General features: G+C 40.9%; 2 protein-coding genes and 1 long non-coding RNA gene across 9 annotated transcripts in view; 2 read left to right on the plus strand and 1 right to left on the minus strand.

The window, feature by feature from the left end:
* Positions 1-14,451, plus strand: part of nucb2a (nucleobindin 2a) — a 48,357-nt gene extending 33,906 nt beyond the window's left edge. For 5 of the 6 annotated variants that reach the window (XM_069898249.1, XM_069898255.1, XM_069898265.1 and 2 more), the window contains 6 exons: positions 3,804-3,862; positions 5,128-5,220; positions 6,812-6,901; positions 7,388-7,558; positions 10,114-10,198; positions 11,250-14,451. In XM_069898249.1, coding sequence (XP_069754350.1) covers positions 3,804-3,862; positions 5,128-5,220; positions 6,812-6,901; positions 7,388-7,558; positions 10,114-10,198; positions 11,250-11,338 — 587 coding nt within the window. In that variant the 3' untranslated portion in view covers positions 11,339-14,451. Of the gene's footprint in view, positions 1-3,803; positions 3,863-5,127; positions 5,221-6,811; positions 6,902-7,387; positions 7,559-10,113; positions 10,207-11,249 lie in introns of those variants that run through there. The other variant, XM_069898276.1, reaches the window with a different exon arrangement.
* An 8,660-nt stretch (positions 14,452-23,111) lies between these two features.
* LOC138743266 (uncharacterized) lies at positions 23,112-44,564 on the minus strand. Of its 2 annotated transcripts, none has more exons than XM_069898323.1 (8): positions 44,459-44,564; positions 36,378-36,564; positions 35,084-35,205; positions 31,229-31,295; positions 29,111-29,264; positions 28,711-28,856; positions 26,701-26,811; positions 23,112-23,394 (listed from the first exon to the last, which is right to left on the minus strand). In XM_069898323.1, the coding sequence occupies exons 2-8, from the start codon at positions 36,528-36,530 to the stop codon at positions 23,191-23,193; spliced, it is 957 nt and encodes a 318-aa protein (XP_069754424.1). In that variant the 5' UTR covers positions 36,531-36,564; positions 44,459-44,564; the 3' UTR covers positions 23,112-23,190. The 2 variants fall into 2 exon arrangements, with proteins under 2 accessions (XP_069754424.1, XP_069754428.1); XM_069898327.1 differs by lacking the exon at positions 44,459-44,564 and adding an exon at positions 41,256-41,399.
* On the plus strand, positions 40,836-47,243 carry LOC138743275 (uncharacterized). Its single transcript, XR_011344773.1, has 4 exons — positions 40,836-40,889; positions 42,276-42,370; positions 44,583-44,730; positions 45,031-47,243. It is a non-coding gene; the product is annotated as an uncharacterized lncRNA (long non-coding RNA).
* Positions 47,244-72,089: the final 24,846 nt, after the last annotated feature.

The following is a 72,089-nucleotide window of genomic DNA, read 5'->3' on the forward strand; positions in this document are numbered from 1 at the left end:
GAAGGTAATTGTTGACAAAACTATCAAGAGATGCTTCTATATTTAGTAGATTTCACTGCAACACCTTGTTACATTTTGCATACAAACATGGGAAAAAGTTGAATTTTGCAGATGAGGCAAGACTGGCTTTATATAATGTCAAGGCAGCATTTGCTGAGTGTTGCATCAATAAACCCTGAAAACCTAATTTTAATCGGTATCAAACAGAAAATTTTCCTATGGTTGGAGTGATTTCATGCAGATAAGAAGACGGTGATTATTGTTGCTGGTTAATCATCCGTGTTGCATAACATAGCCACTGGAATTCATTAGGCAATGGCCTAAATTCAACCAGCTTCAATTGCTTCATCGTAAAGTTACTGGTGATCTCACAGTCTTCAATATCCTTCGCAGCTCCTCTGCACATGAAGCTGCCATGTCTGCGTGCAGCAAGACCAAGGTAATGTTCAGGCATGGGTTGATTTGTGGCAAGCACTGATGGTCAATTCTTAGCACCTGTGTAGCATGATCTCCAAGGAGAGAATCCCATGATTAGCGATTTAAACCTTGAACCCCAAACTTACCACTGCAGATTAGGAGCATGACAGAAGTCTTTATCCAAGTAAGGAAACTTTTTCCATCCAGGACGATGAAAGACACATTATCACCCTAAAGATAGATTCTCTCCACCTACAGTAGGGGTCTCCAAAGTGGTCGATATTGCCCCCCCCCCCACCCCCCGGGTTGTTGGGAATCTCCAGGGGGTTGATAAATGCAAGGGGGTTGGAAACACGGGGTGGGGGGGTCGATTTAAAATAGCACCTCCACACCACCTCCCATCCCCCAGTCCAGCTTTGAGTGTGAGGGGGAGAGGCTTGCCTACCATGAACATTCGAGCATCACCATCATGTTTCCCCAGCCAGCACTCAGAGCTGTGCCATCATCATCCCCTCATCTTGCATGGGCCAGCCAGCTGCGTATGGCCTGTGAACCCCAGTGTAATGATAGTGATCATGTTTGCATGGCCACTAGCAAGGCCTTGATTATAGTTACTGTTTGACTAAACTTGGCTGCCAGCAGGGGGTTGACACACAGTATGCATTATCTACAATGGAGGTTTTCAGCCTCATGGCCTGCCTCATAGTGCTGTTTACAATAACTTTAAAGTAAAGAACCTTTTCCTTCAACCATGTGTGGTCTAAGATGAAACACCCAAGATGCTGCATTTAACAGGTAAGTGGCCCTTTCTGCCCCTTAATTTGTCCTTCATTTGGGTGTGTAGGGCATACACCCTCAAGTAGAGGGTAAAATAACATCTAGCTTGAGGTGGCGCTGGACAGAGGGCTCAAATCCCAGACTGTCCAGCCTAAAAACAAATATCTGGCCACCCTTCCCAGTGGTCCTGCCCCCCGCCACCCCCCCCCCCCCCCCACCCACCTCTGGCCAGTGCTGGGATTCTGTGCCTAGGGATCATTGAGGGAGTACATAGTCCTTGAAAGGGGTTGACGGCCTAAAAAGTTTGGGGACCCATGACCTACAGTAACTGCTGTGTTTCTCATCTACAAAATGTACAGCCTTTGCTCACCTCTGTTCCTGTGCCAGTTTTTCAATATTCATCCATCACCATCAAGGCAGGTAAGGGCTTCAACTGCATGAGAACATCACCAGGTGGATATTTATTTCCAAGCTGGGCTCCACCTTGTCTTGGAAATATTTTCTCACTGGGTCAAAATCCTGGAGCTCTGTCCAACTGTACTGAGGGAGTCCATTCACCAGAAATTTTACAGCAGTTCAAAATGGCAGCTCATCGCCATCCTCTCAAGGGCAATTAGAGATAGCAATAAATGCTCAGATCCCAACCCGAATGAACAATTACATTGTTTAATTGGTTTATTTCCAAGTTGTGACTTGCAATGATACAGTGGAACCCCAATTTAATGCAAATCCAGATATAACGTAATGAGCCAACAGACCTTTTTTTGGCTCTTTCGGGAATTGAATTTTTTTTTTCAAAATGGAGCACACTGTTAGAAAATGAAAATCTATTTCTGTGAAAGATGAGCTTCACACACTTGATGTGATCAAGAATAAAAGTCAAACCCAAGTTGCACAAGACCTCAGCACACCTGAATCAACATTTCATGGCTGGAAATCTCAGTCAAGGAAAAGGCGGGACTAAAGGCCAAATGCGTGAATACAGCTAATGATGTCAGCCTCAATGACTCCCTATACTAGTGATTTGTTCAAGCATACTCAGAAGGCCTTCCAATTTCTGGGCCTATTCTCAAAGCTCAAGCCAAGATGTTTGACCAGCTGATCAATGAAGAAACATCACAGTTCAATGCTAGCAAATGGATGGCTAGACCAGTTTAAACGCCATCACGGGATTTCTCAAGTGTTAGTGCCTGGAGAAATTTGCTATGCTATTAGAAGAAGGTGGCTATGTTGAAAAACAAGTGTACAACTGTGACAAAACCGGTCTCTGCTACAAGATTATCCCAGACTGCACGGTGTCTAGCAAAGATGACGCCATCGACGTGAAGGGTTCGAACAACCCAAAGATTGCTTGATGTTGTTAACAAGACTGGTACACAAGTTAAAACCTTTCATGATTGACGAATTTTGCTTGCCCCATTGTGAAGTCGTTACTGTTTGAGTACATGCATAGCAGCAATGCTTGGATGACCAGTGTCATCTTTGAGGATTGGTTTTATAAAACTTTTGTCCCTGCTGCCTGTGCTCTTTTGTACAAACAAAAGCTAGATCTCAAAAACTCTTCTTATGCTTGACAACTGACCCGTCCACCTGCCAGCTGTCAACCTAGAAAGCTGGATCAGCCCCTAGATCAGGGGATCATCTCCATGTTCAAGCAGAATTACAGGCATGAATTAATTCGTAGATTTGTAGCTGAATCATCAATGCTGGAAAGCTATCTGAAAAGCATGAACGTCAAGGAAGTGGCCACTGAAGTGGGAAGGGCTGGGCAGCAGTCAGCTTCTTGTGTGTGGGGGGGAAAAATGCTGGGAGAAAGGTCTGGGTCCAACCTTTTCATCATGACAATCCACCAAGGAAGATGAAGATGATGAGCAAGAATTCTATGGCTTCACAGATGAAGAGGTGGAGAGGCTGTTTGAAATTAGCAAAGTGGATTTACACCAGTGGTACTCTGACGATTATGATTGCCCCACATATGAGGATCTGACAGACTTTGAGATCATCTGTGATTCTTGAACAACAGGAGGATGATAATGAGGGGCCCCCCACCCCCATTGAGCACCACGAGGCTAGCCTACGTAGGCTAGAGACCCAGGAAGTGGACCACATAAAAATCCTCCAGCTCAGAAGCAGTTTGGATTTCGCCCGCCGCTGCGTTCAAGCAATGAACACTTGATTGCTTGATTGTAAGAAATAAAAAGATGATTACAAATGCAAATATGATACATGTATTCTTGATTTTTTTCGTGAACCCTGATTTCATCCGATCCCACTTTTTTCACAATGTGATTTTTGTTTTTGGACCCAAACTATTACATTCTAATGGGATTCCACTGTATCGCTTAATTCTAGAATCAATGCTTGTGAGCTATAATATTGCAATAACAGTTTTTGAAACTGTTTTAGGCTGATGGATTGATTTACACGGTTAAAATCTTACATTCATTGGCATCACCTTTTAAAAATGTAATGCAGAAAATATTTTAATATTGGAATTAATGTATAATGTCATCCATTAATTTTAAGGGAAGAATAGGGTCAATAATTTTCCCAGTCTGCTTGCATAGTAATGGGGTATTTTCGTTAAATAATGTTTATTTTCCTTTCAGATACCAATGGTGATGGATTCTTGGATGAGCAAGAGATGGAAGCATTGTTTACAAAAGAGGTATTCACTCATATTCTGCACCCTTACGTAGAATTCTGCTGCAGTTTTTTTTTCATGCATAAAAAAAAAAATTAATTTGGAACTGAATGCATTCACAAAAACTGGATTTACACTTCTGAGAAAAATGATTTGCATGAACTATTTGTCTGACTTGAGGTGGCTTCCCTGTACTGTATTTCTCATCTCGTCATTGATATGAATAAATCTGATTGGCTTGTCATTTGTTTTATAACAGAGGATGAAAAGTTCTTAATTGACCACTGCAGAAATGATCAATTTCCTTGTTCCTTTATCGCATCCTTTTTTTCTACCTTCACAACTCTCCAGGTTGTTTCACATTATGTTGCAATTTAAGAAAATCAGCCACAGATGAGGTTTTGCGCAGTTGATACAAAAACTTACTGCAGCTGAATGCATGTGACAGTAATATCCAAAAGTGCTTCAGGTTGAGCATCGTCCAGAGGTTCTTCTTAATGATTTGTGAATAATGGGTTCTAAGAAATTATGAAGTCTTTTGTCCTACATTTCATGTAAATCAGCAATCAGTTACATTCATTGGCATAGCTGAAGAATTTCTTTTTGCATCTATCAAGATTGTCAATTTTTATTTGTATCCTTGAAGATCAGGCCGTGTGCACTTAATCACCTTGAATAAGAGAGTGTTTAAGCACTTACTCTTGGATTTCTGTGACATTATCATTATTGTGTAATTAATTTTAAACATCCTGGAGTCACTATTTACTAGAGCAGCCGCGTAAACTGGTCTATGAGCTTCAAGGAGTGACATTTCTCAATGTCCACCAAAGCCATACTCCCAATGATAACACACCAGTCTTTAGTCCATAAAAGTTTTTGAAAATGATCTGATTTGCCTCTTTGCCAACCCATTGTTTGCTTACAGATATCAGCAGATTTAATGCAACCACAGCAAATGGGTTTAGTTTGTTTAGTTTTGTGAATATTGAGTGTTCTCTTTTTTAATGACTAAAAATCGAGGGCAAAATATGGTCAACTTTTTCACCTTGCCACTCCTGTTGCAATGATTCGATGGGTTTACCTACTTTGAAGTTCTTCGTTGAGTTGGCCAAATTCAAAACATTTGGCAATTGGGGAAGTTCTTTTTAATTTTTTTTTAAGACTGAACACTAAAACTTTAATTTCTCCAGGGGCTTTCTCTAAAGTTGCTAAAATGTTGCTTCTTCAGGGGAAATGAGGGACAGAATTAAAGTGTCCATTGTAAGCTGTGTTTTTGTTCTTAAATACAGCTGGAGAAGATTTATGATCCAAACAATGCAGAAGATGATATGGTGGAGATGGAGGAAGAACGATTAAGGATGAGAGAACATGTTATGACTGAGGTACAGGATCATATGTTAAGCATATCAATAATGTTCTCTCGTCACTTTGAGTATTTGCTTAAATGAAAATTATTAGTCATATTATTGTGAAGCTTGTTGAAATTAAATTTTATTCATTGGTTTTAAGATTATGAAATTTGTAAATTGAGTTTGTTACCCTTGTTATAAATTTGAATTTTGATTATGTCATTTGAAACTAAATGATTTTAATTGTTTTTTTTAAATTGATTTTAATTGTTAAATAATATATTGGAGACATTTTATAATTGTTCCGTCTTTTTGTACTCATTTATTTAGCTCTATGTTACATCTGAAGTGACTCTGAATCTTTACCCTCTATCTAAGGGATACAAGCTTGAATTGTCGTAAAGAAGAATAAGCATTCTCTAATGTGCTCATCTGTGATTATACATGTATTCATGAAATAGTTAAAAATGCTTCCAAATGGGCATAAGGAACCGAGAAAGTATTGTTTTAATTCCCAGCACAGACATAATTTTCACATGACTACCTTTATCAATCATTGTTTGACCCAAATTTGAGTTCTCAGTTGTGATGTCCTGTCATGAAAGTTTCTACTACAAGCTCTTGAATGCTGTCTGGTTCTTCGCCAACCTGGCTACCATCGTCCCTTGAATTCCTTTCCCTCCCTTTGTCAGGCCTAGAAATCTTTTTTTTCCAGTGCTCTTGCAGCATTATTACATCCTAAAATGAGTTGTGTTTTGGTATATGTTGAAATCAGGTTTGGCATTGTTTGACTGTAACTCTGCCTGGTCTTAAATGCACTGGATGCCAGTTCCTGTTCCTCCAAATAATTGAACATCTTGACTCAGACTAATCCATCTTGTCGTCTCTTGAATGCTTCTGTTCCCCTACTATTTTTTTTGTGTCTCTCATGCACAATTTTTAAGAGTGTCGTTGGGTATCTTAGTTCCACTTTAGCGGGCTTTGCCTTGCTATTCTTCATCTGTCTGTAAATGTATTTTGTTAAATTCAATATCTAAAATAATTATTCCCAAGGTGGGCGCTGCTGCCCCCCTGTGGGCGGTGGAAAGGTCCAAGGGGGCGATGAGGGAAAAGGGGGCGTTCTGAACCTTCCGTCTTGTTATTATTCAGTTTGCTGCAACGTTTAATGAAGAAGCCAGTGCAATAATTTTCTGGCCAGACTCGGGGCGGCGGTAGTGAGCGAAATAAGCGGCGACAAAGTGTTCTTGCGAGAGCTGATCTCGGTGGCTGCCACGTTGTACTCTCAGGGCCATCGCCACCAACCTCCCCCCCCCCCCCCCTTCTCAGAGCCGCCACAAATTTCCCCCACCCCCTCCCCCAAGCGCCATTGTATGGGGGGGGGGAGGGGGTGCTTGGGATGTGACCTGGAGGCCATGGGGGCGGCAGCCCAAAATATTTGAGAACCACTGATCTAAAACAAATTCACTATTCCTTTCTCTCCTTCTCTCCAAGAAGATGGGTTTATTTCTTTTTCTGTGCTTAAACACATTCTCTAAATAGTTTTTTTAATATTGAAAATATTACACAAGTGTCAGCTGTTGGATTAAATGTGTTCATATTGCTCTTAAACCTAATTCTATTTCAGATTGATACAAACCAGGACAGGTTGATATCAGCTGAAGAATTTTTAAGGGCATCAGAAAAGAAGGAATTTGGAGAATCAGACCCTTGGGAGGTAAAAGAAATTGCCAAAAAAAATCCTGTTTTTTTTTAAATATACCCATTAGCAAGATAATTATGGCTGCAATCCATGAAATGCATCTGAATCATGATGGACCATGACATTATAACAGTATATTTTCATTGTTGGAAGTGTGGACTAGAGAAGTTGCTCAGCTCATTTTCACTTTTCTTCCAAAACTCAAATATTTTATTCCGGTTTTAATTTTTTTTTTGTTGCTGGAGATGTGTGAAGGACAGGCAGGAGGTACACAGTTCACTCATCTAACCTTTTAAAACTGAAGATGGAACAAGTGTTTACTGCTGTCTATTAATCCATGCTACTTTTTTATTTTAAATGTGCCAAGAATGATCTTTTTCTGAATTTAAGGAATAATTAGTAATGCTTAGATGTTTGTCTCCCATAATTGGGAAATACTGATAGGTTAAGGATAATTGCTAATTTGTTCCTAATGCTTTTCTTGTGGTTTTTACACAACAGACACTAGATGAACAGGAGCTTTATTCAGAAGATGAGCTACAAGAGTTTGAGAGGCGACTATCTAAGCAGGAGAATGAGCTGAGGATGAAATCAGATGATCTACTAAAGCAGCGGGAAGATTTGCAGATTCAACAAGATCAGCTTGAAGCTCAGAAATTAGAATTCCACCAGGTACAAGCTGATCGCCACATTTGCAGCTATGACAGGACCCCACTAAAAGACTATTCTGAAAATGAAATTGGCAGGCTCAGTCATCTCCAAGCTGTATTTGATTTGTTAAGTTGAGTTCGATCTAATATGCCATAAGACAGTAATTTCAGAGTTTCGAGGGAGTGATCATTGTCAGAGCGGTCAGGCTTTGGCTCAATAGGCTTCAGCGAGAACAGGTAAGAGGCAAAGGATGGTAAGAGTTGAAGTAAGAAAGGGCCACCCTTTTCAAGGAATAAAAAGGATTCAGCAGGTAGACACAGATAAGGGCAGGTTTTATATATCATATTTTGTTCCTCAAGTCATAAACACGGGAATGGCAGCTAAGGCAGGGGAATGCTCCTCTTGCAGAATGTGGGTCATTAGGGAAGCCAGTAGTATCCCTGATGACTTTATTTGTGAGAAGCTGCAGCTCCTGACAACCCAAGTTAAGGAATTGGAGCTGGAGTTGGATGAACTGCAGATCATTTGGGAGCTGAGGGGATGATAGACAGGAGTTACAGAGACATTATCACACCTAGGAGGCAGGAGGAGGGTTGATGGGTGACAGGAGCAGGAAAGGGAACAGGAACGCAGTCCAGGGCACCCCTGTGGCTGTTCTTCTCAATAACAATCATACCATTTTGGATATGGTTGGGGGGAACAACTTACCAGGAATAAGCCATGGTGATCAGATATCTGCCATGGAGTCTGGTCCTGTGGCTAAGAAGGGAAGGGAGGAGAAGAGACAAGGTGTAGTGATAGGGGATTCCACAGTTAGGTGGGTAGATAAAAGGTTCTGTGCCAGATATCTTAGATTGAGTTCACGGCATTCTCAGGAGGGAGGATGAGCAGCCAAATGTCATGGTCCATATAGGGACACATAACTTGGGTAGGAAAAGGGAGGGGATCCTGCAAGGAGAATTCAGGGAGTTAGGTGGTAGGTTGAAGGACAGGATCTCCAGGATTGTGATCTCAGAATTGTTACCTGTGCCATGTGGTAGTGAGGTTAAAAATGGAAGGATAATGCAGCTTAATATATGCCAATGCCGGTACAGGAGGGAGGGTTTTAGATTTCTGGATCATTGGGCTCTCTTGGAGAGAAGGTGGGACCTGTTCTGACAGGACGGCTTGCATCTGAACTGGAGGGGGACTAATGTCCTTGCAGGAAGGTTTGCTTGTGTTGCTTCGTTGGGTTTTAAACTAGATTTGCAAGGGGATGGGAACCAGAGTGCCAGAGCAGAGAGAGGAGTGGAGGGGGGAAAAGATGATGTGAAAATTGCATGCACCGTTAGAAGTCAATGGGCTGCACGTGGTAGAAATTTTCTAAAGTGTATCTATTTCAGTGCAAGGAGTATTGTATGAAAGGCAGACAAGCTTATTTCAGGAAATACTTGCAGAGTCATGGTGGTGTTGTTTAGTTAGCATTGAAAGTGAAGATGTGCTTAGAGCTGATGATAAATTGAACCAAAAATGTTCAAGCTAATTCTGATTTCAAGAAATGTATTTATCCTTTTAGAAATTAGATTAAGATTTGTATTTCATCTCGAGAGGACTTAAATTTCTGTTTGTCCCTGCCCTTTCAGAAAACCCATCTCTGTAAAATTTTCTCCAAGCTTTTCCTTAAAAGCATTTAATTATTTCTCACCATGCAGTTGGTGAAGTTGTATTTCAACATTTCAGAGAGAATAAACCCATCCTATCTCGTCTCCCCCTTATTGACTTCTGCCCTCCATTCCAGGCAACATTCTGGTGATTCTCTTCTACACTCTCTTTAATTGCTACTACATCCTTTCTGTTTCCACCTTCTATCTTTGTTCAAAGGAGACTGATGAGGGCCAGGAGCCACTGACTTTTCCATATGAGTTGGTCTGTTCCATTAATCATTTATTTACCCAGAGCTCCCATGTGCTCCCCATGCATGAACTGCAGGTTTTCAAAACCATCCCAAAAACTGCTTCTCCACTTCTAGTGAGCACAGGGTGACTAGAGGACTACAGGAATGTTGCTTTATTTTTGGCCTTGTGTTCATTTCAAGCCAAGATCTCTACGAAGATAAAAGTATGATTTGTAAATCACTGGTGTTGCACCATGGAATATCAATGTTATATCATTGCCAGTACGTAGTAGTTTGCCCCACGTTTTGAATGTCCATTCATAACTTCTGAACCACAGCTTGAAAGAATATTTAGTTTCACAAATATAACAGTTACAATGGGAAAGAGTAGAGAGAACTCCACTGAACTCCATAGCATGCTACTTGGAGCAAGCATTGAACTCTGTTCCCTCTTTCCCTGGATCTGGGAGTCTCCAATGCTAGATGTCGAGTCTCCAATGCTAGATGTCAAAAGTGGAGAAATGTTTCTAAGCCAAATTTGTACATTTTTTTTTTTGAAAACTGGAGCTGTTGATCATGAGTTAAAACTGATGGACGGGGTTGTTAGAAATGTTTGCACTCCCTTTTACCTCAATGTACAGGAAGATTGTAGTTTTTTTGTATTCTATTTTTATGTTTCCCTTTTTAATATTTAATTCAAAAGGCTGTACAGCAACTGGAACAGAAGAGGCAAGCGCAACCACCTCATCCTCAAGAAGGACCAAATGGGGAACTTCGGTTTCATCCTGGTTTGTGACAAATAATTCAGATAATTGTTGACCAGTACTATTCATAATAACTGCTCAATTTGTTTTCATAATTATTATTGAGTAGTTTCCACAATTACCGGCCATCGTGACACATCATTTAAAAAAAAACATTTGCTTATTTCCAAACATAAATAATTTTGGCATGGAAGTTGGAGAAACATCACCTTAATAATATGTCAAGATTTGTAGAGGAGGAAAGAGATGAAGATTTGATACATAGATGGGCTCATTGTTCAAAGTTGGTGCATTAGCATTCAAGAAGCAAATGGAAATTGACCATTATGAGAGTGGAAATTAAGATAAATCATTTTTCCTTTATTTACACAAATCCTGGTCAGACCCCACTTGGAGTCTTGAGCACTCTTGATCCAGAAGGAGATATTGGCATTGCTTGGGGAATGAAATCAGGATTTTAAGAGTTGTAATCTAGATAGATTGTAAATAAAAACATGTTTAGAATGTGAGTTGCAATCAAATTCAATTTGAAATGATAAAATAATCGGATAGGTCCAGATAAGCAGTTATTACTGCTAATCAAGATTTATAGGATAACTGCTTGAGTTAGATCATATATAAGTGAAAATATGAAGAATTTTAAATGATTTTTTCAGGATTTTATCTTTAATGAATAAATTGATATGGCAGAATGTAAATTTTAAATTTTAATTTAGACATACAGCATGGTAACAGGCCATTTCAGCCCACAAGTCCATGCTGTCCATTTTACAAGCCAATTAACCTACACCTCTGGAATATTTCAAATGGTGGGAGGAAACCAGAGCCCCGGGGAAAACCCACACAGACACAGGGAGAACATACAAACCCCTTACAGACAGAGTAGGATTCGAACCCTGGGGCTGAAAAGACCTTGCACTAACTGCTATGCTGTGCCACCCTAAAAATGGAACATTGTTTGCTGTTATCCCCACAAGCTGAGGTAAGCTTCAAGATCCATAAATGTAAACATCACGTCTTCCTGAAATGTTGGTTTCCTATCAGTCTCAGTTGTGTAAAATATTTGTTCTTGTAGGTGTGGAACAAGCTGCTCCTCCAGGCCATGACCAATCACAAGACAAACACCAGCCAGCTGCGGTGGGACAGGATCAGCCTCATCAGTAACCTTCTTGCCTGCAGTACTTGTGCTAATTCAGATGTTCCTTGGTATCTTTTGGGGTCCAAGTGATCACTCATCCAATCCAATATTTTTTTGCCACTGTTTTAACTATGTTTATTTCATGCTTTGTGGAAACCACTATTTTACGAGCACTTTGTTCAAGGTGGTTCCTGAGAACTCTTATGCAGATATTTTTCAGTGAAAGATGGATTACTTCTGTCAACATTTCGGCAGTGTGAATGGAATTTCACATAAACCCCCTGACAAGTGATCTGCCAACGACTTGAAAATTAAAACTATAATTTGTCTCCAGTTAGTTGTGAACAACTAAGATTATTTCATTTTGCTATTCAGTAAGTCCCCAGATTAAGAATGTCCAACTTACAGGCAACTCGTACTTACGGACTACGCACGGCTTCAGCGTTTCGCTGGCTCAAGGAAGGAGAACGTCGTCTGCCATTTTAAGTCGGATCGCGTTGCCGCTAACACTGTGTTGAGGGTTTAACTTTATTTGGCTGAATTTTTTCTCTTATTTGCCCTTGTAACCATGCCTTGAAAGTGTAAATCCAATGCAAGCGCTGGTGATGCACCTGTTCAAACTGACCTACAAATTCAAATTAAAGACAGACTTAAGATCAGATCTCATTTGTATCCTGGGGACTGCCTGTACATGTAATTTGTTGGGAGTACGAGAGTATTTTGGGGGGGCATAAAATTGATTATTGTTGTGACATTTCATTATAGAGTACAAGATGAGAAATTTGGAACCGTGTTTTGGGGGATGCAGACATCTTGTATATATTTGATTATAGATTTTGGAGAGCATTCATTTGCCCTGTCCTTTTCTTTCTACTGTGTCGTGGCAGTTGCCTGTCTCTAGTGACAATACTTTTCTCTGAGGATCTCCGATAGTATTATCTACACAGGCCAAAGCTGATGTATTACTTATCACATTTGCTGTTATAAAGGTCAAGAACAAAAATGGTGGAATCTTTGTATATGGAACATAACATTTTGTTGGGGGAATTACTTTGGTCAAAAATAACAAGAGTGTTGAGTGTATGTAGTTTTCCCCAGTGCTTTAAGGACTAACAATTTTTTTTTGTTGATAGGTTTTGGTGGATTATCAGAAGTAATTCTTAAAATTATGTTTCAGTAACTAAATATTTCAACATTTCCTTTTGACCTCCACTCTATTGCTCCGGTCCATCAGTACAGGCATCACCAGCACCCTGTCAGGCTATTGAGATCTTCAAAAGGTATTCTGAGACTGTTTACATTGGTTTTCCCAGATTGGACGTGAATTCATACTGTAACCATGAATGATATCTAAATCACTTGATCTAACCCTAACATTTGAATAGATTGATATAAATCACTGAATGACAGTTGCTGAGTCAGTGGCATCCATCACTTTAATTTTTTAAAGACACTGATATTTTAAAATAATGGTTTATTGTCACTCAAAAAGGTTTTGATTATACTAAATGCTCAATTTAGATCTATCAATGTCGGAGTGCCTATACATACTGTATGAATCTGAAGACATTTCAAATTCTGGGCCTTTCAGATCTGTTAGCGGACATCATTGTTCATTGCTAACAGAAAATTATCATTATAGTCAACTGATTTGCATGTTTTCTCAAAGCTGAATGTGATTTTTTTTTAAAATCTACATTTGTAGTTTATACTTTTAAAATGTATTCAGAAATTTTGAATGAAGAATCATCCACTTTTTGGAAGTTACAGGTGTTTTATTTTAATTTAAAAACCCATACAATGATCACTGATTCAATGGTATTTGTAGGAGTTGATGACAATTCCGAACTTGAACTGTTTGCTTTCCTAAATACTCTTCTGCTGTTGTGTGAAGACACAAGTATACAAGCATTAAGCACCATGTGCTTCTTGCATTTTATTGTATGTATACTTTTGACTAGCTAATGCTGAAGCATTAAAGATCAGAAAATTTAAAAAAATATTTTAATATTTGCAGCATTCTCCAAATTATGAAGCAGACAATGTTTGCATTGTCAGATGATTGTCTTAATGAACTTATTGCGCAGGGATGTTGTGTATTGAATTACCAGTGCACTTTACCATTGTCTGAGAGCATGGATTTGCACATAATTCCTCTTTTCGATATGCTGATTTTAGCTGTGCTAATCGGAGGTAATATTAAATGGAGTCCTGCCACTCTACTACTGGGAAAAATGAGAGTGAAGCTTCCCTTGACACACGAATCAGATAGTAGCAAAAGCCTGGAAGCTCATTTTCCTTGGCATTGTTGCTATACAGTAGCCAAGAAAAATATTTTTCTATTTCAAAATTACTAATGCTATTAGTGATCAAACCATTTTGCATGGTTAGAAATAATTACTAAAACACCTAAAAGCTAAGATCATTGCAGGTGAGAATTTTTAAATCCTATTGTTACCAGAAGATTCCTCAAATTTTACAGAAAGGAAGTTTGAATTCAGAGTTCAGAACATTCGTATTGAATGATTTTTCTCAGTGTTAGTCTCTGGTTCCAATGGGATCCACACCCCAAAGATGTCTTTCCCTTTACACTTTATGACACTGTTTCTTCCCTCACTCACAGATGTTAGAAATATAAAATTCCTGGTGTTTTGAATACTTATTTTGCACATGTTCAGGGGTGGGGGTAGGTGGGTGGCTTTTTATTTTTTGCTTCATGTTGCACCTGATCTAGAATGTTTAAAGCTATATGTATTAATTATCCCGGTGCCTCATCTTTCAAAGGAATGAACATAAACCATTTAAATTAAATGAAGCAATTTGTGGGGAATGCTTTGTGTTGCATCTTTGTTTATTTTAAGTGCAGTGTTTCATTGTTTTTTTTAAAACCCTGTTCAATCTTTCCAAAGAGAACTCTACCACAACCTTGTGTGCAAGTATTCTACAAAAATACTAATTAAATTCATTGTCCTAGCCTGAAGTGAATAGTTCATTTTAAAATGTCATGGTTTTATTGAATATTATATTGTTTTCCTTGCAGTTTGATTTTTGTTGATGAAAGATTTTGGTTCTCTGAATTTCTGCAAATTGGTTTATAAGAAGATACATTTGATCATAAAGTAGAATATTTAAAATACAATTTTGCTTCAATTTTCTTTATGTTGCTCACTTAACACCTTCTCATGACTGGATAGGTCCTTGCCTTTGTAAAAATAATAACCTGTGGCGGTCCACTGCAGCAGCACTCAAGCCAGTGCTCCAGGCGGTGAGTGCACGTAAAAGCCAGCAGACCACACAGCAGATGGCCCTAGCAAGTGAACCGGCAGACAGGTGGTAAGGGCAGCTTAAGGGCTAGTAACCCCAAAATGGCATGGGTCCCGTTGCACAGCCAACAGACAGGGATAGCGCGCGGGGCAGAAGGGATTGTTATGCAAGAGGGTACCTGTGGTGGGTGGTACACCACTGGCCTACTGCAGGGGGCAACCTCTGTACCTGCAGGAGTGTAAGGGGACAGGTCAACACCTGTCAATCAGTCGGCCTGAATGGATCAAGCCCCACCCGGTCGGATGTCGATCACCCTCTGGGATTTAAGCCTGCGCCGGCCTCCCAAGGCCTCACTCAGAGTTGCTACAGCCAGCCTGGCTCTGTGGAAGTCTTTGTGGATTAAAGCCTTTGTGTGTCTGATTCTGGCTAACAGCGCCCCACAGGGGCTGCGCACGGGAAACCTACTTTTGTGATGCGGGTCGTTGCGTCAGTAAAAAGGGAAAAGTCAAGCCTGAGCCCCCAATAAGACACAGAGCTTAACCTGACTGTACTCGCGTGTCTTTCTTTCGAGTTGCATACAGCTGCAACGATGACAAGCCAGCAGCAGTCCACGTAGTCACTCTGAAGCTGCCAACCTTCTGGACGGATCAGCCATGCGTGAGGTTTCATTAGGGCTGAGGCACAGTTCCAGATCCGGCAGATCACAGCAGAGTCCGCCCTGTACTTCCATGTGGTGAGTGCCTTGGACCAGGACACGGCGAGTTGGTGGGGGGTGGGGGGGCATGCCTGCTTCACCTGGACAGGCTGAGGGACAGGCCCCCGTCGGCTCTCATGAATGAGATGTTGGCCCTCCTGGGCAAACACGAGCCCTGCATCATGTTTGAGCCGGCATTCCTGGAGCAACTGCCCAAGGATGTCCTACTGCTCCTGGCAGAGGCCAACTTCAGCTAACAAGATAGCCCCCTGTATGTTTGGGATCCCAGTCCGGACGGCGTTTCCCCATGGACACAGCAGCAGAGGCCAGCGTCCTGTCCCTGTCAGGACAGGACACCAAGAACAGGTAGCCGGGCCCCACAGTGAGGGCTGCCAACAACCGCATGATCCGGACCTATGGTACTCACAAGGTCCAACTGCAGTTGGGAAGCAGCCTTTTCTTGTGGGTGTTCACACTGGCCTCAGTGGAACAGCCGCTCTTTGGGACAGACTTCCTGCACAACCATAGCCTGTTCATTGACCTCAAGGGTCAGAGACTGATCCACGCCTGGACTTTCCAAACCATCCCCCTCAAAGATGCCAAGCTTCCAGCACTCCATGCAGCAATCCACAGATGAATACGCCAAAGTCCTGGCCAAGTTCCTGGCAGTGCTCACCCCCCAATTTACCACGATGATGCTCTGGTATCGTACAGCACCATATCCTGACCCAGGACCCACTGCTCTATGCACGAGCAAGACACCTCCCTCTGAAGAAGCTCCAACTGGCGAAGGAGGAAGTCAAGAAATTGGAAGAGTTCGGCTTCGTACAGCAGTCAGACAGCCCATGGACTTCTCCCTGCATATGGTGCCCAAAGCCACTGGGGGGTTGGAGACCATGCAGCGACTACAGTCAGCTCAATGAGGTCACAACACTAGATCGCTACCCTATGCCACACATCCAGGACTTTTCAGCTAATCTGCAAGGGGAAAAGATCTTTTCCAAAGTGGACCTCGTGTGGGGATATCATCAGATCCCAGTGCACCCCGATGATATCCCCAAGACCACCATCACCACACCGTTTGGCCTGTTTGAATTCCTACGAATGCCTTTAGAGTTGAAGAACACTGCACAGACCTTCCAGTGACTAATGGACAAAGTGGGCCGAGATCTGGACGGCACCTTCATCTGCCTGGACAACATCCTTGTAGCGAGCAGGAGCCGACAAGAACACAACACACCTCCCCAACCTTTACACCTGGTTGAGCGAGTTTGGACTAAGGATCAACCCAGCCAAATGCCAGTTAGGGTTGGAGGCCATCGACTTCCTGGGTCATCGGATAACCAGAAAAGGAGCTACTCTGCTACCCAGCAAGGTGGAGGCCATCCGGATATTTCCTCGGCCCAGCATAACCAAGGGACTACAGGTGTTTGTGGGGATGATCAACTTCTACCACAGGTTCATCTGCTTGGCTGCCCGGAACACGTGGCCCTTGTTCAGCCAGATGGTAGTCAAGGCAAAGGACATCACATAGGAGGAGGAGTCATTGGAGGCCTTCGTGAAGGCCAAGGAAGCCCTGGTAGGCGGTGCTCTTCTGGTACATCCCAGGGCAGACACTCCAACAGCCCTGACAGTGGATGTCTCAGCAATGGTGATCGGCAGAGTTCTGGAGCAGCAGATCTAAGGAAGTTGGTGGCCACTGGCTTTTCAGCAAAATCTGCAGTATCTGGAAGTGAAGTACAGCACTTTTGACAGAGAGGTACTGGCGCTATACTTGGCCACCCGCCACTTCACATGCTTCCTCGAGGGCAGGTTTTTTATGGCCTTCACAGACCACAAGCCCCTGTCCTTCACCTTGGCCAAGATCTCAGACTCCCGGTCAACCCACCAGCAGTGCCACTTGCCTTGCATCTCGGAATACACCACAGATGTGAGGCACATCTCCAGCAAGGACAACGTGGTGGCTGATCCACTGTCCAGACAAAGATCGGAGCCAAGACAGAGGTTTTCACCACAGGCAGACTAAAGCCAGCACACCTGGACCCAGCACGCCCAGTCGAGACCCTGCACCATGCAAAAGAGGCAGGCCACTGAAGCCTGCAAAGACTCTGCTTCCGGACAATTTGATTCTGGGGGAGGGGTGGGGGGGTCACCACAGCGATCAAGCTGGCCCCACTACACAGCCGACAGACAGGGATAGCGCACAGGGAAGAAGGGATTGTCATGCAAGAGGGTACCCACGCGTGGGAAACCCACTTTTGTTATGCAGGCCATTGCGACAGTAAAAAGGGGGAAAACGGTGGGAATATGAGAGTTATAAAAGTCGGGCCTGAGCCCCCAATAAAACACAGAGCTTAACCTGACTGCACTCGTGTGTGCATGTGTGTGTGTATGTCTATCGAGTAGCGTGCAGCTACAAACCAGTATTTTAAGTTAAACTATTCTAAGCAATGAACCAAAGTTCTGGAACCTAACATCCAATTGATGATAACTAATTAAGTTCAAGTTTATTATCATCTGATTGTACAAGTTTATTATCATCCGATTGTATAAGTAAAACCCAATAAAACATGTTCTCTGGTCCTCGGTGCACAGCCAGACGTAACACACATACAGACAAACAATATGCATGCAGGACACATATACACATACATTAAATAAATATTGTTTAGTAAAGATTAGATGGTTAATGCAAGCAGCTCCTTTGATTGTTCAGCACTCTCACTGCCCAAGGGAAGAAGCTATTTCTTAGCCTGGTGGTGCTGGCTTTGAAACTATATTGAATGATTTGAGCCTTACTACTGGAAGCCAGTGCCAAACTGATTTGACCATGTATTGGGCTTTTTTGTGTCATTAAACACTAAACTATGATTATTTGATGGGAGAGCAGTATCCTTGATGTCCCTTATGCAAGTTTTTTTTGAAAATGTATTAGCTTTTACAAAAGAATATGAAAAATCCTCATGATGTTGCAATAGTGAAGCTGTGGAAGAAATGATCAAAAATCGATCACACAGACTGAACACACAATCTAAAGTAACCAAGTGTAGCTTTGAAGGAGTGCTATATAGCCAGAGATCTTTCAGATGTGTTGTGAAACTTCTGACTTCTTCCAAAATAAGATGCTTGATTTCACCAAGAATGTGGTGGAAATCTCAATCCACATTGCTGAAAAAAAATACAGGTTGCCATCTACCGGTAATTGTTTATGGGAACCTTGTGTGTGGAATTTGTCAACTGCAATTTTGATTTTGCGGTGGTGACTTCAGTTCAAAAGTACAGCAATGGTTCTTTGCCCTGTTTTTTTTTAGATTTTGAAAATTTTATTTATAGTTTTACAGACTCATATTAGCCAAGTGTGATAGGGGAACAATCCTCCCCTTTTACAGATCATTGTTTGCCGAGTCCTCCCTTTCTTCTTCCCTTTCTCCCCGTCTTACTCTTCCCCCGTCTTACTCTTCCCCCCCCTCCCCCATTGTTTACCCTCCCTCCCACTCAACCCAGGTAAAAACATTTAAAATCAATTATTAAAAATAATAATGCAAATATATAAGGGAAGGAGGAAAGAAAATAAAAGGGGGAGGGGGAGCCGGCAGGATTTCTAAGTTGTCTCCTTGTTCTCAGTATTTCAGGCCTTGTGAGATCCTCCTGTTCCTGTTGAGAAAGACCCCGAGGAGGCCATTTTCATAGGGACAAAGGAGATGTTTTATATATGCAAAGATTTTAGCCAGTGCTGTCCAAGGAGAAAATAAATAGGGACAAAATGCTGCTTCAAATCTTTTTTTAAAATTCTAGTATGCTTGAGCTATTTAGTAAACAAATATGCTTGGTTTTATCAGGAAAATTAATTTCCCAATATTTGGGAAAATTCAGTGTGTCGAATAAAATATTTGAAGATGTTTCACTTTATCATCTTCTTGGCAATCAGCATGGAACTGGAGAGATGGATTTACTGATGATTATCTTCCCATTTGTATTTTCACCAAAAAGCCAGCCCCTTGCTATCTGACAGGAAAGTGGATTCTCCTGTCTGGATTTCTTCAACGGAACTGACGGGTTGAATAGTGATTATGGACAATATTCTATTCTGGAAGAATAATGGCCTAAAATACCAGACAATAATTCAGGGATATTTTGGGGAAAACTAAATAGAGGTAGAAGCTGGAACTAAGATTTTTTATTATATTTTAAATGCATATGCCTGCTTCTGTACTGTTCTAGATTTCCGCACTGGAAGAAACCACAGTTATGCTGAAGATTTTCAAATGCATTTAAAGTTTAAGAAAAATCTTAGGACCATATCTGTCTCTATTTTATTTGCCCCAAAATATCTCTGATTTGGTGACTGGTATTTCAGGAATTTTTCTTCAGGGTGAACCCTTGCAAGGTGTCAGCCCCTGATGGCATACTTGGCAGGGTACTGAAAATGCACCACCAACTAGCTGGATTGTTCACGGACATTTTCAACTTCTCATTGGTGCAGTGAAAGGTTCTCACCTGCTTTGAAAGGGCATCAATCATCCTAGTACCCAAGAAGAGTAGTGTTTGCTGCCTCAATGACTACCGCCCAGTAGCATGAACTTCTACTGTAATGAAATACTTTGAGAGGCTGATCATGCCCTAAGCAAAAATCTGGACCCTCGGCAATTCGCCTATCGTTATCACAACAGATGCAATATTGTAATCTGCAGTTGCTCTTCATCGACTATAGTTCAGCCTTCAATACCATTATTCCCTCAGTGCTGATTAAGAAGCCACAAACTCTAGACCTCTACAAGTAGATCCTTGAGTTTCTCATTGGAAGACCACAGTCAGTATGAGTTGGAAACAATGTCTCCTCCTCATCTAGCTCACCCCAAGGATGTGTGCTTAGCCCACTGCTCTACTCTGTGGCCAGGCACAATTCCAGTGCTATCTACAAGTTTGCCAATGACACCATAGTTGTCGGCGGAATCACAAACAGCAATGAGGATGCGTACACGAGTGAGATAGATCAGCTCGTTGAATGGTGTAATGACACCAACCTTGCGCTCAATGTCAGCAAAACTAAGGAGATGATTGTGGACTTCAGGAGGATGTCAGGGGAACACAACTCAGTCCTCATTAATGGCTCAGTAGTGGAGAGGGTCTTGAACTTCAAACTCCTGGGTGTCCACATCTCCAATGATCTGTCCCGAAGCCTCCATATTGATAAAATCACAAAGGCTTGCCAGTGGCTATACTTTGTGAGGTGTCTGAGGAGATTCAGTATGTCACCAAAGTCTCTCGTGAACTTCTGTCGGTGTATCATAGAGAGCATTCTGGCTGGTTGCATCACTGCCTGGTATGGAGGCGCCAACTCTCAGGACAAGATAAACTCCAGATAGTTGTTAACTCGGCCTGCGACATCACAGGCACCAGACTTCACTCCATCGAGGACATCTACATGAGGCGGTGTCTTAAAACGTAGTCTCTATCCTCAAAGACCCCCACCATCCAGGCCAGGCCCTCTTCACACTTCTACCATCATGAAAAGGTACAGATCCCTAAAGCCGAGCATTCAACAACACAAGGACACTTCTTCCCTGCTGCCGTCAGATTCATGAATAATCATTGAACTAAAGACACTCCCTTACTTTTCGTGCACTATTATTTTATTTTTTATAGTAATGGCATAAGGTGGTTATAATATTTGGTCTATGATGCTGCCGTAAAACACCAAATTTCATGACTTGTTCATGACAATAAATTCTGGTTCTGAATAGAATTGTGTCCATCTCCAGGGAGAAGTGGAGATTCTGGATGAGAATGGAAACTACAAAGGACACCCAATAACTGTGGCAGGGCCTAAATGACATAACCTGTTCAAAACAAAATCCCGTGCAATAGGAGACACCTAAGCTTCACTCCCAGATGAATTTGATGCCTTCTATGCCTGATTGACCATCAGAACAAGGCGCACCCATGTGGCCCCTGATGATCCTCTACTGTCAGTATCCAAGGATGACATGCTGGATGGATTCAGTAGAGTGAATCTAAGGAAAACATCCAGTCTAGACGGAGTACCCGGCTGAGTACTGAAACCTGAGTTGACCAACTTGCCACTGTGTTCACGGATATCTTCAACATTTCACTCCAACCAGGCATTACCTACTTGTTTCAATTGTACCCAACATCCACAGAGATGAAGTGTTTTAAAAGGCTGGTGTTGAAGTATACCAGCTCCTGTCTAGGTGGCAGCATAGATGCCTTCCAATTTGCCTACTGCATCAACAGTGAGATGCCATCTCACTAGCTCAACATAAAACCCCGGAACACCTGAACATCAAAAATGCATATATCAGGATGCTCTTTATCACCTACAGATCAGCATTCAATTCCATCATCCCCTCAAAACTGATCAGCAAACTCCCAAGACCTGGGCCTCAATACTCCACTGTACAATTGGATCCTGGATTTCCGCAGCTCTAGACCACAATCAGTGAAGGTTGATAAGAACACCTCTGCAATCTCCATCAGTACTGGAGCTGCACAGGACTGTTCCTAGCCCTCTGCTCTACTCACCTTGGTACGACAATAATACCATCAACAAATTTGCTGACAATACCACAGTAGTGGGTTGTTTAAAAAGGGGGAAATGGGTCCACATACAGGAGATTTAAAACTTGGCTGAACAGTGAACTAACGACAACCTCACACTCATTGTCACAAGAACCAAGGAGCTGAATGTAGGCTTCAGGAAGGGAAAAACTAGAGGTGTACGATCCAGTGATCATTGGGCAAATCACATCAGCACCTCTACTTCCTCAGGAGTTTGTAGAGGTTTGGTATGATGTTGGAACGTCTGGAAAACTTCTACAAATATGCAGTGGAAAGGGCTGACTGGATGCATCACAACCTGGTATGGGAACATCAATACCTCTGAGCAGAAAGCCCTGCAAGAGGTAGTGGACGTAGCCCAGTACATCACAGGCAAAACTCTCCCGACTATTGAGAAAATCTACATAGAAAGCTGCCATCGGAGAGCAGCAGCAATTGTCAAGGATCCACACCACTCTGTTCTTACTGCTGCCATCAGAAAAGAGGTCTAGGTGCCACAAAACTCGTACCACAAGGTTCAGGAACAGCTGCTACCCCTCCACCATCAGACTCCTTAATGACAAACTCAATCAGAGACTTGTTTAAGGATTCTTACTTTACACATTATTTATTATTGGATATTTTTTTCTGAATTCAGTCAGTTTGTTTACATTTCTTTATTTTTATGTCTCTCTTTTGTATATGTATTTTTCTTTAGTACACTCTTTTGTACCTACCAATAAGTAGAAATTCTGCCTGGCTGGCAGGGAATAAGAACCTCCGGGTTGTATGTGATGCCAAGTGTGTTCTCTGAAAATACATCTGAACTTTGATCTTTGACTTGGACAACCTGGTGACTTTTCTTAGCTGTGGTCTTCGGGGCTGAGCAGATATGAGGACACTTCCACACACCCCCATTCCAAATAAGATAAGCGATGTCAGCAAGGCTTTTGATGTTTGTATGTGTGAGGGTCTGGTCATGATAATACAGTTAGGAATTTCACAGTTTCACCGAAGAATATTGAGTGATGTGCTTTGTGGTTTTTAACTTGCAATTAAGGAAAGTTAGGTGAAGGGTTACTTCATCTGCAACAAGACCAACAGTCATTTCCAATGTTAGCCTAATGACAAAAAATTTCCTTTTTTCTTTCCACACTCCCACTATAGAAACAGCTGTGAATCCTAATTTGAAATAACTCAGCAATTTGTCAAAGGAATAAATAAGGCCTCTGCTGCAGACACCACTGCCCCAATTTGCTAGAAAAATATTTTGAAGGAACACATTAATGCTTTAAGAATTTATTTTATTTCATTTACCAGTATTTCGCAAACCTCGCGGGCAACTACTTGTTTCTATCCCATTCAAGCGATTGAAGGATAGGATTCCTTGTAAAATATATGAGGGTATTTATTCTTGAGGTACTGGTTGCAGATGATGGGAGGGTACTTGTTCAATCCATCACAACATACAACTGTTGCATCGTGATCTGGGTGGTAAAAGAAACCTATTGACTGCCTGGCCCTGTTCAATGCTTCTTCAGTTTGCGGAATTTGAATTCTATGTTTCTGAGGAAAAGAAAGGACAATTTATGTGACCTGTAAATTCCAACAATCATTGCAACCAAATGTAATTTTTTTTATCACCCCGAGTGGTTTCATTGAATTTCATGGAGACACAATGACAATAAATTAAAGAGATCCTTTCCAGGGGCAAAAATGGTTTGAAACTAATGACTCAAACTGAAGGTACTTATCGAATAAAAGGTTTTTTTTAAAGAAAGGGCCGAGCACATAAATAAGACTGTATTACTAAAAACTTTTAAATCCTTGGCTTTTGTGAAAGGTGATTTGCATTTGGCTATTCAATTGGGCAGGAGATCTTAATGGTTCCTTGTAATTACTGAAGTATTGAGCATTGTTACATTGAGAAGCCATGTCATCTCACTTCTTTTGAAAACATTCCACTGGCTTTTCAGTTTTATCTGAAAGTAATGAATTACTCGGGAAGATTTCAGAGCCTTGTTCAGAATCACATCACACACAACTCTGAGGTTTGGGTGATTCCTCTTTCTTCACTCAGACTAAATCCATGCTTTGTACATTGCATTTTCTTGCTGAAGGCTGAATAAGTTTCTCATCTTTTTTTAAGCTTTTCATTGCTTTCATTACATTGCTCACCACACAGATAATTTCTGCTGATTCCCTGAATTTTTACTAGTTTTGAATTTTTTAAAAATCCAACTATATCTTTTGTACTAACAATTTGCTTTCAAATTGACTTTTGCTGAAATACTTTTCAGTCTTGTAAATTTTATCTATGTTTAGATGTCTTGACTTTACAGCTCTCTTTGTCCTTTGCTCAATTATCTATAAATAAATCTACTTGAATTATAATTGCCAGCACCACTGCATTTTCCCAATGGTAACTCTGCCTGGGTTCATCGATAGCTAATTCCAGATCTGCTCCCTTTGTGTTTGACTTCCTTGATGCTAATTTAGTTGTGTGAAACCAAGTTCCAGCTGCTTGGGGGGATTATGGGTAACAAAGATGGCCATTGCTCCCGCATTGAGCTGTCACCTGTGAATTGGTACAGCTCTTTGGTGAAATCTGAGCTTGGCAGGACTGCACGCCTGCTGCCATGTCGGGAGTTGGGGGGTGGGGGGGGGGTGGATCAGATTGCCGGGGGCAGGCTGATGGACAGTCAGGCAGGGGAGGGGTGACGGACGGCAGGGGCTAGAAGCGAGGTGACTGGGCGTATTCATTAGCATATTGTTGCAGGAAGCCTGCGATTCAGTGTAGACAGCAGGTTGTTAAGGATGCCACAGAAAAATTCCATATGGGAATTAGTTACTAACTCCCGTCTGGAACATTTTACACAGCCAGCATGGTGGGAATTTTCCAAGAAATTCCCATTATATAGCAGCAGTAATAGTATGGTCTTTTATGGTTTTTATTTATCGAAATTAATTTAACTCACAGTGCCCCTGTTTTGTGCAATTTTGAAACATTGCATTTGCTTAAAGGGGCTACCTTTTGAAATGATTCTGAAATCCGCAAGATTCTGAACAATGGCAAGTGTCTGGACCCGAAGATCCAGGATGAAAGGATAAGCACCTGCGCACAAAAGTGCTGGAGAAACTCAGCAAGTCCTGCAGTATCCATAGAAGGCAAAGAGACATAACTAACGATTTGGGCCTGAGCCTTCCCTTGATGAAAGGCTCAGGATGCTGTGGGATCTGCTGAGTTTCTCCAGCAATTTTGTGTGTTTAATTTCACAAGTCTTCTTGAATACAACTGAAGAATCCTGTATCCTCCATAGCTTGAACATTGTTTTTGTCCCACTATTTTTGATATTGCATTTACATGGATGTGCTTTATTTTCAATATATGTTCTTAATTTGAATGTCACTTGGAATGAAAACATTGGCAGAACTGTCAAGGAATACAAATATTTTAAGGAGGTATCCTGGCACTTTCTTGCCAAGTTGAAATAAGATAGTGAATATTGTTGAAGGTTTATTCATTTATCTTCTTGCCAGATGGATCTATGTCAACCAGGATATTAATTAACCCATTGGAAGTGTTTGCTTTGTTCTGTGGCAAGGAGCTCTGATGAGTACAATGAATAATAAATGCATTTTGAGGATCTGCATCAGCTTCAAGTGTTTGATGATCTGTTTGTTTGCCAAATGTATTTCTGCACAAATTGCACTGTTTCCCCTTCTGCTTTGTAAGGTCAGCTCCTATCATATCAACATACTGTTTTGATTCTGCTGGTTGTTGTCTTAGTTTTGAACAATAGGTCTGTCTGTATCATGAAAGTAATTGGACTGAAGGTGGAGGTTGAGATGGTTTTCTTTGTCAGCAAGCATCAAAAGATGGAGAGGAAACACCCACGACAATTTAATGGAAGCTTATCATTTTCTCCTTTTATCATATTTTCACATTCCTCCTCATCTGTCTAGTCATCTACATCATTGTTGTTGTACAGTCGAGAGAAAGACTTTACAGCTTCTCAGTGCAAACCAGGACAGATCTGTTAGGACCTGATCTACCTCTCAGCCCTTCCATTGTAAGTGCGCTGGATCATCTGTCAAAGTGTGGGATATATACCCACTTTGCAGAAAGCTTTGAGTGACCCATGTATCCATTTGCAAGTTACAATGAAAGTTAAATGCACATTTTCAAAGATTTGTTGATCTAAGTCAAAGATATAGCGGCATTCACCTGTAGGACGGGGTTCTGGGCTGCTGCGGGCTTTGCCGATCAAGCATCTGCATTAGGTTCAGTATCAATATGGTTCTCCATATGGAACCTAGAACCACCAGGTGCGATAAAGAGGGCTGAATCAGCCCAGGATGGAAATGGAGCAGGACATACCCCCTGTGCTGATCTGTAATGGGATCGTGCCTGTGAATAGGCGCTGCAGCGCAGCCTGCCAAATACAGTGGGACTCAGTCTTTGGAGGCAGCATGGTTAGTGCAGCAGTTAGCTCAATGCTGTGACAGTGCCAGATACCTGAGTTCAAATCTGATCCTGTCTCAACAGTTTGTACATTCTCTCCATGGCTGCATGTGTTTTCTCTGGGTGCTCCGGTTTCCTCCCACCTTTCAAAACATTCGGGGGTTGTAGGTTGATTGGGTCTAAATGGGCACGTGGACTGGAAGGGATTTTTACCTTGCTCTATGTCTAAATTTGTTTTTAGTTCTATTTCTGTGGCTGAGCAGGGGTCACTGCATTTCAAATGGTGCCATTTTAATGCAGACATTAATGAAGACTAATTATTTACAGTTCAATCAATAAAATGTAAAAATAAAATACTGATATTTTTTAAAAATGATTTTTCTCAAAATGAATGCTGTCTCACTCACTGTGGCAATCCATCTGTCCGATGTCCATCGCTGGAGAAAATCGGCTGGCATAAAAAGAACTGTATTTGGAATGTAGGGAGCGTCAATGAATTGGCCAGACTTGGACATGACCTAAGCACGGATATATGAAGTGGTTGAACAGTAATCACATTCATCTTTTCCAGTTCTTTGAAATGATAAGTGTTTTTCTCTCTCCACAGATACTGCTGACTATCTCCCATTTTCTGTTGTTATTACATTTCCCTGTTACAGTTTATTTCCATTTTCCCAATGTCCTCTCCTTCATCTACTCTTTTTTTTTAATGAAAGCTCACCCTAATTACTTGCTAATCTGCCATCCAAGCTTTCAAGTACTGTTTTAATCCCTGAACATTAATTAATTATGTTGGACAAACTCCTCAACCACAATCCCAAACTAATAATTCACCAGCTCATTCCACTGTCCTGCTTGGTATGTAATTTGTCCAGGGATTAGAATTGAGACTTTGTTGGTCTTTCAAAATTCTGTACATGGGTTAGTTACTTTTCCCTCTGAAAAAACATGATTTTGCAGCATTGACACTTTCTGTAACTTTGCTCTCAAGCAACTTCAAACATTTATTAATAAATAAAGTTAAACAATTAAAGGGCCAATTCACTTGTTTTGTCTTATCACTCCCAACCAAATTTCATTTTGATCTGAAGATATTTCCAATCATGTGATGTGGAGTCTTTTTTTTTCCCCATGTGTGCCTGTCTAATACCACAATGTTATGATTAATATAGTTCATGCCTCTGTCACCAAGTTTCTTTCTAAATTGTACAGGAACAAATCCAATATTTGGAGAGGAAAATTAAATCTATTGCAAAGTAAGGGTATTTGCTTGCACGTCAAAACCAACAAGACACTGTTGTATCAATGCAGAAAATAAAGTTCCAATATTCAGTTATGTACCTTCAATTTATTTACATTGTGGGGAAAATTTGTATTTTAAATTATCACTTCCTGGAGAAAATTTAATGAAATTACCTTTACATGAAGCATGCCTGTTAATTCTGATCATTTTCACTGTTATTTGCAGTGATATGTTTTCTCCTTGTACATTATTCCCTACCTGTGTGTTGTATGTATGAGGCTTGCCCGCCCACTAGTGACTCATCTCCTATGTCTCCTCCCCTTATGACCTGGCCATAAAAGTCGACCTCCCTTCCGCCTTCTGGCATTCCTCTACGTGGATCCAGGCCAGCCAAAGTCTTGTGTTTTTTTAAAGCCTATCATTTCCCTGCTCTCGACTTTGTGGTTATTGATAGAGCCTATCAGTTACTATTGTCATTAACAGTAAGATTGGAATTCAATGAATAGACTTTTATGAGATTCTTGCATACAAATAGGAGGACAATACATGTTTGACTGGTTGCCCAGGCATTGTGGTGTGGAGTTCTTGATCCTTCAAAATATTCCATATGGTATTTAAACTAGAGGTAGGGGAGGGTGTGCTTTAGAAGAAGAGCTGTCCTAAATTTAATTGGATCTGGTTATATGATAGTATGAAGATTATTCCATGCTTTAATTGTACAGGAGAAGAATGAATTGCTGTATATATCTGTCTTGGCAGATGGCATTACAAATTGGGTTGCATGCCCTCGTCTGCTCCAATTTGTAGTGCCGTCTTCCAAGAGTGAATGGAAGGAAGGCCTGCCCTCTTGCACATGATTCCTTGGTCCTTCACAAGAGACACCAGATTATTTACCATGCTAAAGATCTTGCAGGTCAACTACATCTTCACAGTTATTGTGCAGGCGAGAGAAAGACTTTACAGCTTCTCAGTGCAAATCAGGACAGATCTGTTAGGATCTGATCTACCTCCGAGCCCTTCCATTGCAAGTGCGCTGGATCATCCGTCCAAGTGTGGGATATATACCCACTCTGCGGAAAGCTTTGAGGGCTTTGCATGTCTAAATGAATATTTAATTGAAATCACTTGTTGTACATGCAGAGAAAATGGAAACTGAATGAAGGATCACGATTACCTCCAATCCCCCATTCTTATCTTGGAAAAGTAATGTGAATGTTCCATAATCGCAATGTTCTCCACATCGTGCCTGATTCTCCTTCACAAAGGATTTCTGTATTGGTGGGTAGTATGCAGCTCGAATGGTTGTAGGATTTGAAATACCTTAAGAAAATACATAAAAGATATTTTTTCTGAATGACTGAATAATATTTCAAAGAAATTCTATCTGTAGGAATCACAAGCAATCAAAAAGGTGAATCTTATCTGCAACTGTTTTATTTCTTGTGGATAAGTTTAAATTTATTTCGTCACAAAGTGCCTAGTTCACGCAGATGTATTGTGAATAACTGCAAGGAGTGGAGACAAATACAGTGCAGGAAATCATCAGGTTTCCGGACATCGTAATGGGTACTTACTGCCTATTTTTTGGTGCCTGCTGAGAAAGAAATCTGGTTCAACACCGAGGGTCAGAGCAATCACTTTCATAATTCGGATAGATAACCCCTCCAAGATTCTGAAGAATGATTCCATACGATTTGAAAACTCAGGAGCCTCTTTGATAGGCCATGTCTAATATACAAGAAAATAATATGACCTTGAATTTTATGCTTAAATAAGCAAAGTAAATAAACATACAAATTTTTAAAATAAGTATTTTATAATGTAGATTTGGCTTATATTTTCGATATCCTGTATTTTACTACATTAACACAATCATTTACTGAAAACACGTTAGCTCTATAATTTTACCTATTATGGAGACTAGAGTCCAAACACACATTAAGGATTGAATATTCTGATTAAAATACCATATACAGTCTAGACCAATCATCAAAACTAAAAAAATTCACCTCAAAATTGGGTCATCTTGTATCTTGGGTCTAAAACGCAAACCTTGACAGCGAAGTCTCAACACCACTGCCATCTTTCCCCTCTCCCACCATATCCTATCCCCATCCCACCTGCTCTAACACAAGTATTTCTATTAGGGTCTAGGCGCACTCTAACATTTTCCTTGTGCTGACAATCCAGCTCACCTCGACGCAAGTGTCTGGTCAGGCCCTCGGCGCACTCTTACCATCTTCTTCAAGCTGACAACTCAGCTCACCTCCATGCAAATGGCCACAGTGAAAAGAAAGAACGTGCACTGAGGGGCATTGCTAGTTCAGCGGGGCACACCTGCACGTATCAAATGAAGTCTCAGTGCTCTCTTGCAGGAACTACCCAATCAGTCTGACTGCTGATGGCCTTATGTGGCCTGTTACAGGAAACAACGGTTGTTTATTTTAAAATATGTTAATAAAATTAAAACTATTACAGGGTCATTTGGTATTAGAATATTATGACAGCTTTACTCCAGTGGTGAGTGGTCAGTGGTAAGTGCTAGGCTTGAAGGGTCGTCCTATGCAAAGGGTATAGCTCAAAACCTAGATTTTAGGTGGAAAATCTGGGGCCATTCCATATGCTGGCATCTACCGTTCCAAATATGTAACATGATGTGCAGTGTTAGTGCATTTGATGTGTTCAAGAAGGGATTTCATCAGCTTGAGTAAGACTGCTTGTCCTTTCAGTCTCGTGGCAGAATTATTTGCGTGCATAAGACTAAAAAAATGAACTTTCTTTTTGTCATTTATAATCCCAGCATAAATGTGAATATGTGAGGACCTTAGATGTTATATTTAAAAGGTTTAAACTGATCCTCAGCTGCATCCATTAAATGTAAATGAGTAAATACAAATTTAAAGTGGCAGCCACTGCTTCCACTGAGGTAACTTAAAACTGAATTTACTGAAGGGTAAAATACCTGTTACATTCTGTCTCTAGCGGTAGTAGCAGAGGAGGAACTTCTGCTCCTCCAAGGCTCTGGATTTTGAGGTAGAATTGGGGTGAGAGAGTACAAGTTTGACCATCTTTATTTCATGTAACTGATAATGGCCTTGGGAATTTTAATACAAATGGGAAATCCCATGTCTGTTAACATTGTCCTTTCACAGCGCTCTCCACTGAACTAAAATGCATTTTGAATCAGCCCCACTCAAAATTTGATGTTATTGACTGTTATTTCAAACTGAAGCTTTCAAAGATGTTGGGCACTGATAACTGTGTTGGTAAAGGGGAAACTCACATTGTGAAGAATGATAGGGTCAGCGTTGAGCACCAATGCTTGGCCACTGACCATGACCTCTGGGCTAATTTAAACTAAGGGACAAGATTTGCATGACATCTCATGTAAAGGAAGGATGGGTGTGAGGAGAGGAAAAACAGACAATTGATCTGAGGTTTCACCTTTGTTTCCCTACTGTTTGACCAGCTGATGTTTTATTTCAGGTTTCCAGCATTTGCATTATTTTTGCTTGTGTATTGAAAAATGGGCAAAAATTAGAGGTTTTTTTTTGCTGCCTTCATGTGTTTGTCCATATTGTTTGTGAGTATAATTTCCTCCAGTGCTCTAAAAGCAAATCTGCTCCATTTCATGCATACAGTCAATAACATGGAACGTAAAAGCAATCTCAAACTGAATTTTGAAATCTTACCTCACTTGAAGCCAACACTGACAAATTAAAGGTTTCCTTTAGGTCAAAGACGTGTTCCGGAATTAAACTGTGAAGAAATTTCATTTGTTTATTTAAATACCCATATGGAATTGTTAATCAGTCTATTTGTTCCTTAATCCATAACCATCCACAGATTGTGTTATTAATATCACTTTTAATAATTGCAGTTTAATACACTGATTTTTTTTTTAAAGTACTACATGAATATTCTTTCATTGCCAAGAATAAAGAGAATTAAAGCTCCCTCAACAGCCCTTAAGGCTAGAGCTGGATGAGGTCCTCACCCGGGAAGAGACATATAAGGCAATTGATCAACTGAAAAGTGGCAAAGCAGCAGGTATAGATGGAATCCCCCCCCAGAGGTCTGGAAGGCTGGCGGCAAAACTCTGCATGCCAAACTGCATGAGTTTTTCAAGCCCTGCTGGGACCAAGGAAAGCTGCCTCAGGACCTTCGTGATGCCATCATCATCATCACCCTGTACAAAAACAAAGGCAAGAAATCAGACTGCTCAAACTACAGGGGAATCACGCTGCTCTCCATTGCAAGCAAAATCTTCGCTAGGATTCTCCTAAATAGAATAATACCTAGTGTCGCCGAAAATGTTCTCCCAGAATCACAGTGCAGCTTTTGCGCAAACGGAGGAACTACTGACATGGTCTTTGCCCTCAGACAGCTCCAAGAAAAGTGCAGAGAACAAAACAAAGGACTCTACATCACTTTTGTTGACCTCACCAAAGCCTTCAACACCGTGAGTAGGAAAGGGCTTTGGCAAATACTAGAGTGCCTCGGATGCCCCCAAAGTTCCTCAACATGGTTATCCAACTGCACGAAAACCAACAAGGTCGAGTCAGATACAGCAATGAGCTCTCTGAACCCTTCTCCATTAACAATGGTGTGAAGCAAGGCTGCGTTCTCGTACCAACCCTCTTTTCAATCTTCTTCAACATGATGCTGAAACAAGCCATGAAAGACCTCAACAATGAAGACGCTGTTTACATCCGGTACCGCACGTATGGCAGTCTCTTCAATCTGAGGCGCCTGCAAGCTCACACCAAGACACAAGAGCAACTTGTCCATGAACTACTCTTTGCAGACGATGCCACTTTAGTTGCCCATTCAGAGCCAGCTCTTCAGCGCTTGACATCCTGTTTTGCGGAAACTGCCAAAATGTTTGGCCTGGAAGTCAGCCTGAAGAAAACTGAGGTCCTCCATCAGCCAGCTCCCCACCATGACTACCAGCCACCCCACATCCCCATCGGGCACACAAAACTCAAAACGGTTAACCAGTTTACCTATCTCCTTGGTCCCAGCAGAGCTTGAAAAACTCGGCTGCACCATTTCATCGGATGCAAGGATCGACAACGAGATAGACAACAGACTCGCCAAGGCAAATAGTGCCTTTGGAAGACTACACAAAAGAGTCTGAAAAAACAACCAACTGAAAAACCTCACAAAGATTAGCGTATACAGAGCCGTTGTCATACCCACACACCTGTTCGGCTCCGAATCATGGGTCCTTTACCGGCATCACCTACGGCTCCTAGAATGCTTCCACCAGCGTTGTCTCTGCTCCATCCTCAACATTCATTGGAGCGACTTCATCACCAACATCGAAGTACTCGAGATGGCAGAGGCCGAAAGCATCGAATCCACGCTGCTGAAGATCAAACTGCGCTGGGTAGGTCACGTCTCCAGAATGGAGGACCATCGCCTTCCCAAGATCGTGTTATATGGCGAGCTCTCCACTGGCCACCGAGACAGAGGTGCACCAAAGAAGAGGTACAAGGATTGCCTAAAGAAAGCTCTTGGTGCCTGCCACATTGACCACCGCCAGTGGGCTGATATCGCCTCAAACCATGCATCTTGGCGCCTCACAGTTCGGCAGACAGCAACCTCCTTTGAAGAAGACCGCAGAGCCCACCTCACAGTCAAAAGACAAGGGAGGAAAAACCCAAAACTCAACCCCAACCAACCAATTTTCCCTTGCTGCAACCATGTCTGCCTGTCCCGCATCGGACTTGTCAGCCACAAATGAGCCTGCAGCTGACGTGGACTTTACCCCTCCATAAATCTTCGTCCGCGAAGCCAAGCCAAAGAAAGCTCATAAATAATTATGCAAGAGACTGAAAATAAATGACCATTTTCATTGTAGCAGGAAGTGACCAGTAGGGAATGCCTGGAACTGAGATTTATCTGAGCATATCATATGTGGAGAGATTAGGCCTAATGGGCTTGTGTTTACCAGAGTTTAGAATAAGGAAAGTTCTTGTTGAACAGTACAGACTTCTGAAAAAACTATAGCAAACAATGCAAGGAGGATGTTTTCTCTCATTGGAGGGTCTTGTATGAGTACTGATTTATTGTCGTACATACAGAATATATGCATGTAATAGACGATACTGTGTAAAAGCTGACCGCCCCTATATTTGGCCCCAAAATCTAGTATTTTCCATGTGTAAAAATTGACCCCCCCCCTATTTTTGGCCCCAGCTGCCCACCCTCCGGAGAGCCCGACCAATGACTCTTGCCCATGCCCAGCTGCCTGCCCATCGAAGATCGCAAAACCCCAGCTGCCTTCCCATCCAAGCTCCCGATTGCCCTGGCCACTCTCCAATCCAAGCTTCTGATGCCCCTACTGCCATCCCATCCGAGCTCCTGACATGCCGACTGCCATCTCTCGCCCATGTCCTGGATGCACATCCTCCAGGACTGCTGACGTCCCGACCATGGACCCTTGCCTAGGCCCCAGCTGCCTGCCCATCTGAGCTCCAAAAGCTCCAAATGCTGACTTATCACCTAGTCCGGGCTGGTCACCTGCCTATCCAAGCTCTTGATGCCCTGAAAGTGGACTTAACCGCTTTTGGCACCCCGAGTGACACATTTACCATGGTCAAAAGTAGTATGTGTATTATAGTTGACCCCCTAAATTTTTCCGTAAAAATTGGTCCACAAAATTTGACTATTACCTTGTAGACGGTAAGTACTATGTGCAATGCACCAACTTTCTAACTTGCTGCAGCCCTATGGATGCATAATTTACATTATTTTTGATATTATCTTAAAAGTACCACAATATACACAAGGTAGAAACAGAAATAGATGTAAAGTGATATAAATATTCATAGTTGCAATGAGTGCAAAAAAAAGTTTCAATAGTGCAGACAGAGCTTAAGATTGTCCTGGAGTTGGTTGTGCTTAGGGTAGCTGGTGGAAAAAAAAATTCTTGAACTTTGAGGTGCCAGACTTCAGGCTTCTGTACTTTCTGCCTGAAGGTAGTAGCAAGAAGTGATGGTGACCATAGTGTTGGGGGTCCTTTACACAAAGTCTTCAATGGATGGGTGGCCAGTGCCTATGGTGGACTTGGCTAGATTTTCCACTTTCTACAGCCTTCTTTGAAACTGATCACGTGAGTTACCTTTGTCAGGATGTAATGGACCAGAGGTGTAGCTTCAGGGCTATGGAGAGGATGTTTTAGTTAATTGGGTTACCACCAACCAGAGATCACAGACTGAGTAAGGTGCTTGATGTTCAGGAGGGCTGAATGGTCTCCTGCTCTAAGTTTACTTTGCTTCTATGTTTCTAAGATAAATAGAAGACTGTACTACAGGCTTTAATCTGCTTAAACTTACACACCAGGTCTCTGTAGCCCCTAGCTCAATGTGCCTGGCTGAGTAATCCTGAGTGGGTTGAAATGAAATAAATTTATGATTTTCAGCCTTATTATGAAAGTTTGAGTTCACAAAATAAACCATGCTGAGTGAAACTTTGTTTCAAAACAAGAATTGATGCAAAAAATGTATTTTACTGGTAAGAGGATTTCTGAAAAATCTTACCTCTCTGACATACACTGCCATCCATGGTGTGGAATATCAGAGGACTTTACACAGGCATATTGTTCTTTAATGTCCTTAGGAAGTAGAAAGAACTTTCTGCAGATGTCCATTGTTTCAAACACCTAAGGAGTAATTATCAAGTTTAAATATGCTGTGGAATTGGCACACCAACATTGATTTTATTGTGATTTTCCTATATTCTTCTTCAACAACAGGTTATTGGCAGTATTATTTTGTCTCTAAGCTGAGCTACATTTAGTCTTCAGTTCACTAATACTTATAATGTCAAGGGGACTGGTGTCACACAGCACAGAGATAACCTTTGGACCACTGAGTTCATGCCAAACATCAAGCATTTATTAACATATATCCCACACTAATCCCAGTTGATTCTGCCCAGATTCAACTACTCACCTGAACACTAGGGGCAATTCATAATGGCCAATTAACCTACCATCCCACATGTTTTTGGAAATTCACATAGTCACAGAAAGAACATGCAAATTTCACCAAGACAAAACTGGAAATTGGGATTGAAGCTGGCGTGGTGGAGATGTGACAAAACAGTTCTATAAACTGTCCCACTGTGTTGCCCATTAAAGTATTCCAGGTCACTAACATTTTCTGATGAAAAAAGAGTTTCATCTCTCCCCATGAACCTTGGAAACTGTAGGAAGAGATGGAGGGATCAGAATGGTGATCACTGATGGGATTCTCACAAAATCTCCATGTGGGGCCCTAATGCAAAATTGTTCCCTGTTCTTTAGACAACAGATCCTGATGTATGACATTAAATCCCTATATATTTATAGCCATCTATTCCTGGTCCTTGTCACATGCTGACTTTAATAACCTTCCAACAATAAATTTGCATGACGTTTACAGGTGTATCTTTATGGTGTACATTTGTGATTTTAACAAGCATTATATGTAAGTCCATAAGATAAAAAATTAGCATAAATGTAAAATTATGGCAGTTCAAATGTTTGGTGTTATTATAATTAATTAATTAATTAATTAGTATCAAGTAATAGAGAGCAAATATATGTCATGTGAACATAACAGAAATGTAAATTAAAAATATATAACATTTGTACCTGTTCTACTTCGTGAACTAAGAAATGGTCACACTATTTTACACAGTATGCATGTTGGAATACATTAGAAATATATACACATATATACATATACATATATTATACACAGTATATATAAAAATTATATATACACATACACACACCCTTAATATATAAATGTGTGTCTACACTTATGTGACTTTAAAACAGGTACATACTTGCTCATCATTAATCCCTATATTTTTGAAATACATAAATCCAATTTCATTTATTGCATTTGCCACCTCTGTGGATAATCGGTTCATTTCATTTGCTGAAGGTTCAGGTTTATCCAAGGCAAATGAGCCAAAGTCAATAACTGGGAAATTCATCTTCTTCCAAGGATTCTGGCTTCAGAAAGATTTCCTGCAATCAAGGGGCAGAGGCAGAATTAATTATTTAAATAAATTTAACCTGGCACAACTATGTTGCGTAAAGAAATTCCCCCTAATGTTTCCTTTGAACATTTTCCCTTTCACTCAACCCATGCCTTTAGTTCTTTTCTCACCACACCTCAGTGGAAAAAAGCCTGACTGGATTTACTCTATCCATACATATATCCTTTTTTTTAAATTTTTTGACACTGTGAACCATATCAACCAAAATATATACAAACGTTTCTCATTTAATATACACAGTGGAATTTTCTCCCTTTTTTACCCCCCTACCTTCACTCCCCCCTTCAAAACCAATAAATAATCAACATATACAATACAATAAAACCATTAAACAATGTCATCACACAATTAAAAATAAACAAGAAAAATGTGTCATCTACTTTTATACACTGGATCAAATTGTTTTGTCTTCTTATCATTTTAGGGGGTGGAGGTCCGAGGCAAGCCCTCTCTGTTATGTTCCATGTATGATTCCCAAATTTGTTCAAATAATGTGACTTTATTTTTTAAATTATATGTTATTTTTTCCAATGGAATACATTTATTCATTTCCATGAACCATTGCTGTATTCTCAGGCTCTCTTCCATTTTCCAAGTTGACGTTATACATTTTTTTGCTACTGCAAAAGCTATCATAATAAATCATTTTTGTGCTTTATCCAATTTGAGGCCTAATTCCTTACTTCTTATATTACTTAGAAGAAAGATCTCTGGGTGTTTTGGTATGTTATTTTTTTTGTGATTTTATTTAACATCTGATTTAGATCTTCCCAAAACATTTTCACTTTCTCACATGCCCAAATTGCATTACTGTTGTTCCCATTTCTTTCTTACAGCAAAAACATCTATCTGATAATGTTGGATCCCATTTTTTTTTAACTTTTGAGGCGTGATATATAACCTGTGTAACCAATTATACTGTATCATGCGTAACCTTGTGTTTATTATATTCTTCATAGTTCCAGAGCATAACTTTTCCCATGTTTCATTTTTTATCTTTATGTTTAAATCCTTTTCCCACTTTTGTTTGGGTTTATAGCTTATTTTATCATTTTCCTTATCTTGCAGCTTAATGTACACGTTCATTATAAATCTTTTAATTATCATTGTGTGTGTAATTACATATTCAAAGCTGTTTCCTTCTGGTAATCTCAGTCTGTTTCCCAATTTATCCTTTAAATAAGCTTTCAATTGATGATATCCAAACATTGTACCATGAGTTATTCCATAACTCAACTGTTCAAATGTTAATAAATTATTTCCCTAAAAAACAATTTTCTATTCTTTTGATTCCTTTTCTCTCCCATTCTCTAAAGGAAAGGTTATCTATTGTAAAAGGGATTAGTGGGTTTTGTGTCAATAACAATTTTGGTATTTGGTAATTCGTTTTTTTCCTTTCTAAGTGGATCTTCTTCCACATATTAAGTAAATGATGCAATACTGGTGAGCTTTTATATTATAACAGCTTTTCATCCCACTTATAAAGTATATGTTCCGGTACCTTCTCCCCTATTTTATCTAGTTCTATTTTAGTCCGGTTTGGTTTTTCCCTTGTCTGGTAAAAATCTGATAAATACCTTAATTGTGCTGCTCTATAATAATTTTTAAAGTTTGGTAACTGCAAACCACCTTGGTTGTACCTCTCTGTTAATTTATCTAACACTATCCTCGGTTTCTCCCCTTTCCACGAGAATTTCCTTATTATTCTCTTTAGTTAAGGGAATTGGCAACGATTGAAATAAGTATTGTATCCTTGGGAAGACATTCATTTTGATGCAATTTACCCTCCCCATCAATGTTAGCGATAATTCTTTCCAATGTTCTAAAACTTCCTACAATTTCTTTATTAGTGGCTGATAATTTAGTTTGTACAGGTGGCTTAAGTTATTATCTAATCTAATACCTAGGTATCAGATTGCTTTAAATAGTGATTCTTTTTAAAATTCTGTATAATCCACATTACTCATTGGGATCACTTCACTTTTATTTGTGTTGATCTTATACCCCGATATTTCTCCATACTCCTTCAATTTCTTATGTAATTCTTTTATTGATATTTCTGGTTCTGTTAACTATACTATGATGTCATCTGCAAATAAATTGATTTTATACTCCTTCTCCTTTATTTTTATCCTTTTATTTTCTGTTCTCATCAGTTCTGCCAATGGTTCTATTGCTAAAGCGAACAGTGAGGGGGGATAATGGACATCCCTGTCTCATTGATTTACTTAATTTAAAGTAACTCAATACATATCCATTTACTGTTACCTTCGCCAATGGTCCATTATATAATGCTTTCATCCAATTAATATATTTTTCTGGTAGATTGAACCTCTGTAATACTTTAAATAAATAATTCCTTTCTATTCTGTCAAAGGCTTTCTCTGCGTCTAAAGCAACAGCCACTGTTGGCTTCTTATTTCCTTGAACTGCATGAATTAGATTAATTAGTTTACAGACATTATCCGCTGTTCGTCTTTTCTTAATAAATCCAGTTTGATCTTCTTTTACTATTTTTGGTACACAGTCGGCCAATCTGTTTGCTAATAATTTCACTATTATCTTATAATCTGAATTAAGTAAAGATATTGGTCTATATGATGCTGGTGTTAGTGGATCCTTCCCCGTCTTTGGTATTACTGTAATTATTGCTGTCTTACATGAATATGGCAAGTTTTTGTTTCTTCTATCTGGTTCATTACTTCCAGGAGAGGAGAAATTAATAAGTCTTTAAATGTTTTATAAAATTCTATTTGGAATCCATCCTCTCCAGGCATTGTATTGTTCGGCAGCTTTTTTAATATATCCTGTACTTCCTCTATTTCAAATGGTTTTATCAGTTTGTTTTGTTCCTCTTCTTGCAATTTCGGCAGTTCAATTTTAGCTAAAACCTCTTCTACTTTATCATCTTTTCTCTCATTCTCAGTTTGGTATAATTGTTCATAAAATTCCTTAAAGTTCTCATTAATCTCCATTGGATTATATGTAATTTGTTTGTCCTTTTTCCTTGATGCCAATACAGTTCTTTTAGCTTGTTCTGTTTTAAGTTGCCGGGCTAATATTTTATGAGTTTTTTCTCCTAGTTCGTAATACATTGGCTTTATTTTCATTATGTTCTTCTCCACCTTCTTTATTTGTAATGTTTCGTATTTAATTTTTTTGTCCGCCAATTCTCGCCCTTTCATTATATCATCCCTTTTTACTAGTTCCTTTTCTGTACTTACAATCTCCCTTTCCAACTTCTCTATTTCCTGATTGTAGTCCTTTTTCATTTTAGTTACATAACTTATTATCTGTCCTCTAATGAAGGCTTTCATTGCATCCCATAGTATAAATTTGTCTTTCACTGTTTCTGTATATATTTCAAAATATGTTTTAATTTAGTGTTCAATAAACTCTTTAAATTCCTGCCTTTTAAGTAGCATGGAGTTTAACCTCCATCTATATGTTCTTGGTGGGATGCCCTCCAGTTCTATTTCTAATAACAGGGGTGAGTGATCAGATAGTAATCTAGCTTTATATTCAGTTTTCCTAACTCTCCCTTGAATATGGGCTGACAACAAAAACATATCAATCCTTGAGTATATTTTATGCCTACTTTAATAATATGAATATTCCTTCTCTCTTGGCTGCTGCCTCCTCCATATATCCATAAGTTTCATTACCTGCATTGATTTAACCATTAATTTGGCCACTTTATTCTTTTTGCTAGTCTTTTGTCCAGTTTTATCCAACATTGGATCCAAATTAAGGTTAAATTTTCCCATTGTTTTTACTTTTTCCTTCTTAGGTGACATTTTCTTTCTTTTCTCTACAACTTTATCTTTTATTTCTTATTTTTTTTAATTTATTGAACTTTGTCTTTTCTTAACTTTTTTTCTTCTTTTCTGGAGAGGGCTGGTTTTACCCTAATGGCCACTACTCCATCATGTAACTTCTATCCAAACATATATCCTTCATAATTGTTTTTATGTCCACCAAGTTCCCCTTTTAATTCTTTAATTACGTACCTATAGTCTGGTTGCAGACTGCCAAGACAGAATAGGTTGTTAAACAGGAAAGTCTGCAAAACTGTGGTTGTAGTACAATACATTAAAGTACTTGTGGTAATGGAACCACTACACTGGCTGCACTCTTACCAGTCTACTGCAGGGGGCAACCACTGCACCTGCGGGTAGGAAACCTGGGAGGCTGGCCCCACCTGCCTGCTGTCAATCACCAACCCATATAAAGACTGGAGCCAGCCCCTTTGGCAGCAGCCGGCCGCATGGAGCCAGGGACTACAGAGATCTGGTGTGTAAGTTGAAGCAGATTAAAGCCTGCAGTACAGTCTTCTCGTTGTTTGTGCTTGCTTGTTCACACTGTAGCGTAGATAAAAGCTCACACTCGACTGGAGGGAGAACTAATGCTTTTATTAGCTTCAACACAGGTGGGGTTCATGAACGGGCTTCAGAGGGGTTCTGGGTTTAGGCAGGGTTATATACAGGCCCCTGGGGAAGGAGCTGGGAGGCAGGACCAGTGGTCAGTACAAGACACTTCTAGTGAATCCCAGTTCAATACATTCACCCCTTCCTTCAAATTAAGCGTCAGTGGATGAAGAGAACAAGGATTCAGAAGCAGGTAATAGACACAGAAGAGAAATATTTACAATACTATTACAGATTCAGGCGGTCCGGGGGTCTGTAGATCCTGGTGGAGTGCCTTAGCACCAGCGGGCCTTGGGCTCCTTGAGTCTCCTGGTCCACCTGTAATGGAAGGGTAGTGACCTGGGGCTCCGGCTCAACAATAGTGCAGGCTTCACTCTCCTCCTGAACAGGGTCCACTGAGGCCCTGAACAGGGGTGGGGAGAAAAAGCTCGGTGGCTCGTGGGGCACCTGAGGCAACAGATCCTTTGTTCCAGCGGGTGCCAGGTCCCTGATGGAGACGGTGTCCTCCCTGCCATCCAGGTACTCCATGTCGGCGTATGTGGGGTTGGCATGGAGCAATCTCACCCTTTCCACCAGGGGGCAGTATTGCTTCTCACGTGCTTCTTGAGAAGGACCAGACCAGGACAAGTGAGCCAGGCTGGGAGTGTAGTCCCTGATGCCGACCTTCTGTCGAATGTAAACATGAGCTCATGAGGAGTAGCTTTGGTCGCAGTACAGAGTAGCGACCGAATTGAGTGGAGCGCGATGGGGAGGACATCCTGCCAGCGTGAGCCTGGAAGGCTTTTTTGCATCAGGGCACCAGACACCATCCCACCCACACCACTGGCTGCCCCGGACACCCCAGATCCAGCCGACCTTCAGGTGGCCCTGCCCCCAACTGACCATTGACCAGGAGCCTGTCCTGCGATGGTCCCAGAGACAAAAGTGTCTGCCAGAATGTCTGGACTTGTAAATACTCCTTTGGACTACTCAGTCCCGGAACACTGCCTCCCTCACCGGGTACTCTTTTACAACCTTTACACTGGCCGCATTCCTATCAGCCTTCTGGAGGGGCAACCACGGTACCTGCAAGAAGGAAGCTTGGGAGGCTGGCTCTACCTGCTGGTTGTCAATCATTGGCCCATAGAAAGACTCAAGCCAACCCCTTTGGGAGCAGTTGGGCACATGGAGCTGGGGGGGCTACAGAAACCTGGTGTGCAAGTTTAAGCAGATTAAAGCCTGTAGTACAGTCTTCTCATTGTTCGCACTGCAGCACGCCACGGTCCTGGAGAAACTCAGCAAGCCACGCAGAGTCTAAAGGAAGCAGAGGTATATCACCAACATTTTGGGCCTGAACCCTTCGTTAAGGTATGCAGAAAACAGGCAGGTGCTTGGGGGAAGGAGGGAAGTTGCAAAGGAAGGAGCACAAGCCAACAGGCAAGAGGTGGATGAGGGCATTAGAGATAAAAGCTGCAAAGTGATGAGGGTGGGGTTAGCTCTCTGAATGGAGAAGGAAGGGGGTGGGGAGCTGGAGGAAAAGAAATGGATGGAAAGAGAGAGACTTGGGGAGGGGAGAGAGAAAGGAGAGAGAGAGAGACCTGGGAGGTCCCCATTATTGCAGCAGACAGATTAAAGGTACTCAACGAATCAATCACCCAGTCCATGCCCAGTCTCTTCAGATGTAGGGAAAACCACAAGAAAAGCAGCCAGTGCAGTCGATGAGCCCTGCAGATTCGCAAGTGAAGTGCTGCCTCGTTTGGAAGAACTGTTTTGGGCCCAGAATGGCGTGAGGGAGGAGGTGTGCATGAAAGATGAGCATTTCCTGCAATGACAGGGGAAGGTGTCAAGGGAGAATTTAGTGGGATGAGGGAGTTATGGAGGGAGCAGTCCTTGTGGAAAGCGGAGAGGGGAGAAGTGGAGAAGATGTGTCTTGTGGTGGGATCATGTCGTAGGTGGTGGAAATTGTGGAGGATGATGTGTTGAATATGTAGGCTTGTGATGTGGTAGGCGAGGTCAAGGGGAATCTTGTCCTTATCACTGTTGTGGAACACGGTACTGCGGGCATTTCCTCACTGGGCTGGGCAGGCTGGCCCGCCTTCTGTATCTGTAGCCCCTCCCCATAAGATCATCTAATAAAGGATGAGAACCCTAGTCTCCTCCCTCATACCTGCCTTGGATGACAGACAGCAGCCTGTAGAGGCGTGCCAAGGTTTTCTGATTAATAAAGCCTTTGACTGCTTGCTTCGTGTCTGCGGGTGGTTATTGATCATGCTACATCACGTTTAGGGTATGGGGGCCAGATCAGACATACAGGAAATAGATGTGAATAAGGGCTGAGTCGATGGTAGTAGTTTTTTGAAGAAAGAGCACATCTCAGATGTTCTGGGAAAATACTGTTTAAGGTGTTGCTCTTTTAATTTGCATAGTAGTCAAATAGGCACTGGGCAGATATGTCAGTAGGGAAATGGGAAATAAAATTAAAGTGGCTGGTCACTGAGAGAAACTGTTCAAAGAAGTGATCCTTCAATTTGCATCTGGTCTCCCCAATGTAGAAGAAAGCACCTGATGAAATAAATAACCCCGACATAGTTGCAGGTGAACTACTGCCTCACTCAGAATTACTGTTTGGGGCCCCTAGTGATGGTGATGGAGGAGTTGTAGGTGCAGTGTAGTATTTGGAGCAATCACAGGGATAAACATCAGAGGGGCAATTAGTGGGAGGGACAAATGGACAAGGGAGTTGGTGACTGGGTGGGACGAGATGTGAACCAGGAAATTGTGGGAGTCAGTGGATTTGTCAGCAATGCTAGTGGATAGTCTATCTCCTGAGATGGAAACAGAGAGATCAAGAAAGGTTCCGGAGATGGACCAAGTAAATTACAGGATGGTATATGTTGGTGATGAAGTTGATAAAATGGACAAGCTCATCATGGGAGCAGGAGACATCAGGGCAGAGAAAGAGCTGGGGAGCGTTACTTGTGCCAGCGCACACCAGGGATTGTTCCACACAGCTAATTAACAGAGTACCTGTAATGAGTATCCATAGCTACACCTTGATCTGGAGAGAGTGGGAAGTTGATGAGCGCGAGGACCAATTCTGGCAGACAGAGCAAGGTAATGGTGGAAAGGAACTGATTTGTTCTATTATATAGAAGGAACCAGTGGGACTGGTGGCTTTCTTCATGGGGAATCAAAGTGTACTGGGTGTCCATGATGAACTGATCTGAAATGAAGTGATGGAGAACATACGAAGTGTCACAGTTGAAGATGGGAAGGGTTTGAACAAAAGGGGACAAAATGGAGTCGATATGAGACATGAGCAGGGACACAGACTGACCTGAAGGTAAAGGGCCTTCAAATGTACTTTAAAAACATTTCTCTCATTGACAATGAGTAAACATTAAATTACAAAGTTCTGAAACATTTTAACATTTATGTTTAGTACTCAATACTCACCCTTGATGTCCTTAAAAATCCCTTTTACTTGTTATTTGAAGTAGATTGAGCTCTCAGGGTGCAGATCATGTGTAATTTTAGATTTTGCTTGTTGACGTTTATATTCTGTAATCTTGTTGAGCAGATGGATTGAAAGTCGGCAAACTACCAATCAGACTTCAACAAGTTATCATTTTAGTTCCTCTGTCTGCCAAATAAACAGTGAAGAAGGTGAATGCCCATTGATGCTGATCAATAAATATTGATCAATAAATATTCTATTTAGCAAAATGGTAAATATTTAATTTCCCAATGTTTAAAGTCTACATTTACAATAATTAGATAAAAGTAATTGCTAATATTAATAATAAAATATAATAATAAGTGATCTGTTAAGATATCTATCCCTGGATACACTGAACTTGCTTTAGAAGCAACCGACTGCTTTATCACATGACTTCTGTTGATTTTATAATGTAATTTGAAATAATTTTATTTAGACTGGATTAGGCTTCACCTGAAAAGTGCTGCAGAATGTATAATTCTTGAATTAAGTGGTTACACATTCATTCTTTATTTTCATCGTTTTTGAGGGTCACGAGTCCAAGGTCACAATTTACTTATGATCTCCTTCCCTTCTGCACCGAAATTGATCACCAGAACAAGGAAGAATCACTGCGCACTGACACATCCCCTGATGACCCTCTACTGTCAGTATCTGAAGAAGGCAAGGGGGCTGGCTTCTGGAGAGTGAATCTGAGGAAAGCATCGGTCTGGACAGATTACATGGGCGAGTACTGCAAACCTGTGCTGACCCACTTGCTAATGTGTTCACTGATGTCTTCAACATCTCACTCTGGCAGGTTGCGGTACCCATCTGTGCCCAAGAAGAGTGTGGTAACCTGCCTAAATGACTACTGACCAGAGGCACTCATATCCACAGTGATGAAGTAAAAACACAAATTCTGGGGAAGCTCAGCAGGTCAAAGAGTGGTAAAGATACATAACTGACATATCAGGCTTGAGCCCTTCATTTAGCAAGCATTTTCTCATAATTTGATGAAGGGCTCAAGCCCAAAACATTGGTTATGCATCTTTAACTTTGCTACATAAAGGACATAACTTGCCTATAGCAGCAACAGGACCATGGCAGATGCCAGCTCAATGGATCTACTCAAAACCCTGCAACATCTGGAAGGAACAATGAATACATCAGCCTACTCTTTATTGACTACAGTTCAGCATTCAACACAATTAGCCCTTCAAAACTGATCAGCAAATTCCAAGACCTGAACCTCAATACCCCACTATGTAATTGGATCCTGGACTTCTTCACTTCCAGAACCCAATCAATGTGTATTGGCAAGAACATCTCCTCCGTAATCTCCATCAGCATCACAGGGCTGTGTACTTAGCTCCCTGCTCTACTTGCTTTACATCTACAAATGCATGGTTCAGTATGTCATCAATATAATTTACAAATTTGCTGATGACACCACCATAGTGGGCTGTATAAAAAGGAGTAATGAGTAAATTTAGTGGAGAGAGATTAAAAATTTGACTGACTGGTGTACTAACAACAACCACTCACTGAAGGTCACCAAAACCAAGGAGTTGGTTGAAGACTTTGGGAAGGGAAAACCAGAGGTGTATAATCCAGTGATCACTGGGGGATCAGAGGTGGAGGGGGTTTAGCAAATTTAAATTCCTGGGGGTTTGGAAAGTAAACCAGATGCACTACCTTTCATTAATCCATTACTATGTAACAATTTACACACACTATGTTACAATCTATTATGTATTTACTACACAAGGCCACAGAAATGAATAGAAGGGAGCAGGTGGCAGGAGAGGTTGAAACATGTGGTTCTAAACATGATTAGCTTAATGAGTGGAGAATATTGAAACTAATTGTGGTGAGACAAGGGATGACATCCTGTTAAGATGTGAGGTTATTGTGAGAGATGAGTAAACTTAACATAAAAATATGAAAGATGGGGAAACTAGTACAGACACATGGAGTGATGGATTAAACCAGTATGAACAGGCTAAGCTTGGAAATTAGGATGCAGAAAGCAGAGTCAGCCTATGTAAGATAAGAACCTTCTAGTCCTTTCGACAAGATCAGTGAGCCCACCGTATAAATAAGATAAGGAGAGGTAAGGAATTTTCCCCTGCAACCGCTGCAACCGTGTCTGCCTGTCCCGCATCGGACTTGTCAGCCACAAACGAGCCTGCAGCTGACGTGGACATTTACCCCCTCCATAAATCTTCGACCACGAAGCCAAGCCAAAGAAGAAGAGAGGTAAGGAATAATAGAATGTAGGAAGTTGAGATAGTCTGGATGAGATAAGGGTCTCCTAGCCCTAGACAGAAGTACCAAGTTCTACATATATAATTAGTAAGCCATACACAGATTTATCAAGTTATGCATATTTAATTAGTAAACCCGAGACAGGATTAGCGAACTCTGCATATGAAGGGACTGTAGCTGAGAGTTGGAAAGGTGTGAATGGGGACAAGGGCAAGGTTATGAATAAGGACAATGGGGATAATGACATGAGAAGACACCGACAGGATACCCCCTGGTCCTCCAAGTCCACTGAAACTGCACGTAGGCAGGAGGGATTACCTATGCCAAACCCATCCAGGGGGCAGAAGAATGTAAGGGGGAGGGTATTCTGATACTGAAATTCACTGTATAAAAGTTGGGTGAGCCCCAGTGTATGTGTGTATTCCCAGGGTAAGGGGAAGCACCCAACTTTGCATTGTTGTAAAATAAATGTTCTTTGTTTTCAATTTTTGTCTCGAGCAATTTCTGTTAAGGTACTTCTATTTCTAACATTATGAATGATTAGGTGCAGAAATGTGATTAAGTCAGGACAATAATATAAAAAAAGGGCAGTGTCTCATAGCAACAGGCATTTCAAAGTCCAGGCTTTGATTTGTCTCAGCTTTTGTTTGCAAATAAAGGCTTGAACTTTTCTGAAGAATTCTCTGCATTTCCTGTCTCATTTTTGGACATAAAAAAGGTACAATAGGAGTCCCTACCTTGGAGGACCTTTCCTGAATCAAGCCCACTAGTGTCATCATGAAGAAGGCAGGTCAGCAGTTTGCAGAGGTTCACTATGACATCAGAAAGCTTGCAAACTTCTACAGATGTGTCGTGGAAAATGTGCTGACTGGCTGCATCAAGGCCTCCTGTGGGGGCACAAATACCTCTGAGTGGAGAGCCCTGCAAAAGATAGTGGACATAGTCCAGTACATCACAAGTAAAACTCTCCCCACCATCAAGAAAATATCCATGGAACGCTGCTGTTAGAGAGCAGCAGCAATCATCAAGGATCCACAGCATCCAGGACATGCTCTATTTTTGCTGCTGCCATCAGGGAAGAGGTGCCACAACATGGGTTTCAGATTAGTAGATTGGACAGATGTGTAATGAATAGGAAACAGTCATAAAATGAATAAGAAAGATAAATGTTTGATGAGATAAAAACTGAAATGTAAAGAAAAATGATTATGAGTTTCTGCAGTTATTAACAAAAAATCAGAAGAGTTAAATATGGGAGTGTTGGTCCTCATGCTGTAAAAGATGGGCTAGAGAGACTGAACAAAAAATTTCCAGAGTCAGTAAGGGATCATTTGCTGGCAAAATAGTCAATGTTGTTCCTTTATTCAAAAACGTATGGAGACATTGGAATAGGTAAAAGACCGACTGAGTAACATGGAATAGGGTGTAAACAGAAATGGGCCATCTTCTGATTCACCACTTGTAATGATTGATGTGGCACAGCACTCAGTTCAGGAGCCTTAACCTCTTACTGTTTATAAGGAAGGAGCACATTGAATTTATATAATTGAGATGGTACACGACCAGCCTACTGCAGGGTCAACCTCTGTACCTACAGGAGGGTAAGGGGACAGGACAACACCTGGACGGCTGCCAGTCAGTCGGCCTGATGGATCAAGCCCCACCCGGTCAGGTGTCAGTCACCCTCTGGGATATAACCCTGTGCTGGCCTCCCGAGGCCTCATACTCAGTAAGGAATCATTTGATGGCAAAATAGTACCTCAACCAGCCTGGCTCTGTGGAGGTTTTTGTGGATTATAGCCTGTTGTTCAGTCTTTACCTTGTGTGTGTCTGATTCTGTCTAACAGTGAACCACAAGAACCATAGAAAATAAGTTCAGTAGTAGGCTATTTGGCCTTTTAAGTCTGCACTACCAATCAATGACAACACAACTGATCATGTGACCTCAGTCCCCTATTCCTGCTTTCTCTCCATTCCTTTTGGCCACAAGGGCCATAACCAACTCCCGTTTGAATATATCTAATGAACTGGCCTCAAAAATATTTTCTGGCAGGGAGTTCTACAAGCTCACACTTCTCTGAGTGAAGGTGTTTCTCCTCCTCTCAGTCCTTCATGGATTCTCCCTAATGCTTCTGATTGCTAACTTTCCAGTGCTCATTTGGATCTGAAGATCTGTATCAATTTTACTACTGATTTCCACCCTGCTGTCATCTTCACATTTTCCCTTTCTGTATCATCATCTCCATCTTAATGGTTCACTACAAACATGCATTAAAAATCCTGCAAACTCCCACAGCTGTTGACATTATTGCTCCCTCCAAAACTGCCTGCAAAAGTGGTGGTGCTGCCAGAGCTGCCTTAATTGTGGTATTGCCGCTGATGCGGACCCACAGAGAGCGGGAAGCAGAGACACACTGCTCACGCGGGCTCCAACCGCCCAGTCCAACTGCCATCAGTTCCATGCAGGCTTTGAACGGCCCATTAAAGGAACCGAGGGTTGTGTTAATCAAAATCTTGTGACCACGGGGTCTGCACCCGAGATGGCGCCAATGATTGGCAGCAGCCACGTGGGGGTGCAGACTCCATGGAAGTGGAGAGCACAAGAATATGGGGAGACCACCACCCGCCTGAGAAGGAGAAGCAAAGGGAACAACCCACAGGATGGTGACCATGGCAGCGGACCAGTGAGGGTCTCTGAAGCTGAAGGAACCATGCAGCCAGTGGGCTGTTGGCGACTCAAGGCAAGGAACCCACGGAAGCTATGGACTGCTGGAGACTGGCTCGAAACTGGCTGAAGGGGTACCAGGTAATGCGAGAGAGAAGAGAGGGCACTGAAGTGTTCCTAATCATATTGGAGGTTTGGATCTGGAGTTCTGGTTGACAATGGTCTGGGCTGGACTCTGTGTGGCAGTGGAGGCTGCAGGAGCGCTGGAAGTGAATCCACAGACACTCAGTGACGGGGGGGGGGGGGGGGGGGGAGGCGCTTTCTTTTGCTTTTCATTCTCTGACTGTAAGAGGTGTTTCAGGGACCTTTTTAATTATATGACACTAAATTGAATCTTGCATTTCCAGGAACCTCCTTTGCTGCACATTTGCTCCAAGACTCTTCACATCGGTTCCTCTGAAATTACTTCCTTGCCACAAGTGGATAGAACCCTTAACTGCTTCTCATCTATTTCCTGTCATCTGCTCCCATGCCCTCTCCTCAGGGACAGAGCAAGGACAGAATTCCTCAGTCTTCACCTTCCACTAGCATCATCCTTTACAATACCAGTACCAACACAAGATTCCACCACATATTTCCCACCCATACCCCTTTCAGGTTTTCAAATGCACTGCTTTGATTTGCTTCATTGCCACCACTAACCACTCCCTATCTTTCCCCATACAAACAGTCATTCATTTGCACTTCTTGCAAGCGAACATACTACATTCAACGTTCATAATGTGGCTTCCACATTATCAAACACCTTGGATGATCATTTTGCAGTGCATCTGCAATCAGTCCACACGAGTGAGCATGGGCTTTCTGTCACCTGTCAAGTTTATTCACCCACTCTGACCCATCTGTCTGTGGGCTTCTACATTTACAATGACTTGGGGAACAGCATGTCATCTTCCATCAGGTCATGTCAGAGCCTTTGGGAAATTCTCCAACTTTAGGTAACTCACTCTCTACTTCCGTCCGCATCAGAACTGACTGTTTCTGCCAATGACCCACTGTGATTTTGGTTCAATTAGACCTGCTGTGCATGTCTCACAGCCCTGCTATTAGCTACACTTAACCAGTCAACTGCTGCATTTACTCATTTGGTCTCACCCTATCTTGTCCGTGAACTACTCTTTGCAGACGATGCCGCTTTAGTTGCCCATTCAGAGCCAGCTCTTCAGGGCTTGACATCCTGTTTTGCGGAAACTGCCAAAATGTTTGGCCTGGAAGTCAGCCTGAAGAAAACTGAGGTCCTCCATCAGCTAGCTCCCCACCATGACTACCAGCCCCCCCACATCTCCATCGGGCACACAAAACTCAAATGGTCAACCAGTTTACCTATCTCGGCTGCACCATTTCATCGGATGCAAGGATCGACAACGAGATAGACAACAGACTCGCCAAGGCAAATAGCGCCTTTGGAAGACTAAACAAAAGAGTCTGGAAAAACAACCAACTGAAAAACCTCACAAAGATTAGTGTATACAGAGCCGTTGTCATACCCACCCTCCTGTTTGGCTCCGAATCATGGGTCCTCTACCGGCATCACCTACGGCTCCTAGAACGCTTCCACCAGCGTTGTCTCCGCTCCATCCTCAACATTCATTGGAGTGACTTCATCTCCAACATCAAAGTACTCGAGATGGCAGAGGCCGACAGCATCAAATCCACGCTGCTGAAAATGAAACTGCGCTGGGTAGGTCACGTCTCCAGAATGGAGGACCATCGCCTTCCCAAGATCGTGTTATATGGTGAGCTCTCCACTGGCCACCGAGACAGAGGTGCACCAAAGAAGAGGTACAAGGACTGCCTAAAGAAAGCTCTTGGTGCCTGCCACATGGACCACTGCCAGTGGGCTGATATCGCCTCAAACTGTGCATCTTGGTGCCTCACAGTTCGGCGGGCAGCAACCTCCTTTGAAGAAGACTGCAGAGCCCACCTCACCGACAAAAGACAAAGGAGGAAAAACCCAACACCCAACCCCAACCAACCAATTTTCCCTTGCAACCGCTGCAACCGTGTCTGCCTGTCCCGCATCGGACTTGTCAACCACAAACGAGCCTGCAGCTAATGTGGACATTACCCCTCCATAAATCTTCATCCACGAAGCCAAGCCAAAGAAAAACCATAGGTGCTTCCTATGTTCTACCCATCCCTCCCCCACCTTCTCTGTAACCAACTTTTTATTCTCTTTCCCATTTCTGACAAATGGGTTCAGACTTAATGTTGACCGATGGCCTTACCTGCTGACTGTTCTGTTTATATTCTGCTGTCTGAGTAATTTGTTGACATATCCTTTCTAACTCAGAAAATGCACCTTATGAGAGCAAGTCTTCAGATCCTGCCTTTATCGATTTTGACACCCTCGGGCAGTAATAGTGAGAATTAGTTCACTTTTACAATTTTTGTTCAGAGTGAACAACACTGAAGAATAAGAAATGGTGCAATTGAATTTGTTAAGCATTAATGGAATATTTTTTCTCTTATTCTCTAACAGTGGGAGCAAAACAAAAGGGTGCTTTTTTATTTTTTTATTTTTCACACTGTGAACCATATCAATCAAAATACAAACAAACATTTCCCTCTTAAATATACACAGTGGCATTTTCTCCCCCGTTTTCCCTCATTAAATGTTCAACATATACAATACAATAAAATCATTAAACAATGTCATCACACAATGAAAATAAACAAGAAAAATGTGTCATCTACTTTGATACACTGGATCAAGTCATTTTGTCTTCTTATCATTTCAGGGGGTGGAGGTCCGAGGCAAGCCCTCTCTGTTATGTTCCATGTACGGTTCCCAAATTTGTTCAAATAATGTAACTTTATTTTTTAAATTATATGTTATTTTTTCCAATGGAATACATTTATTAATTACCATGTACCATTGCTGTATTCTCAGGCTCTCTTCTGATTTCCAAGTTGACATACAAGTTTTTGCTACTGCTAAGGCTATCATAATAAATCATTTTTGTGCTTTATCCAATTTGAGGCCTAATTCCTTACTTTTTTATATTACTTAGAAGAAAGATCTCTGGATTTTTTCGGTATGTTATTTTTTGTGATTTTATTTAACACTTGATTTAGATCTTCACAAAACTTTTTCACTTTCTCAAATGCCCAAATTACATGTACTGTTGTTCCCATTTCCTTCTTACAGCGAAAACATCTATCTGATAATGTTGGATCCCATCTTTTTTTAACTTTTGGGGCGTGATATATAACCTGTGTAACCAATTATACTGTATCATGCGTAACCTTGTGATTATTATATTCTTCATAGTTCCAGAGCATAACTTTTCCCATGTTTCATTTTTTATCTTTCTTTAAATCTTTTTCCCACTTTTGTTTGGGTTTATAGGTTATTTCATCATTTTCCTTCTCTTGCATCTTGATATATATGTTCATTATAAATCTTTTTATTATCATTGTGTCTGTAATCACATATTCAAAGCTGCTTTCTTCTGGTAATCTCAGCCAGTTTCCCAATTTATCCTTTACATAAGCTTTCAGTTGATGGTATGCAAACATTGTACCATGAATTATTCCGTCTTTGTACTTCATTTGTTCAAAAGTGAATAAATTATTTCCCAAAGAACAATTTTCTGTTCTTTTAACTCCTTTTCTCTCCCATTCTCTAAAGGAAAGGTTATCTATTGTGAAAGGGATTAGTTGATTTTGTGTCAATAATAATTTTGGCATTTGGTAATTTGTTTTTTTTTTTCCTTTCTAAGTGAATCTTCTTCCAAATGTTGAGCAGATGGTGCAGTACTGGTGAACTTCTATATTGCACCAGTTTTTTTATCCCACTTATAAAGTATATGTTCTGGTACCTTCTCCCCTATTTTATTTAGCTCAAATTAGTCCAATCTGGTTTTTCCCTTTTCTGGTAAAAATCTGATAAATACCTTAATTGTGCTGCTCTAAAATAATATTTAAAATTTGGTAACTGCAAACCACCTTGGTTGTACCTCTCTGTTAATTTATCTAACGCTATCCTCGGTTTCCCCCTTTTCCACACGAATTTCCTTATTATAATCTTTAGTTCATTAAAGAATTTCTCTGTTAAGGGAATTGTTAACGATTGAAATAAGTATTGTATCCTTGGGAAGACATTCATTTTAATGCAATTTACCCTCCATATCAACATTAATGGTAATTCTTTCCAATGTTCTAAGTCTTCCTGCAATTTCTTTATTAGTGGCTGATAATTTGTACAGGTGGCTTAAATTATTATCTAATCTAATTCCTAGGTACTGGATTACTTGTGTATGCCATTTAAATGATGATTCTTTCTTAAATTCTGTATAATCCACATTACTCATTGGGATCACTTCACTTTTATTTGCGTTGATCTTGTACCCCGATATTTCTCCATACTTCTTCAATTTCTTATGTAATTCTTTTATTGATATTTCTGGTTCTGTTAACTATGCTATGATGTCATCTGCAAATAAACTGATTTTATACTCCTTCTCCTTTATTTTTATCCCTTTTATTTTATTTTCTGTTCTTATCAGTTCTGCCAATGGTTCTATTGCTAAAGCAAACTGAGGGAAATAGTGGACATCCCTGCCTAGTTGACCTACTTAATTTAAATTGGTTCAATACATATCCATTTACTGTCACCTTCGCCAATGGTCCATTATATAATACTTTAATCCAATTAATATATTTTTCTGGTAGATTGAACCTTTGTAGTACTTTGAATAAATAATTCCATTCTACCCTGTCAAAGGCTTTTTCTGCGTCTAAAGCTATAGCCACTATTGGCTTCTTATTTCCTTGAACTGAATGAATTAGATTAATAAATTTACAGACATTATCCGTTGTTCGTCTTTTCTTAATAAATCTAGTTTAATCTTGTTTTTACTGTTTTTGGTACACAGTTGGCCAATCTGTTTGCTAATAATTTCACTATTATCTTATAATCTGAGTTAAGTAGAGATATTGGTCTATATGATGCTGGTGTTAGTGGATCTTTCCCCATCATTGGTGTTACTGTAATTATTGCTGTCTTACATGAATGTGGCAAGTTTTGTGTTTCTTCTATCTGGTTTATTACTTCCAGGAGAGGAGGAATTTAAAAGTCTTTAAATGTTTTATAAAATTTTATTGGGAATCCATCCTCTCCAGGCGTTTTATTGTTTGGCAGCATTTTTTTAATATATCCTGTACTTCCTCTATTTCAAATGGTTTTATCAGTTTGTTTTGCTCCTCTTCTTGCAATTTTTGCAGTTCAATTTTAGCTAAAAACTCTTCTATTTTATCACCTTTCCCCTCATTCTAAGTTTGGTATAATTGTTCATAAAATTCCTTAAAGTTCTCATTAATCTCCATTGGATTATATGTAATTTGTTTGTCTTTTTTCCTTGATGCCAATACAGTTCTTTTAGCTTGTTCTGTTTTAAGTTGCCAGGCTAATATTTTGTGTGTTTTTTCTCCTAGCTCATAATACTTTTGCTTTATTTTCATTATGTTCTTCTCCACCTTATACGTTGGTAATGTTTCGCATTTTATTTTTTGTCCGCCAATTCTCTTCTTTTTGTTATATCATCCCTTGTTGCTAGTTCTTTTTCTGTATTTACTATCTCCCTTTCCAACCGTTCTATTTCCCGATTGTAGTCCTTCTTCATCTTAGTTACAGAACTTATTATCTGCCCTCTAATGAAGGCTTTCATTGCGTCCCATAATATAAATTTATCTTTCACTGATTCCGTATTTATTTCAAAGTACATTTTAATTTGGCATTCAATAAATTCTCTAAATTCCTGTCTTTAAAGTAGCATGGAGTTTAACCTTCATCTATATGTTCTTGGTGGGATGTCCTCCAGTTCTATTGCTAATAACAAGGGTGAATGATCAGATAGCAATCTAGCCTTATATTCAGTTTTCTTAACTCTCCCTTGAATATGGGCCGACAACAAAAACATATCAATCCTTGAGTATGTTTTATGCCTACTCGAATAATATGAGTATTCCTTCTCTCTTGGGTGCTTCCTCCTTCATATATCCATAGGTTTCATTTCTTGTATTGATTTAACCATAAATTTGGCCACTTTATTCTTTTTGCTAGTCTTTTGTCCAGTTTTATCCAACATTGGATCCAAATTAAGGTTAAAATCCCCTCCTATCAATATATTCCCCTGCGTATCTACAATCTTCAAAAAAAATTTCTTGCATAAACTTTTAATCCTCTTCATTAGGTGCATATATATTTATAAATTTATAACCTTTTTTTCCATAGGATTGATTTTGCTTAAACTCCTTCCTCTTCTTTAAGAATTCAAAACTTATGTCTGGGTAAAAAAATATTTTTTGATCCTTGTATTCCAATGGTTTATTGTCTTCTCTAATTTTATTCCTTTCCCACTCCAGTATATTTTCTCTTGTCGTATATCTCAAAAACTTACTAAAACGGATCTTGGTTTTTGGTGTGTCTGTGGTTTCGGAGCTAGTGTTCCGTGTGCCCTTTCTATTTCCATTGCTTCCTGTATTTCTGTCATTCCCAGGACCTTCGGGATCCATTCTTTTATAAATTCCTTCTTCATCTTCCTTTAGGCCCACGATCTTTATGTTGTTTCGCCAACTATAATTTTCCACCATATCAATTTTCTGAGCTAACAACTCTTGTGACTCTTTAACTTTTTTGTTACTTTCTTCTAATTTTCTTAAGTCATTCACTTCCATTTCTACAGCCGTTTCTCATTCTTCCACATTTTCTAATCTTTTCCCTATTTCTGTCATGACCAGCTCTATTCTACTCACTTTTTCTTCTGTACTTTTCATTTTTCATTTTAATTTCACTAAATTCTAATGTCAACCATTCTTTTAATGCTCTCATTTGTTCTTGAAATTTTTAAAAATCTATATTCTGTCCATCTATTTTATCTTCTATTTCTTTTTGCAGATCTTGGTCTTCTTCTTCCTCTTCTTCTGTGTCTGCACCTGTGTTTGTGTCTTCTTCTTCTCTTCCTTGTATCTGTGTCTCTTCTGACTTTCCTGATGAGTTGCCTGTCTCACTTTGCTGGGCTTCTTCTTGCTTGGCTTCTTGCTGTTGGTCCTCTTCTTCTGGGCTACTCATCTGTTGGGCCTCCTGTTGCTGCTCTTCTTTCCTATCACTCCCTTTCCTGTCACTTTCCTCTTCCAGCTGAGAGCCCTGGTGTCGGGAATCCCTCAGCTGGTCGCACTGTGTTTGCCCGCTCCTCAGCTAGGCTCCCCTCCCGTCGGTCTTTTTCTTAGGGAGCACACTGTCCATGTGTGCTTTTGTTTGGCTCAGAGAGCCATTTTTGTATTCCAGTGTTCAGGGGGTCGCGACTCTGCAGGGTCGTCACCAACCTTGGTCTGTGCCAAAACTCTTCTCCATGATGGCTCCCTGTTTCTTCATGCAGGTAAGCCCTTCTCCTTTCTCTTCCGGCATCTTTTCTTCTTTTTTTCCCATTATTTTTACTTTTTCCTTCTTGAGTGCCATTTTCTTTCTTTTCTCTACAACTTTATCTTTTATTTTGTGTTTCTTGAACTTTGTATTTTCTTCACTTTATTTCTTCTTTTCTGGGGAGGGCTGGTATTCTCTTACTGGCCACTACTCCATCATGTGACTCCTCTATAAAAGGGTGCTTTTAGTCCCAATTTATTCCTTCACATCTTCAAAATGAAATGAAGCTTTTGTAAATCAGATGACTTTTGACAAAAAAGGCTTTGAGGAAAAATGCTTGAATGTGACAAAAGACAGAAGAAAATATAAGCAGAAATCTGTGGTAAAACATATATATGGAATAAAGAAAGGCTGTAAAAAGTTGTAAAGGCATAGCGTTGTAGAGTGGGATCACACGGAAACAAGCCCTTTGGCTCACCAACCCTTTTTTGTTCATTTACACCACAGCTTGCAAGATCAGTACCTTGCCTATGACTCAAGGCTTAAGGCTCTTTATCTGAATGCGTGGAGCAATCATATAAAGCTTGATGGCACAAAGGAGAACAAGTAAATTGGATTTAATGGCTATTACAGAGGGATGGTTGTAGTATGGTCAAGATTGGGAGTAGTGTCTTCAGATTATTTGCTGTTCCAAAAGAAATGGCCAAAAAGAAAGGAGGAGGGCTACTGGTGTTAATCAAGGAAGGTATTGATGTGGTGGGGATATTGATGCTGTGAATTGTGATGTGGAATCCTCTTGGAGGAAACTAAAAATAGAGAGGGAAAGAAAACATGGGTGTAGGTAGTTTGAAGATGTCTAAAGTGCTGCTTCTTGATGGGACAAAGTGTGAATGGGAAAATATCAAAAAATATGTCAGGAGAGCTGCAATTATCGGAATTGCTTGGACTAGCCAAATTGGCAATAGTATTGTGGGAGATGAATTTGTGGGAGATGAATTTGTGGGAGATGAATTTGTGGGAGATGAATTTGTGGGAGATGAATTTGTGGGAGATGAATTTGTGGATGGTTTCTCTGATCAGTATATTGCAGAACCTACTCAGAAACGTACTACAGATTTGATCGAATGTAATGAGGTAGGTTTATAAGGGATCTTGCACTTAAGAATCCTCGGGTGTGGTGATCATTGCATGGTAGGATTTTAGACACAGACACAACTTGAGTTCAGAGCTAGTGTCCTCAATTTTAAAAAGGGCAATTACAAAGGTATGAGGAGCAATTCTCAAGTGTGGACTGGGAAGTAGGTTGAAGGAAAGGTCAGTGGAGGACAATGACATATTTAAGCAGGAATGCTTCCCAATAAGAAAGGGCACAATGGGAAAGATGGACAGCACGGTTAGCAACGCTCTTACAGTGCCAGTGACCTGGGTTCAAATCTGGTGCTGTCTGTAAGGAGTCTCCTCGTGTCTGCGTGGGTCTGCTCTGGATGCTCTGGTTTCCTCCCAGCTTTCAAGATGTATAGGGGGTTGTAGATTAATTGGGATATTTGGGTGGCATGGGCTCGTGGGCTGGAAGGCCTGTTGCCATGCTTTATGTCTAAATTTATTTTCAGGTTGATTGAAATATTCTTTCAAATACTAGTGCGTACCAATTGCCAATGAAGAATAAAAATAGAATGGAGATTAATAAAAGAAGGGAGGAAAAGGGAAAATCACATACAAGATCAGGGAGTTGGAAACCTACAATGGGAATGCATGGATATTTACTAAATTATGAGATATTTTAATCAGTGTAAGGCATATCAATATTTGAAAATAATGACATAGAACCATGAAAACTAAAAAGCACAGGGAAAAAGGCCATTCAGCCCTTATAGTCTGTGCCAAAACATCATTCCACTAGCCCCAATAACTTTCACCCATTCCATAACCCTCCAGACCTCTCCCATCCATGTATCTATCCAATCTATTCTTAAAACTTAAGACTGAGTCCACATTTACCATATCCGAGGGCAGCTCATTCCATACTTCCACCACTCTCTGGGTGAAGTACCACCTTAATGTTCTCCCTAAACCAACATATCAACCAATATTTAAAATGGACTATTTAAAATCATGTAATTTTTTCATATCTCCACTTATCAGCTTATAATTTTTCTTGCTGAAGTTTTCTTTTTAATATGTTGACAAAAGATACATTGAACTGAAAAAACTGGAGAGAAATGTAAATATTTGATGTTTATTTCTATGCTCCATCATTGATTTTTTCCAACTGACCTCAGTAATTGTGCAACAATATAATGTTGCCACTATGTTAACTTTCTGGTCGCCAATAAGATTGCTTTTCTTTTGCTGCAGCCTTCACTTCAGTTTGTTTATTTTTGTGCATCTTTTGAGTTATCTTTATCATTTCATCACTGCACATCTTGTCTTCAACCTGCCTTTCTACAGAATTGAACTCTTCACATCCTCCATTTGCTTCCATATTGTACTCTCTTCCATCTTGTATTGCTACACTGGAGAGACTGGATGCAGACTGGGAGATCATTTCATTGAGCACCCCTACTCTGTCCACTGTAATTGCAGAGATCTACCAGTGGTAACCCATTTCAATTCCCTGCCCTATTTCCATGCCAATCTGTCTCATTCACTGACAAACTGAGGCCACATATAAATTGGAGGACAACACCTCATATTCCATCTGGGCATCCTCTAACTGGATGGCATTGACTTCACTTATTTCTGTTAGCACCCCTCCCCCCATTTCTCTCTCCCATTCCAAGGATTCCTTCCCTCTAGCTCTCCACTCCCCAATCTCTCTCTCTCTCTCTCCCTCTCTCTCTCTCTCTATACATATATATATATATATATATATAAACCATATAACCATATGCAGCACAGAACAGGCGAGTTTGGCCCTACTGGTCCATGCCAGAACAAATCCCCACCCTCCTAGTCCCACTGACCAGCACCTGGTCCATACCCCTCTAATCCTCTCCCCTCCATGTAATTATCCAGTCTTTCCTTAAATGTAAATAACGTTCCTGCTTCAACCACCTCCGCTGGAAGCTTATTCCACATCTCAACCACAGAAATTTCCCCTCATGTTCCCCTTATAATTTTCCCCCTTCAATCTCAAACCATGGCCTCTGGTTTGAATATCCCCCACTCTTAATTGAAAAAGCCTATCCACGTTGACTCTCTCTGTCCCTTTTAAAATCTTGAACACCTCCATCAAATACCCCCTCAATCTTCTACGCTCCAGAGAAAAAAGCCCCAGGCTGCTCAACCCTTCTCTGTAACTCAAACCCTGACATCCTGTCAACATTCTCGTGAACCTTCTCTGCACTCTCTCCATTTTGTTTATATCTTTCCTATAATTTGGTGACCAAAACTGCACACAGTACCTCAAACATGGCCCCACCAATGCTCTGTACAATTTCATCATAACATCCCAACTCTTGAATTCAATACTCCGATTTATGAAAGCCAACATTCCAAATGCCTACTTCATTATATTATATATATATATAAAGCACTGACTCCTTTCCTGCAGCTCTGCATTCAGGGAGCTACCCCCACCCCCCAGCCCCCAATCATTTCTCAGCATTTTTCTCTCCTGACCTCCTATCTATTTCCACTTCTGGCCTCTTGGCTGTTGGCCTGTGCTCCTCTCCCTGCTCCTTCTTCCCTCCACATCCATCTTTTTATTCAGATGCCTGCCTGCTTTATGCTCTTACCTTGACACTCAAGCCCAAAACGTTAGTTAGATAGCTGTGCTTCCTATGGATGCTACATAACCTGTTGAGTTTCCCAACACTTTTGTGTGTGATCAACAATCAGAGTGTCTGCAGAATTTCTTGTTTCACCCCTTAATTTGTGACTTGCTCTCCTTTTTTTTTTAGGAATACATTTTAGTTGGAACTCCAGCTCTTTCCTTTCCCTTTTTCAGGCAAAGGATGCGGAGCTGTTCCCTCAGAGCTCCAGTGATTAGGGTTCAATCCATTGCATGGAGTTTGCATGATCTCCCAGAATTTTTCCTGGGTACTCAGTTTGTTCCCTTTAGCTTGGAATGTTAATTGACCTGCTGTGGTGTGTGTCTCATATGCAAGATATAAGTCCAAATTTATTGTCAGACTACTCAACCCTAAGAAACCTTTTCCTACTGAGCAGGCAGAATTTTTTCTTATCGGTAACTGTAACCTGAGAGAAATGATAATATGCAAATGAGAGAACTCGAAACAATATAAGAAATGTAAACAAACTGATTGTTCAATACAGAAAATATAAATATTCAGTTGTAGCATTCACACTATGGAGCGAATAATGAGACTGGCAGTTGACAGGTTCATTTCAAAACCCGCTGCTTTATTGTTTTCTCACTGAGCATTTTAAAGGTGCTCCCTGTTCCCGCCGCTGGGAAGCGGAAGTTATGTCGCTGACTGACAGCTATTCATACTTCGCGCGTGTGGGCCTTTCCTCGCGGAGAAGAGGAAGATGCCCAGCGCCATCTTGGTGTAGGCTGCTCCAACTGCACATACATTTCAATCAGAGCTGGTTTGCCTCTACACCAAATGCATTGGTCACCACACAGTAATAAATAATGTGCAAAGTTAAGAGTCTTTAAATGAGTCTCAAATGGAGTCTGAGATGGCTGGGGGTTAGCAGCTGTTCCTGAACCTGATGGTACAAGTCATGTAGCATCTATACCTTTTTCCTGATAGCAACAGCAAGAATAGGGAATATTCTGGGTGGTACTGCTCTCTGACGCCAAGGTTCTTGATAACAGAGAGAGTATTGGGCTGTGTCCACTACTTTTTGCAGGTATTTCCACTCAGAAGTATTGGTGCCCCCACACCAGGCTGTAATGCAGCCAATCAGCACACTTTCCACTACACCTCTATTGAAGTTTGCCAAGATTTCTGATGTCATCCTAAACCTCTGCAAACTGATGAGGAAGTAGAGGTGCTGACTTGCATTATTCAGGATGACAACTGGTGTGTTGGGTCCAGGAAAGAATCCTCCGAGATAGTGACTTACAAGAACTTAAATGTGCTCATCCTCTCCACCTTTGATTCCCCCAATGGTCACTAGATTGTACATATCTGGTTACCTTTTGGTGACATTGAGTGCGAGCTTGTTGTTGGTTTACCATTCAGCCAAGTTTTCAGTCTCCCTCCTGTATGCTGACTCATCACCCATTTTATACAACCCACTACCGTGGTATCGTCAGCAAATTTGTATATGGTGTCATTATCGTTCTAAGCCAAACAGTCATTAGATGTAAAGTGAGTAGAGCAGGAGGCTAAGAATCCCACCTGTGGTGCTGCGATACTGTTGGAGACCGTGGAGAAGATACTCTTATCAATCTACACTGATTGTGGGCTGGAGGTGAGGAAATCCAGGATCAATTACATGGTGAGATGTTGAGGAACAGGTCTTGGAGTTTGCTGATTAGTTTTGAGAGAATGATGGTATTGAATGCAAAGCTGTAGTTGATAAAGAACATCCTGATGTATGCATTTTTGCTCTCCCAGTGTTCCAAGGATTTGTTAGAGCCAGTGAGATGGCATCTGCCACAGACCTATTGCTGCAGTAGGCAAATTCGAATGGATTCATGTCACCACTCAGACAGGAACTGATATGTTTCAGCACCAGCCTCTCAATCACTGTGGATGTGAGTACAACAGGTTGGTGGTCATTTAGGCAGGTTACCACATTCTTCTTGGGGACTGATACAATTCTGCCTGTAAGTAGGGAGAGTTAATGTAAAAGTAGGAAGAAGTTACAAGAAAAATTGAAGATGGATGGGTAGAATTGTTATGTGGGCCTGCAAAGACTCAACAGACCTTCTGTGGCATATGGAAACAAATAACTACATAAATTGATGTTTGAGTGTCTCTACCTGCTCTAACATTTATTTTCTATCAAGACCATTTTATCTTTCCCCTATTGTAGGACTTTGCTCATTATCCATGGTCATCCCTTTCCAGATCAATGGAAATCTAACCTATATTTCGTGAAATTACATTGCTTCGGAGAATTCAGTTGTGAGCAAGTTTCTGAACTCAAAGTAAAAATCAAATAGCACTATTTGAAGAAAGTGAATTCAACGGGAGTTTTCCTCGAGTTTTATACCTCAATTGCCAGGATCAATATACAACATATTCATCATATTAGAACTACAGATCCATAGAACAATACAGCACAAAAATTGGCCCTTTGGCCCTTCTAGTCCATGCCAAAATATTATTCTCCCTAGTCCCACTGATGTGTACCCTGACCATAGCCCTCCATACCCATCCAATCCTTGTACCTGTCCAAATTCTTCTTCAGAAGGAACATTGAGCACATATTCACCACTTCAGCTGGCAGCTCCTTCCACACTCCTACTCTGTATAAAGTTCCCCCTAATGTGCCCTCTAAATCTTTCCCCTTTCACACTTAACCCATGTCATCTGGTTTGTATCTCACCTACCCTCCGTGGAAAAAAGCCTACCTATATTTACTCTGTGATTGTAGTAAAAACACCAAAATGCTGGAGGAACTCAACTGGTTTAATCAGCATTTTCCTGGAAGAAGAGCTCAGGTCCAAAATATTGGCAATATATTTTTGTCAAAAAGATCCTAGATGCTGAATAAACCAGCTGAGTCCCTCCAGCATTTCAGTATTTTTACCCTGTCTGGACCTCTCATTCTACTACATGCAGGGAATAAAGTCCTAACATGTTTAACCTTTCTCTGTAACTCAGTTCCTGAAGTCCGAGCAACATCCTAGTAAATCTTGTCTGCACTCTTTCTATCTTATTGATATCTTTCCTGTAGTTGCGTGACCAAAACTGCTCACAATTCTCCAAACATGGCCTCACCAATGTCTTGTACAATTTTACCATAACATCCCAACTCTTATAATCAATACTTTGACTTATGAAGCCCAATATGCCAAAAGTTCTCTTTACAACCCTATCTACCTGTGACTCAATTTTCAGGGAATTATGTATCTGTATTCCCAGATCCCTCTATTCTACCGCACGCCTCAGTTCCCTACTATTTAATGTGTATGCCCTTTCTTGATTTGTCCTTCCAAACAGCAACACCTCACACTAACTTGTCTGCATTAAATTCTATCTGTAGTAAAACACAAAACTCTGCAGACACCGTGGTTGAAGTAAAAACACAATACTGGAGAAACTCAGCAGATTAAACAGTGTCCTTCATATAGCAAAGATAAAGATACAGAACCAACATTTTGGGCTTGAGCCCTTTCCAAAATGTTGATTTTGTATCTTTATTTTTGCTCTATAAAGGACACTGTTTGACCTGCTGAGTTTCTAAATTCTAGCTTCCATTTTTCAGCCTATTTTCCAGTTGGTCCAGATCCCTTTGCAATCTTTGAAAGCCTTCCTCGCTGACCACAATGCCTCCAATCTTTGTGCATTCTGCAAATTTTCTGATCTAATTTACCATATTATCCAGATCATTGATATAGATGACAAACAACAATGGTCCCACCACCAATCCCTGAGGCCCACCACTAGTCACAGGCCTCCAGTCTGAGAAGCAATCATCCACCACTACACTCTGGGTTCTCCCGAGTAGACAATGTCGAATCCAGTTCCATGAAGACCTAGCATTTGAATTTTTCTGACTAACTTCCCATGTGAGACCTTGTCAAAAGTTTTACTGTCAACAACATCCTCAGCCTTTCCTTCATCAACTTTCCTGGTAACCTCCTCGAAAAACATGACATTCTACGCACAAAGCCACGTTGACTATACCGAATCAGTCCCTGGCTATCCAAATACTTGTATCCCCAATCTCTTAGAACACCTTTGTAAATTTACCTACTGCTGATGTCAGGCTCACCAGTCTATAATTTCCAGGGTTACTTTTGGAGCCTTTTTTAAACACAGAAAAAACATGAGCTACCCTCCAATCCTCCAGCACCTCACCCGTAGCTAAGGACATTTTAAATATTTCTACCTGAACCCCTGCAATTTCTACACTGGCCTCGCTCAAGGTCTGAGGGAATATCTTGTCAGCCCTTATCCACCCTTATTTGCTTTAAGACAACAAACACATTCTCCACTTCTTTAATCTGTATAGATTCCATGACCTTATTGTTTGTTTTCTTTACTTCCATAGACTCTGTGCCAGTTTCCTGAGTAAATATTGTTGCAAAAATAAATTAAAATTTTCCCCATCCCTTCTGGCTCAATATATCGCCAATGGGACTAATTTTGTCCCTTTTGCTTTTAATATATCTATTGCAACCCTTAGGATTTTCTTTCACTTGACTGCCACAGCAATCTCATGTTTTCATTTAGCCTTCCTGATTGATTTCTTAATTTGTTTCTTGCTTTTTATGTTTCAAGTATTCATTTACTCAATGTTGCCAATACCTGCTTTACACCTCTCTCTGCTTCTGAACCAGATCTTCAATATCCCTTGAAAACCAAGGCTCCCTATGCCTGCTTACTTGGCCTTTTATCCTGATAAACATACAAACTCTGTACTCTCAAAATTTTACCTTTGAAGGCCTTCCACTTGAACAGCACAACCTTTTCAGAAAACAACTTCTCCCAATCCACGCATTCTAGATCCTTTCACATTTCCTCAAAATTGGCCTTTCTCCAATTTAGAATCTCAACTCAAGGCCCAGACCTATCCTTCTCTATAACTAAATTGAAACTAATGACCTTATGATCACTGGATTCAAAATGTTCCCCTACACATACTTCTGCCAACTGTCCTGCCTCATTCCATCTGCCTCTAGTTGGTTCCTCTGTACAGTATATTGATTTAGAAAATTTTGCTGAACACATTTGACAAACTCTAAGCCATCCAGCCCTTTTACAGTGTAGGAATCCCAGTCAATATATGGAAACTTAAAATCTCCTACAATCACAACTTTGTTTTCCTGCAGCTGTCTGCTATCCTCTCTATAGATTTGCTCCTCCAATTCTTGCTGACTGTCAGGTAATCTATGATGCTACCCTATAAGTATGACTACTTGAGAGATCTTGTGGTGGAAAAAATGCTAATTTTTTTTGTGCTTTGGCCTGGAATTTTCTAAGTGAGATTTGCTACCAACTCCAAGAATCAAATTTTCCCATTTCCTTAGTTTCACTTTCTTCAGGTCTGGATAAATGATACTGGTGATCTGAATGGCCCAAGAGCAGAGGTGATACCCTGTGTAGCCTTGAATGATGCAAGTGGGTGATGAGGTTGGACCAGACCACATAGCCCTCCAGAAATATCGAACAGATCACAAACCTGTGACCAATCTGTCAGAAGACATTTTTTGTTTGTTTCTGATGTCTCCTACTACTGAAATATTGAATAAAACCATTAAAAATGAAATGTCCCTGTACAAAAATGAAGTAAAAATTAGGAAGGTAAAATCAATTAAAAACACATAACTTAATTAAACAGTAATAATATATAAAAAAAACAACATGGAGAGTTAAACCAATTTGAAACTTATCTTTGTTGAAATAAAAGGATTGACAGATCCTGCTTAAGCTCCTTTCTAGTGCAAGCCTTGAGAGTAGAGTCCATGGTGTAAATACTGGGGAGGCTTAGAAAGCTTTTAATCTTCCACAGTCAGTCCAATAGCAGAAGTTACCAGTAAAGTTCAGGTGGAGCTCAAACTATGGAGTTTAAGGGTTCCACTTAGAACACAAATGCTGAAACATCCCAATATTTTCATGAAGAAATGCTACCAGTTCAGTGGTTAAAGTTCTGGCATTCAGTGGTAAAGTGCGTATTGTCATGATAATGAATATGTATGAGATGTACCAGAAGTCACGTGGTATGAGAGAGAGATAAGAGCACAAGCAGGAGAACAAAGGAAACTAGAAAATAAAGACACTGAGAAGTTTACCTGATAAAACTTGTGTTCGATGTTTTATTAACTTCACATTTCGGGCCACAAATGTGACATTGGCGACGAGGATGAAAGAAGCTTGAAGAAAATTAAAGACTAAAGAAGATTACAGAGGATTACAGACAACTTCAAGGTGATAAGAATTTTCTCTTTGACTCAGTACTTTTGGGGCTGGAATATTTCCTCATGGCTGGGGCAGACGGTGACTTTCTAACACATAGTGGAATTGCTCATTTTGACCCGACTGGTGATGCAAGCACTGTAAGTGTGAAGTGGAATGCATGGCTGGAAGAATTTGAATCCTACGCCGACAGTCGTGGCCTATTTCTAGATACCGGTATGGTTGAACAAAAGGCGCAGAGAAGGGCGTTACTTCTTTTTACTGCTGGACCCGCAGTTCGGGAAACATTTAAGACACTTTTGAATACAGGAAGAAAGGATGAATACCGGAAAGTGGTAGATGCATTAAATGCACACTATGTAGTGACACCGAATGCTACATTTCAACGCCATTTGTTTCGGAGAATGAGACAAGAAGATGGCCAGACAATTGCTCAGTACGTGACGAGACTACGCCAGCTAGCTGTTGGATGCAATTACATGCCAGCTGATTTGGACAACCAATTACTGGATCAAGTCGTACAGCACTGCAGATCAGATAAACGTCTACTGGAAAGAGGGAGTGAGTTGGAACTTACCGATGCTTTAGCCATTGCTGCTGCATTAGAGGCTGTTGAAGGGCCATTTCATACCATGACCCTGAAAGACAACTCAAGCCAGCAAATTAAGAGGCTCTCACATCGCCATAACTAGCCAAGATATGCGTCGACACAGGACGTGGAGTGTTATCGATGTGGAAACCGAGGTAACTTTGGAAAAGACCCATATTGCCCAGCCAAAGGCAAAGTTTGCAGAAAGTGTGGAGGTAAGGACCACTTTGCAAAGAAGTGCAAAAGCAAGTCCAGTGCAGACCCGAAGAGGAAGAGTACAACTTCCAAAGGCAAAGCCTGGGGGAAAGGAAAGTATCCTGGAAAGAAAGATACCATTCGCCAGATAGACGGTGACGATGATGATACCCAGGAGGAACAGAGTTGTTACAAATTTACGTTGAATGAAGTACGTCATGAGAAGGTCCCAGTGATCATTGGTGGAGTGACAGTTCAGGTCATTGTAGACTCAGGCAGTGACAGTAATGTGATTGATCGACATTTATGGGAGAAGTTGAAAAGGAAAAAGATCATCTGTACCTCAAAGAAATGTTCCAAAAAACTATATCCATACACAGCAACCAAGCCATTGCAGACCATTGGATGTTTTACTGCAACTGTTGAAGCTGGAGATAAGTACACCGAAGCAGAGTTTATGGTCATAGAAGAGAGGGGAGAACCATTGCTGAGTAGAAGCACAGCGCAAGACCTGGCAATACTTCATATTGGAGCTTGTGTCAATTCAATTCAGTCATACGAGGATATGAAGCAAGAATTCCCCGCAGTCTTCCAAGGAGTAGGAAAGCTGAAAGGTCGACAATTGAAGCTAGCGGTAGATGAAACGGTCAAACCCAAGGCACAACCAATGCGCCGAACTCCATTTGGACTTCGTGGGAAAGTCAAAGCCAAAATTAAAGAATTGATCGAACAAGACATTATTGAACCGGTGGAACATTCGACACAATGGGTCAGTCCCGTAGTGATTGTGCCCAAACCAAAGGGTGACATAAGACTATGTGTTGACATGAGAATGGCCAATGAAGCTATAATTAGAGAACAACACCCTATACCAACAGTGGAGGAAATACTTCAAGAACTAACTACCAGTAAGATATTCTCAAAAATTGATCTGAAAAGGGGCTATCATCAATTAGAGCTGGATCCAGGTTCCCGAGATGTAACAACATTTGTGACTCACTGTGGATTGTATCGTTACAAGAGACTATAATTTGGAATTAATGCAGCTTCAGAGATCTATCAGTATGAAAACCATCGAGTGATTCAAGGCATTCCTGGAGTTGCCAACATTTCTGACGACATCATAGTCCATGCACCAACGAAGGAAGAGCATGACAAACGGTTGAGGCATGTACTATCTAGACTACAGGAGGTAGGCCTTACCGTGAATGGAAACAAGTGCCAGTTCGGTGTGTCAGAAATGGACTTCATGGGACACAGACTTACACGGGAAGGACTAAACCCCGCAGAGGCCAAGGTGAAAGCTATTGCAGAGGCACGTGCACCTCAGAATGCAACAGAGGTGAGGAGTTTCCTGGGATTGGTCAATTTTTGTGCAAAGTTCATTCCTAATTTCGCTACAGTGGCAGAACCACTAAGGAAACTAACCAGGAAAGGTGTACCTTTTCATTTTGGATCTGAGCAGAAGAAAGCGTTCACAGCGCTGAAGCAAAGCCTGACAGATGCAAAAACTCTTGGATATTACGATCCGGCGGCATCAACCAAAGTCATAGCGGATGCTAGCCTGGTTGGTTTAGGAGCCGTGTTAGTCCAGATGCATGATGGAGGACCGAGAATCATTGCCTATGCCAGCAAATCGTTATCGGATGTGGAAAGAAGATACTCTCAGACAGAGAAAGAAGCACTCGGACTTGTATGGGCCTGTGAGAGGTTCCATGCATATTTATACGGCATTGAATTTGAACTCATCACAGATCATAAGCCATTAGAGGTGATCTATGCACCTAGATCCAAACCATGTGCCAGAATAGAGAGATGGGTACTCAGACTACAACCCTACAAATATAAAGTAATCCACATTGCAGGGAAAACAAACATTGCAGATCCGCTGTCCAGATTGGTGAAGGATGGTGGTCCACAATCCAAGTCAGAATTGGGAACAGAAACAGAGAGCTTTGTACGCTTCGTAGCTATTCAGTCGACACCGAAAGCTGTGACTACGAAGGAGGTCGAGAGAGAATCCGAACGTGATCCAGAACTCAGGGAAGTAAGAGAATGCATACAGAGTGGACAATGGGACAAGTGTACTCACAAGGCTTACATTCCCATTAGAGACGAACTTTGTTGCATCAGACAGTGTGTATTAAGAGGTTGCAGATTGGTGATACCGCAAAGATTGAGACCGAAGATCGTATCCTTAGCGCATGAAGGACACCTAGGTATTGTTGGTACCAAGCAAAACCTCAGGACCAAGGTATGGTGGCCAGGTTGTTATAAGGATGCAGAGAAATTTGTTAAAACTTGTCATGGATGTCAAATCACAAGTAGGAGTAATCCGCCAGAACCGATCCGGAGTACGCAACTCCCGACAGGACCATGGATCAACGTAGCTGTTGATTTTCTTGGACCTTTACCGACGGGTGAATCAATTATGGTAGTGATAGATTACTACAGCAGATACTATGAGTATGTGGTGTTGAAGTCCACAACCACTGAAAAAACAATACAAGCGTTAGTAGAGATATTCGCAAGATATGGATTACCTGTTACATTATACTCTGACAATGGTCCTCAATTCATTTCAGAGACATTTGCGGAATACATGAGGACCACAGGTATCCACCATCATAAAGTAACTCCGAAATGGCCGCAAGCCAACGGAGAAGTAGAGAGACAAAATCAGTCCATTGAAAAACGATTGAGGATTGCACACGCAGAAGGACAAAATTGGCGAGAAGCATTGCTATCTTATGTGGCTGTCTATCGAGTAACGCCTCATGCAACCACTGGAAAAAGTCCTGCAGAAGCATTTTTTGGGAGAAAAATCCGCTCAAAAATGCCAGAAATAAAGGAAATCCGAGACGACCAGGAGATGAAGGACCACGATGCTGAAAAGAAAGGTGCAGCAAAGCTGTACGTACATAGATTCGAAACATGGAGCCAAGTACTCAGACATCATGCCAGGAAATAATGTTCTAGTGAGGCATGAAACTGGTGGTAAGCTAGACACACCTTATTACCCTCAACCCTATACTGTCGTATCCAGAAGTGGCAGTATGGTGACAGTCAAGTCTCCGACTGGAGTCCTGTATAAGAGAAATGTATCAGGTGTAAAAAGGTACCAGTCCAGAGATACATCGAGCGAAGAGGTTGAAAGGCCAATATGAGATGCTGAAACTGAGAGACCTGATGATGTTCCAGAGGCAGTTTCCAGCACTCCTGATGAAGTGACTAGAGCGGCAGAAACACCCGAAGCCGTGGCGAGCAGTATTTCCGACGCTGAGAGTGAACAACCGAGAAGCGACGACAATATCGCAGGCAGGCCGAAACGAAACCGAAAAGTGCCCAAACGATATGAAGACTTTGTGCCATAGTTTTAATAAGAACTTTGGGACAGTATTTTAATCTTATATCATAAAGTGCATGTATGAGTGCTGTAGGAAGTAAATTTTATGTAGTTGAGTTATAGTATTACCATTAGTTACGATGTTTGTAGGTTTCCGAGGGATATTGGTAAGTGAAGGTAAAGTTTATTTCTGATTAAAGGAGGGATGTCATGATAATGAATATGTATGAGATGTACCGGAAGTCACGTGGTATGAGAGAGAGATAAGAGCACAAGCAGGAGAACAAAGGAAACTAGAAAATAAAGACACTGAGAAGTTTACCTGATTAAACTTGTGTTCAATGTTTTATTAACTTCACATTTCGGGCCACAAATGTGACACGTATTTATCTCCTGTGATGCATATTTGCCCATTTTCATTGCATGAAGTGTATGACAAATTGCCGCAGCCTAATTAAAAAATAATTTAATGGAGTACAAAAATCTTTCAGCAAAATACAGGAGGACCTAAAAGAAATACGAGGTATTCTGCTTTTTTCCGGGCTTCCGGAAATACAGTAAAATCCCCTAGTATCCACGACCTATGGGTATTGATAGATGCCAGTTGTTTGAGATTGCAATTTACTTGATTGGAAAACTAACCACTAGGGAGCCCAATTTTAAAGTTTCATTTTTTAATGCCTATTTATTTTCTGCAATTTTTATTCTGGTTGCTTGAGGTTGCTGGTTGTTTGAATTCCAAATAACATGAATTTTACAGTATTACTGTCAGAGGCTAGTGCATCCATCCCTTCTTGTCTTTTTATTGTGACCTTTGAATGTCTCTTGTTTGCTGGTAGTTGCAAGTTGTGGGCATGTACTTACTTACCTTCATTGGTAATTATGCAGGCCGCCAATGACAACGTAAGCAATGCGATGCGCGGGAGTAATAGTGTGCATGCAGGGTTGTGTTAAGCGTCAGTATATGGGTGATGAATCTCATATGCAGGAGGAGGAGATTGAGAGCATCAGGATCACTCGTGTGGCAGTGAGCCACTGAGAAGGTCAGAAGAGTTTAGCTGGGTGGTGTTTGGGGAGTTGAAGAATGCAATGTTGTGTCGAGTGAATAAT

Source organism: Narcine bancroftii, chromosome 1 (genome assembly GCF_036971445.1).
Source record: "Narcine bancroftii isolate sNarBan1 chromosome 1, sNarBan1.hap1, whole genome shotgun sequence".
In the NCBI taxonomy this organism is placed as follows: domain Eukaryota; kingdom Metazoa; phylum Chordata; class Chondrichthyes; order Torpediniformes; family Narcinidae; genus Narcine; species Narcine bancroftii.

Coding starts and splice junctions, on each gene's coding strand:
- LOC138743266 (XM_069898323.1), bottom strand. CDS start 36,530: ATGAATTTCCCAGTTATTGACTTTGGCTCATTTGCCTTGGATAAACCT. Junction 31,296..35,083: donor TGGCAGTGTATGTCAGAGAG/GTAAGATTTTTC, acceptor ATTTCTTCACAG/TTTAATTCCGGAACACGTCT. Junction 26,812..28,710: donor ATAAGAATGGGGGATTGGAG/GTAATCGTGATC, acceptor ATCCGTGCTTAG/GTCATGTCCAAGTCTGGCCA.